This window comes from Akebia trifoliata, chromosome 3 (genome assembly GCF_017979445.1).
Source record: "Akebia trifoliata isolate Shusen 1 chromosome 3, ASM1797944v1, whole genome shotgun sequence".
In the NCBI taxonomy this organism is placed as follows: domain Eukaryota; kingdom Viridiplantae; phylum Streptophyta; class Magnoliopsida; order Ranunculales; family Lardizabalaceae; genus Akebia; species Akebia trifoliata.
The window spans coordinates 10,442,888-10,514,976 of NC_141377.1; the positions used below are offsets into that span (position 1 = coordinate 10,442,888).

Genomic DNA, 72,089 nt, shown 5'->3' on the forward strand with positions numbered 1-72,089 from the left:
ATGAATTCAATTTGAAAACAATACTTTTGGTGTGTTTGATTTGTTATAAATTGAAATTAAATATGTAAATGGTTTCATTATGCATAACATGTTATGGTTTTTGGTTAACAATTTATTAGGATTACAAAAGGGCAATATTGTCAGAATGACCATTATGTTTTAAAATTCTGTTTGTAATCAGAAGCTTTTAAAAATGATAAACAAACAACTTTTCCAGAATAAGGGTTTATATTCCAACTTTTAGAAAATAAACTTCAATCTTCAGACTTCAGAAGTATTACCAAACATACCCTAACTTCTTCTTATTATCTCATATCCTAACAGACTATTATTTTCATTTGGCTGCCAAGTGACTATATGATCTAGAGGTTCGTAACAATACCGTTGCCATGTTAAATGACTTGTCCTCAAGTCACAAAATTCAAAAAACACAATGCAAAATCCACATATTTTTTCCAAGTAGCATCCTCTTTTGATTGTCCCTCCCATTGAATAAGTATTTTCATGATTGTCTTTGTTGTTGTACTTGAAGATTCCTCTATCCAAGATTTTGGTTGGCTTCCATTCATATGCTCCCAAATCAGTAATAGGTGGAAGAGTTTCATTTTTTCATGAGAGAAACGTGAAACCAACAGGCAAGTGTAACTTATAGGCTACCATACCAATACATTGTTGCTTACAAAATGACCCATAAAATGTAAGACTTCATTTCTGGGAGCGTCTATCCTGGATTGTCTTTTGTTAATAAGGTTCTAACTTCAAGAAAATCCAATCACCAATGTTGAAGAACCATTCAGTTCGGTGTGATCCACTTGTTTTCATTTGATGTTGAGTTGACTGAAGATTTTACAATGTTGAATCAATGGCATGAATACTTGTTGAACCGGTAGGTACACATCAATGTGGCAGAGGTTTCCCATATACATCTTGGAAAGGGGACATTTTGATTGTGCTGTGATATGAGGTATTATACTAATATTTTACCCATGGAAGCTAATGTTTCCATCGTTGCGGATGGTGCCTTGTGAAACATCTTTAATAGTGTTCAATAGATCGATTAACAACTTAAGTTTGACCATCAATTTGTAGGTGATAGGCCGTGCTTAGGCAAAACTTGGTGTTCTGCAATTGGAAATAGAGTTTCCAAAATTGACTAAGGAATATGGGATCCATGTTACTAATGATGGACATTGGCATTCCATGTAGCTTGGCCAAATCCTTAATAAAAATTTCAGCTATCGTGGATGTAGTATAAGGATGACTTAATCTGAAGAAATACACGATCAATAACCCCAAATTGATGTTTTATTATTTGAAGAAGGAAGGTCATCGAAAAAATCCATGAAAATATCGTTCCATATTTCCTTTAGAATAGGGAGGGAATTCAATAGACCTAGAGGGGCCATATTTTTAGACTTGGGACATTGATAAACATAGCATTTAGTTGCTTATTTGAGCCCTTTCCAATAAAAGTTAGTGGAGACACATTTGTAGGTGGGTAAGAATCCAAAATGTCCACCAATAGAGGATGAATGAAACTTATGTAGAATTTTAGGGTACCATGCAAATGAGGCTAATAAGGTAATGCATCTTTTGTAGCATAGGACTCCATTGTTAGAAGGGTAGTATGGACCAAATTATGGGTCTTTTTGCAACTGATCAATATTCTTGAGTAGGCTTGGGTCTTGTAAGCTATCAGAGATAATCTCATCCATTGTCAAGAATATATGATAAGAAATAACATGTAATTCAGATTCATGAATGCATGAAAGGGCATCAACTGCAAGATTTTCTGGTCCTTGATGATACGCAATTTGCTAGTCATACCCTAGAAGTTTTGTAAGCCATTTTTGTTGTTAAAGGCTTGTCAACCTTTATGTCACAAAATATTTGAAGGTCATGTGATCAGTTATAATCTTGAAATTTCATCCCAAAAGATACATACGCCAATTTAAGATTGCAAAAATTATTGTTAACATCTCCTTGTCATAAATTGAGAATGAACAATGTTTTTCTGTTAATGTCTTACTCAAATGAGTCGATAATTCATTTTTTTTCTTTCAAAAATCATATATTTGTGTGATTGTGAGATCATAAAGATGACTCAATACTTGTGGAAATCTAACCATTTGATTAGTAATTGGGTTTACCAAATGATTTGACATCCACAAAAATCAGAAATTTAGATGATTATTAGATCAACTCAATGATTACATACATAAAAAAACAAGTTTTGTTTAGGTTGTAGATATTTTGGTCCATGATTATTTGATTGCAAAATGATAGATTTTATATGAATAATAATGAGTTGACTTATCACATCTTACTAAATAAATTTCCAAACCACACTTGCATACACATTCAATCGAGTCCAATTTAATTAAATCACGGGTTCCGATTCTCTAATGGGAAAGTGACCAAAAGCAGTGTCGGAGCATGCGCTGGAAGTCCTCAAATCACAATTGGATCAAATACTTATGGATTACCTAAATTTGACCTAATTCACTGTACATAACTTGTAGTCATTGAAATCTAATAAAAAATAATTAACATGAGTCGAGTGACGTTAAATAGGTAACCGTTTAACGGGTGAATTAGGGTGCCTAACACCTTCCCCGGATTAAAATTGAACTTCAGAACCCAACTTTGATTTGTAGATCTTTCCCAAAGTCAACTCGCTAGAAAAATAAATTACTTTTAAAATCAAAAATCAAAAATCAAATCTGGTGGTCATTCATACCAAGTTAATTAAATAAATAGTAACGACTCTGTATCACATGGCAATCAATTCCATCTCGAGAATCCGATGGCTCAAGTATTTCATGGTTACTCTTGTACTCAAAAGGGATACCAATGCTTTGATCCTCTTTCTCAATAATTATTTGTCAATGCTAATGTTACATTTTTTGAAACAATTCACATTTTTAATGTGAAAAAAATAATATTTCTGCTGACGTTCTCTCTTCTAGTACCATTTCCAATATTTACTCCTACAACCAATACTGACAATCCATTGCAAGTGTATTTACTAAAAAAATAAGACATCTCTATTATAAAATCCAACAATTTAGCCATTTATATAATTGCAATCTTCTGAAGGGATTTTTTCACCCAAGCTATTACTACAAGGAAAGGTAACCTTTGTATACTCAACATCCAATCACTCAATTTGTTTCTTTTGACCATATGAATTATTTGTATCGCCAGTTTGCCTAGTCCCTTTTTACAGTTTTTTATTCTCAAGACATAAGAAATCTATTTCTCATCCAACATGAAAAAGGGCTATGGAAGAGGAAATGTTTGTCCTGTGTTCTAGACATACTTGGGAGTTATTCATACCTTGGGTTGACAGAAATCTAGTGGGTTGTTTGTGGATTTTTTGTTATATATTTCTACATTCAATATATAATTCTATGAATATACAAAATTCAGGATCTTAAATCTAACATATGTCTCAAGATTCATTCAATATAATCATGCTCACAATATTCAAGAATTTAGAAAGCGTACCTTGCAAAATTGCAATTCGATAATCAAAATCTATGACTTGTTACGTAAGTAAATAATTCCCCTTGATTCTTCAATACTTGACTCCCCTTCTCCTCTTTGCTCTATCGTTTGGATTGACCTTGACTTTCCTTTCTTGATGGATTACAATCCCAAAAACCCTAGAGAGAGTTTCCATGTTTTTAACTCTTTAATTTTGATTATTTCTAATCGTTGATTGTTCGTACTTTAATAGGGGAGCCAATCCATTCTTAGAGAACAGTAGAGGGCCTAGATTTCCTTTTTTAGTAGGATTCCTTACCAACAAAGTTTCCTATTAAAACCTAATGAGTATTCTATCTAAAATCCAACGGTCAGTGGGTTTCCTAAATATTGACAAATTCTTAAATTAGAATCCAATATTGGTTAAAATATTAAAATGTATAAGTCGACCAAATTACCCATAAGTGAGTGTAACATTCTCCTACTTGACCCATCGTACCAATTGTGATCATAATTTAATTTTAAAAATATATTTTTAGAAATGATTCATTTTGTTGGATTCTCATAAAATAATTTTATACATATACGCGGCTTTTCTCAAAAAGTTAATAACCTAAATGGTTGGATACTTTAATACTACATTTTAGTCAAATCATTAATGTGAGTCATGGTGGTTGTATGTCATCATTACCGTACTTTCTTCTATGCACCACACCATTAATAATCCTTCTTAGTGCAGTCCTTATTACCTATGTAATTTGTCTTGTCAAGACATTTCTTATTATCATAAATCCAAAAATCATAAGATATATATAGAAAACAATTGGAAGTAGAAACACTTTATTTAGTACTATATTAATGTCAATTACAAATAACCACAAAATTCTATACACTACAATTTTTTAAAAATTGCATCCTAATGACATGTTCCTTATAATCTCTTGGTAATAACTCCTTTGTTAATGGATCTGCTATCATAAGTATGGTTATGATATTTTCAATTGAGACAAATTATTTCTAGACTCGTTTTTCTCACAATCAAGTATTTGATCTTCGTGTGTTTCGCACCATTCGAGTACTTGTCATTCTTGGAGAAGAAAATAACTACAGTATTATCACAATAAATCTTCAGTGGCATAGCTATAGAATCGACAACCTCAAATCCTGAGATAAAATTTTGTAACCATAGCACTTGACTTATGGCTCAAAGCATATCACAAATTTGGCTTCCTTAATGGATGTAACAGTGATGCTCTACTTCATGTTCTCCCACGATACAATTCTACTAGCTAGCAAAAACACAAAACTTAATTTAGATTTCCTACTATCCACACATCCTACGAAGTCCGAGTTTGAATAATCGATCACTTCCAAATGATCTATCCTTTTGGAAGTAATCATATATCATTTGTTCCTTTAAGATACCTCATCACTTTCTTTACAACTTTCAAATGTTCCATTCTTTAATTACTTTGAAATCTCCTTAACATCCCAACTGCAAAACTAATATCTGGCTTGGTATATGTTTGAGCACACATCAAATTCCCAATATCTAAGGCATACAAAATATCTTTCATCTGTTTCTTTTCTAAGTCGTTCCCTGAGCACTGTAATAAATTGAGCTTCTATTATTTTTCAATAGTTGCATCTCCCGTTGAATCTCTTTAAAATTTGATTGATATAATCTTTCTAAGACAGTCATAGCATTCATTGAGATCGATCCTTAAATATCTCTATGCTAATCACATACATTGCCTCACCTATATCAACTATCTTAAAGTTCATAGCGAGATACCCTTTTTGCAACTCATTGATGTCAAACTTAAGAATTTTATTTTCATCACAAAGGTTTGATAATTCTAAGTTTTGACGGGGCTATAATGGAATTGACCATAGTAAGAAGATTTTTCAATTGCTAAAGATTTGTGGGCATTTCATTCTTCTCATTTGCGATTTTTTCATATATAACGAGCATGTTAGACTATCTCTCTAGGACTGTTGCAAAATGAATTTTAATGTATTCTAATTGAAGTCTTAGATAACGTTTTTCCTCACTAACTTGATAATATTCAACATGCCAATGTTCTTTTTGAAGTTTCTCTTAACCATGTTTCTTGGTCAGTTTTATATGATTAATGAACAGTTGATCAAATACTAACTGAAGTTCGAGTTCATCGTCATCAACATCTTCTCTTTCCTCAACAGAAGAAGAGGCATCTTGAGGGTGATTCTGATTCTCAGATTCCAGTTCCTCCTCAATTTCATCTTCATTAGGGATAGAGGTTGTGGTGGAGACCATAAGAATTTGAAGGGTTTTACAGTCTTCAGAATCTGATGATTTTTGTTCTTCATTTCCTGACTCATCTGAGTCGTCATCCCACGTGGCTTTTGCAGTCATAGTATTTCCCTTAGACTTAGGCCTTTGAAGACCTTCAGATTTTGGCTTAGAGGGATAAATGGTGGAATAATGACTTTTTTCATCACAATTGAAACACTTGATGTTTTCTTTGGATTTGGACGAGTATTTTTCAACCGTTGGTCATCTATGCACAAAATAACTCTTTTTATCGATCCATCATTTTCTCTTGAAGAATTTATTAAATTTTGAAACAAACAAGGCCAAGTCCTCTTCTTCAAGGTCACTTTTGTCATCTTCCTCATAAGTGATTTTATTATTATCCTGAGAAGAGGATTCAACAGGGTGATGAGATGACCATTTAGATGGTGCTTTGGATGAGGAGGTCTTAAGGACTAATGTATTCCTTTTAGAGGGAGGACCTTCGAGATGGGGCTCAAAGGTTGTGAGTGAACCCATGAGTTCCTCAACTGTCATTTTTTCCAAATATTTGTATTCCTCGATTGAAATGACTTTAGAGGCGAACCTCTTGGGTAGAGATCTAAGAATTTTAACACAAATTCTACCCTGTGGGATAAACTCTCCTACATAAAATATAAAATTGCATACGTCACTTAACCGTGCATTGAATTCCTGGACAGTTTCACTCTCCTCCATCTTAATGTTTTTAAATTGAGTTATGAGAAGTTAGAGTTTAGATTTCGTAACAATACTAGTTCTTTCGTGCGCGGCCTCTAATATACACATGCAGATCCTTTGATATTCATCATTGGAGATAACAATAGTTATAGCATTAAGTGCTTTGAAATTATTGCTATTGTCAATCTTATCTTGTTCGGACCAATTCTTTGATGGCCTCGAAACAGTGGTGGAGACAACATTAACTTCTATAGTGTCAATAAGAGGTTCCTAACCTTCCTTTATCATATTTCATACGTCCTTACTTAGGGAGTTGATATATATCATCATTTTTTTTTCAAAATACGTATTTAACACCATCGAACATGGGAGGTCGAGTAAAGTTTCATTTATCGGATTTAGACATGATTCAAAGTTGATACGATTAGCTCAAGGTTGTTAGACCCTTCTAGAGTAACCCGTTTTAATACCAATTGAAATTACGGGCTTTGTACCATGTCTAAACCTAGAGGGAGTGAATAGGTAAATTAAAAATTTTATTTTAAAACCACCCCACGAAGTTAAATTATGTCTCGATTATGCTAGGATGATAGAGATGCACAAGATTAATTTAATTTTAGTTATGGCATAACATACAACACATATTCATAAAATAGATAATTTATCTAATGTTTGATGTGCATGTTATGGCATTCATGTAAATTCAGGCATAATGCATAATCGTAAAGAAGACACAAGATTTATAGTGGTTCAGCAACTTACCTACATCCACTACCAAGTACCCTATTCTCGGGTTTTGGGTTTCATTATCAAATGGAGGTTTATGGTTCACCTCGAAACCTTACACATAATTTTTTAAGCCTAGGACAAATTTTAAACCTTAAGATCGAGAGAATTACATTCCCTCAAAATGAAATTTTTATATCAGTAAAATCCCTAAACCGATTTGTTTAAACGAGGTAACACCTTCTTCAAACTCTAAGTTTTATTATTTGGAAAACTTAGAACCTTGTTCTCTTGAATAGAGTTCTCAACTCTTCTCAAGAGTTTGGTTTTAGGATGGAACTAAGAACATCTTTTTGTTAAAGAAAGATAAATTTAACAAAAAAAATACTCACAAGGACTAGATACAATGGATCAATCTACCAAAATAGTGCTTGAGTTCTTCACGTCCTTGAGAAAGTCATCTTCATCTCAATATACTCCTTGCTTCAAATGGATGCTCCAAACTTCTTGGGATTCACCAATGTATGCACAAGCAGAGATGTTTGATGAAGTGGTTCAACAATGAAAAGGTTAGGGTTGAATATTTTTCAACTAAGTGTAGAGCCTATTCAAGCTAGAAAAAGCATGGAGGGAATGAAAGTAGAGTGAGATTTCTCTAGGAAAGGAACCTTTAGAGAAATGAGCAAGAGAACTCATTTTAAAGTCATTTTTGAGTTCTCAACGGCTGTATCGATGGAATCGATTTTTAAAATCTTGTTACCGGTGCCACCGATTTTGGTGAACAGTGACATCAGATTAATTACAGAAATGCTATTGGGGGGTATTTTGGCCATAAATTTCAAACGATAGCTCCGTTTTACATGTTTGGGGAGCTAATAGATCTTACTATGTAGAACAACCCCAAAGTGCCACAAAGGGGTGAGCCATGATAAAAATTGGTGAAATAATCAAAATACCCTTTTAGTCTTTTTGGGTCCGGTGACAAAATGGTTTGAAGGTGTGCTGGATTTTACCTATATAATACCACCAAAAAGGCACCAAGGACAGAAGATAGTTTTAGGTTGGTAAAATCTCTAATGTCCCCTCTATGACCATTTTCAATTCTTGAAAAATTCGGTGAGAGAACGGGTCGAGGAAAGAGTTTACCTAATCACTATGGGTTGACCTATCAATCATCTAAATATTAGAAAATGGTCTTAGGTGGTCTCATTACCTTTTAGATTTGTGTACACACATTGGAGATTTTTGCGAGGCACTTGTAGTTAAGCAGTTTTACCGAAGTCTTCATCAGTCTTCAATGGTAAATCGATTTGACACTCAACATATGTCTCGAGATTGACAAAATATGAAATTAACAACCCGAAACATGTAAATATCTTAAACCAAGTTTCATATTAGTCATAACTCGAATGGATTTGTTGGGACTACCATACTAAGAACTCTATTTAAGACATACATGACAGTTTTTAATGCTTCACCCCATAATGACTCAGGTACAATTGTAAAACTCAACATACTCCTAACCATGTCTAAAAATGTATGATTATGCCTTTTAGTAATGCCATTCTGCTAAGGCATACCAGGCATTGTATATTGTGCACAAGCACCTATCTTTTCTAAGAGTTTGGCAAATGGGCCAAGGTTTTACCCTAATTCATCATATCTACCATAGTATTCACCACACCTATCTAACCTAGCCATTTTGATTTTCTTATTCAATTGTCTTTCAACCGTAATCCCAAATTTCTCAAAGATATCTACTAACTGAGACTTTTCATGAATAAAATAGACATATTCATATCTAGAAAGGTCATCTATTAAGGTAATGAAATACCTTTCTCCACTAAAACACGTAGCAAAAAAAGGTCCACAAATAGCAATGTGAATTATCTCGAGAAATTTTTTACTTCTTGTGGCTCATTTCTTTATCTGTTTGCTATGTTTTCTTTTTATACATTCCACACATATTGAGAAAATCTGTGAAGTCCAAGTTATCCAAAATCTTATCCTTCACCAATCTCTCTACCCTTTTTTCGGAAATGTGTCCTAAACATCTATGCCACAAGATGGAGGAATTTTAATTCAATACACTACATTTCAAACCAATATTCAATTATAATTTAATTAAAGATTTGGCAAACTCATAACTCAAATTAATTCTACATAAATCATCATATAAATTCCAAATCTTACATAAGTTGAGTTCAAACAAAATTATAATTTTTCACATCCGAAAGAAATAGAATAACCAATACTATCTAAGATAAAGAAACTAAATTCCTAAAAGTAGAAGGGACGTAAAAGTATTCTCCATATCCATCTGGCCACTAGTTTCCAAAATTAAGAGATAAGTCCCAATTGCTACCACTTGCGCTCTGAGATGGTTCTCCATGAAGACAGATATTTCATTTTCCTTTGACTTCCTGCTTGAAATGAATCCCTACATTGAATCCTTAATATGAATTGTAACTCTAGAATCAATCCACCAATTATTAGAAGGGACTTCAATTAAATTTAATTCATAACATACAAAAGAAAGTTTCTTATCTTTCTTTTCGAACCAAGATTTGCGTTTGACATAGTCTTTCTTCATGTGTTTAGCCTTACTACAAAAATAACACCTTATGTTGTTCACATTCCTTTTCTCGATCTGATTTGCTTGTCCAGATCCTTTGCCTTTCTTTGATGATTTCTTACATTTCCTTGATTTCCCTTCTTTTTTTTTTCTAGTTATTCTAGATACCGTGAACCCTAAAATGTTTTCCTTCTTGCCTCAACCTTGCCTTCTCTTGAACACACATGCTAGTTAGTTCATTCAAACTCTACTTATTCTTATTTGTGTTATAACGAATCTTGAATGGAGAACATGGAGAGAGTTGAAAACAAACTGTACAAGAAATGATTCATTTTCAATGATTTAAGTTTAGCATCCCTGTTTGTTATGTTGAGAATGTGATTTTGAACTCCTTGTGTCCCATCGTACTTCATAGTAATCAATTTAGCCATCAGTGTGCTCGTGAGGGACTTATAACCAAATTTGAATTTTTCTTCCATAGCATCCAAGTTCTTCAAAGCGTTCTTAGTCGGAGATAGGGATGTCTTGATGTTGTTGGTGACGATCAAGACATAGGGATGTCTTGATGTTGTTGGTGACGATCAAGACATCCCTGTCTAGAAATGACTAGGATGCTATAAGCGTGAAAGTATATGCTCGTACCACTCAGAGAAGTTAGATCTAGAAATGACTAGGATGCTAAAAGCAAGTGAATACAAGGAACCAGGAACTAAAACTGAAATAGGATTCAATTAGTGCTTTGAGTTAATTATGATGAATTATTTAATATCACTCAAATTTATCCTTTGGGTTAAATTAAACATATTTATCGTTTACTCATGCTACTTTTAATACCTTGTAAGGCTAATATAATTTACATAGTTTATTAGTTAGTTTTGTTATCTTTAAGTTTCTAATCCTAAATTTCTTAAAAGTCTGTAAATTAAGTATCTTACAATATTTTAATTATTTGAATGCAACTCTCCTTTAAGTTAGCCCATTCTCCTAATTAAATATTTAACGTTAATATTATTGTCTTTAATGTCACTCTAACGACTAGTCTTTAATGTAATTTAATATTACATAATATTTTATTAATTTAGGTTTCTTTGACAACTACTAAATTGATAGAACATTATGTATATCATTTAACCAATAATATTCACTAAGTCTTTATATGAAATTTCATAATTATGTAATTCCAAATATCCTAATACATATCAATAACAATAGGAGCCAATAACTTATCATTGGTTTTCAACTTTTTTAGGATTTAAAATAAGGATATACTTAGGTAAAAATGACATCTTATAATAAACCAAGTACATTCTCATAATCAAGGTTCAAAACAATAATCAAGATTTATGCAAAATTAAAATTATCAATCAATAATCAAGATTTAAGTCAAAATCAAGATTCATGCCAATAATGAGTAAATCATAATGTATAGATCATGAACCAAAATTGTAATATTTCTTAAGAAACTCAAAGTCACAATATTATGAATCAAGAAATTAAAATAAAAAATTTATGGATCAAGAAATCAAAATCACAATTGATTTTCTAAGGTTGCCAATACTTTATAGGTTTAACTTTTGAATCAACATGCAAATATTGAGGAGTTGGTTTAAATAGTATGCATAATTATTTAACGACAATGGCATAACTAATCGAACTAGTAAATCCAAGACATATGGATTCCATAACCTACGCTCTAATACCACATGTTATATATTTCTACATTTAGTATATAATTCCATGAACACATAAAATCCAGGATCTTAAATCTAACATACATCTCAAGATTCATTCAATATATATAGTCATGCTCATAATATTCAAAAATTTAAAAAGAGTACATTGCGACATTACGATTCGATAATCAAAATCTATGAATTTTTATACAAGCAAACAATTCCCCTTGCTTCTTCAATACTAGACTCACTTTCTTCTCTTTGCTCTATCGTTTGGATCGACTTTGACTTTTCGTTCTTGAAGGATTTCAATCCCAAAAATCCTAGAGAAAGGCTCCAAGTTTTTAGCTCTTAAATTTTGATTATTACTTATCGTTGAATGTTAGTATTTTAATAGGGGAGTCAATCCATTCTTATATAAAGAAGAGTAGAGTATCTAGAGTTCCTCTTTTAGTAGGATTCCTCACCATCAAATTTTCCTATTAAAACATAATGAGGATTCCATCTAAAATCGAACGGTTAGTGGGTTTCTAAATGTTGACAAACTCTTAAATTAGAATCCAATATTGGTTAAAATATTAAAACGTGTAAGCCAACCGGGTTACCCATAAAGTGAGTCTAACATTTTTGCCATATAATATCAACTTGATGGTATTATTGATAGATTAAAGGTATGACCAGTTGCCAAGGAATGTAAATAGACTTATGGTGTTAATTACATTGAGAGTTTTTCTCCCATGGCTAAATTAATTTTTTTTTCACTTTGTTATATTAGTTGTTGTGACTCAACAGTGGCCATTGTATCAACTTGATATAAAGAATGCTTTTCTATATGGTGATTTGAATGAGATAGTATATATAGAGAAACCACCTAGCTTTGTTACTCAATGAGAGATTGGATGAGTTTGCAGATTGAAGAAAGCTATTTATGGTCTCAAACAAAGTCCACATTCCTGGTTTGAAAATTTTAACCAAGTGGTGATGGGTTTTGGATTCAAAGAAGTCATGGGATCATTCAATTTTATTCGTCAAATGACAACAACTGTAATATTACTAATTATATATTTAGATGATATTAAGATCCTTGGTAGCGTTGCTAATGAATTTGAAACAACTAAGCAATACCTAAAGCATCACTTTCATACCAAGGATTTGGGACAAAACTAAATTATTTTTTGGGTATAGAAGTGACTTGTGGGCAATAAGGTGTAGTTTTTTCTCAGAGAAAAAATATTTTTGACCTTCTTCGTGAGACACCGATGCTTGGAGCCAAGCATGTTAATACTCCCAAGGAATATAATCTTCATTTTGATGTCAAAAATAGTAACATGTCGGAAGATAAAAAGTACTATAGACGACTAGTTGGGAAATTTATGTATTTATCACTAGACTTGACATCTTATTTCCTTTTGAGAGTTGTTAGTCAATTCATGGAAAATCCCAAACAATGTCATTATGATGCAGTATGTAATCGCTGAAAAAAGGTCTAGTTTATATCACACAAAGGAATTTTGACATTGTTGCCTACTTGGATGCAAATTGATCGGAGTTGAAATATGGTAAGACGTTCTATTACCTGGTCTCACATTTATCGGTGGTGACCTAGTTACATGGAAAAGTAATATTGTCATTTCCCATTATAACATGTTTTGTCTTATATGGATAAAAAATTTGGAATAGACTGATTTTTTGTGAGGATGATCTCTATGGTGAGAGGACCATCCTTGCAAAATATCAACGCATTCCAAAACTTCCAACCTTATAAAAAATCGTTTTAAAAAAACTAGATGATCCAAAATTCTTTAACTTGTAAACATGGAGTTAGAAATTTCAGAATGGGTTGATTTTTTGTGAGGATGATCTCATCACCATAGAGATTATCCTCACAAAAAAAAAAAAAAAAAATTCAAAATCAATCTATTCCGAATCTTTTTGCCTACATAAGACAATACACGTTCTAGCTTTATGTGTCAGGAAAGATGTTCAATAGTTGTCGGAGTGGGTTCATCGCACTCTCCTTGTAATTGACATTTACATCTCTTCCGTTCAGTCGCAATGATTTACGCAGATGTAGATGATAACAAAAATAACTTGGATGTTTCAAGTTATACAAATAGCATATTTTTTCAAGTGGTGACTATTATTTTTTCTTTCCAAAGGTGAACTCGCCATCAAATCAATGACATCGTTGCTGTAAACGGTCCATCTAATAATTGACCAATTCCCTGCTTATTTCATTTTGAAAGAGAATTTGTTTCCCAAACAACAAAATCAATATTATTATACTCAATTTAATTTTCGTTGCTTAATTGTTTCAAAGGCAAAATAAATCACTACTATTCACGCAAAACTATTATTAGTACAAGGAAAATGGCATTAATTTTCATTTTATAAAAAAATTCTTCATTAATAGAAATATAAATTCCACTCAACCAAAATGACGTACAAATAATTAAAGACAAACTTACAAGCATGGTTTTTAAACTCGGCTTGAGACCGAGACGTATCACCCAAATTAACTCAGTATTAGAGCTGAATGAGATCAACTCACAAAGTCATTTTTTGACCGAGATTTAGGATTCACGTTCAATTTTTTTATTTGTCTCACGAGATGTCTCAAACGTATCGGAAAACTTATCCGAGACGACTCAATATTGGGCCTGGACAAGATGAGACGTGAAACAGAATTTTAAAACCATGCTCACAAGCAATCACTTACAATGGAAATGCAAAAGACCTGCAGAACCCTCCCTCCCTATCAATGTGGGGCAGTCCCCTCATCTAAAGGACCTTCCCTTAGTATTTGAAAGAGTCACCACTATTCATTGGATTCATGAGGGTGAAAAATCACATCAAAACTACTTTTTTCTACACCCTGTCATGTGCTACGACGAGCAAGTAGACACATTTCTATGGAAGGGCATATAGAGACTCGAAGTCACTACCTGAGGAGTACACCCAGTCTCACTTCTTACCATCTATTTTTGGAGAATAAATATGACAAAAGAGCAATTGACCAACTTGGTTGTAACACTAGCATCAACCCATTCATCAAATGGTGGTGGCTTTCTCATTCAGTAGCAAAAAAGAAATTTATTTTCTAAGTAACTATGGCCATTTACATGAGGATTTTGCAGCAGTGACAGCACAGAGAACTGCAATTGCCTCCCAACAATATTGAGGTCATCTCCATCTCCTATTTCGGCTATCCAACCTTTAATTAACAACGGAAAAGAAAGATAAATAGATAAAAGATACCAAACGGCAATAGCACACAGTGCTTCCATGTTGCAAGAGAGCCTACAACCGTAAAATAGTTCGAAGGGTATCACAGAGATTCTGAATAGTCTGTTGCTCTTGTGCTGCTTGCAAATCCTGGAGGGGCATCTCCTCGTAACACCTGCAACAATTGAAACATGAAAAAAAATAACAGATGATAGATGGATAGAGAGGAATATAGAGAAATCCAACAAGAATCTGACAGGAGGATATACAAGATATGTATGTTTGAGAGGGGGACAGGGGGTCATGTTTTTTTGGTAGGTAAGCGGGTGAAGGTATGTACTGAACCCTGGCCTGTGGTATCAATCACCACTCAGAGACTTTCACCAACTTAATAACATTGAATGGGTTCTTGACTTAGGGCATAATTGGGTAGGATTTTATCCGAAAATCCAAGTGATCCGAATCCGAATTTAGCGGTTTTGGACCCTTGGAGTAGATCTGAATACAAATATGGGTTGATGTCCCTTGATCCAAGTCGGATATGGATCCATTCCCATATCACCTAGGTCCAAATGATATATTGCTTTGAAAATTATATTTTTAATGTTTTTTAAAATATCTTTTTTTCACTACTTTAATATAACATGAATTCTTATAAAATAAAAGAATTATAATGGTAAAATTGATTAGTATAGCAATTAGAAAAGAAACATAGCAAAAAACAAATGTTGAATGGTCCAGAATTATCCAACCCAGCTGACCCAAATCATGTAATTTGGTAGGCTCGGATCCATGTTTAGTAAAAGCAAAATGATTTGGACATGGTTTAGCTAATAGGATCTGGATAAAAAATTTGGAACGGAATATGGATATACTCAGATCCATCTTGAACCCAACCCATTTTAAGCCCTAGCATAATGGTCAGGTGCAGTGTGTCTGTGGGAGTTTGTTGGATTGTTTGTAGCGGCATGCCTTGGGACTAACTAAAAGCATTACAACGTGAGTTACATCTGTGTGTGTATGACCAGGAAATTGAGAAATAGTACATTTTATGGTAAGCTAAAGCCTGAGCTAGGTTCATTAGTGTTGAACTTGACGTGAGTCTTGTATACACGTATGGAGGAATGGGCATCTGCAGCAAAGCAAATAATAAAAATAAGAAACATAATCTAAATGGCTTCAAAAGACATCATGAATAGCTAATTATGTGGTGGTGGTGGAACCTCATTTTGTACTCTACGCCCTTTTCTAGATTGTCCATCCCCACCAAAAAGCTCCTGAAGTGCTTCCATGGCAATGGTACTGCTGTTATCATGCTGTCTGGCCCCGAGTATGTTGTCAGAAACCAGGGAAAGAGGAGATATATCTGTTGCCTTCAAGAAGGGTATGGGTACTGTATTACCAGCAGCATAGATGGACCAAAGCTACAAAACACAAGACAATCCAGATAAACAAGCGAGCAAGGATGTATCAAACACTAGGCATTGACATGAATGACAATAACTAAGTCAAATGAGAATTGAAACATAACACCACAACATGTGCCATGTTAACCTAATTCTGAAAGCTTTTTTGTTCCTTTCTTTCCAAAAGAAAAACAAGCAATAGCAACACAATATTGTACCCTCGGAAATGGAAAAGATAAGTTTAGAAGTTAGAATAGGAAGAATGGTAAGCAGAGAAGGAAAAAATGAAAGTACTAACAAGAGAAGGTGGAGTAGAAGTGGTTCGACACCAAAAATTGGATTCCAAAAATGCCCCCACCTTAACATATAAACTTAATATAATAAGAGTCATTTTGGAAAAAAAACTAAGAAAAATACAATCCCATGACCCTAAAATCAAGTTAGTTAGTTTTCAAAATTACAGTTACTCTTTTACTATGTAATCTTCAAAACCACCCTTTCATGGATATTTTAAATTACAAATAAGCCCTTCACAGACATGTGTGTTTGCATATGCCACCTTTAAGTTATTAATAACGCAAGTACCTTATACATTTAATATTCATCCTTAAGTTAATCCTCAATGCAAATGAATAGGGAGGAAACAAAATAGTATTTGTAAAAAATGTTTTACTTACAATCCACATTAAATAGATGCAAAAAAGAAATAATAATAATAATAATAAATAAATAAAGCTACTAAGCAGCAAAACATTAAATCTTCTCATATGCATCTCCCAGCTAAAGACACCGAAGGAAGAAAAACCTGAGCTACACCTCAGGGGAAATTCTCAACCTTCTAGCACCGAATCAGATATTCGTAAGGTATCTCATTGTGATTTTGTGGGTCATCACTCAGCCATTATTTGATTAAACATTTAAGTGAGATTTAAGAATGAAAATTGCCTTATCTTGCACCGCAAAAGCATTCTGACCAATAGTCACACTCTTCAATGTGCTACCGTCCATATCACTACCACCTCCAACCTGTAATTGAGAAGGATCAATGGACTTCAGGTTCCTTTCAGGAGATTCGAGAGCAGAAAGTGACGATCCTTGTGCAGACTGTCCAACAGGCATTGGTTCTGAATCTTGAAGGTTATTGGTAATGGATCCTGGAGTGCTCGCCGCCCTGACAGAACATTTTAATGAACTTCTGTACTGATATTAAGCAGACCAATGCTTGCAGCAAATACGATAAAGATGAAGCAGTAAAGGGGCATGCTAGACATGGAGAAACTTGGAAAAAACAATAGGAGGCTATGTAACAGGGACACAGCACTTCAAGGATTTTTTTATGTCAGACACGTATGTGTCAGGACATATCCAACACGCATTTTAACACAAAAGGCAGTATAATGCGTTTTTTCCATGAGTCATTCTTCATGAATCACTGGATCCTGACCCATTAATAAAATAGATACCAAAGTGAGTAGTATGCATCACCTAACCCCCTCCCCCACAAATAAATAAAATAAATAAAGTGTCATGCATCATCTCATTTGAGTGAATATCATATGCAATACACTTTACTGTGATATAATATCTCTGAAATAGGCACCTAACAGCATTATTAGAAGTAACTAGTGAGCAATAAGCAATCTACCACAGATTAGCTGATGTATCTCCTGATGCACGATAGTAAGGACTTCCAACATTTCTTTGAGCGGATAAGGATTCTTTTACATTGGAAATGGGTGCTTGAATAGATGCCTTTACCTCGACTCCTCCATGAACTACCACAGTTGAAAAGTCACCTGTTTGACATTGATTTTAAGCACATGTCAAAAAAATTCTCTCAAAGATCCTACTCCATTCAGGAGGATAGATGCACTTGCATAGCATGGTTTTTCCTGACCCTAAGAGAGAAGATAATATGAAATGGTAATGAAAGTAATCGACATTGACCTTCACTAGAGAGTTCCACATCATCAGATATGTGCTGCTTTTCCACATAAATTTCATTAGGAACTCTAAGTCCAATGTTCTGATGATTTGATGGAACTGTGTCTCCGTAGTCTTCATTCAATTTTGGAATCTCCCTTTCCTCCAAAAGCTGTTTGAGAAAAGTAAAACCAAAAGAAGGCCAAGTAAAACCAAAAAGAAGGCATCAGAGAGAGATATTTGCACAAATCAATTTACAAAAAGGGAAAACTCCGTCATACACCATCTCCTGACGACGCTGGTACATGATTTTGAGCTTCTGCAGCCATTGAAGCTCTGATGTGCCTTGCTTTTTCAATCTTTGGAAACATAGCAGAAGCTCCCCATTTGAATTTTTCAATAAATCTATGCTATAATTCAAATTCAACAAACAAAAAAATCTTATTTAGAGCTAAAAATATAACAAACTGGACAAGATACACATTGAATTTGAAGCTTACAGAAAGATGTCGAAACAATATTGAACGTGCTTAGACATACCGTAGTAATGTCTCATGCCATTGTTGGCTGTGGGAGTCCTTTTTTTACTTTTTATAGATGTGGGAGCCAAAATTACCCAAGCCTTCGATAACTATAAAATGTTCTCAAGCATAGGGTACTGGAATACAGTGAATGTCATTTATAGATGTGTGATAGCCATAACCACAAAGGTTAGGGCTATCACTCCCCCCCCCCCCCCCCCCCAAATAAAAAAAAATAATAAAAAAATAAAAAAATAAAATAAAAATCATGCCCAGTATTTTTATGAAATACAAAGTGTAGAGCATGAGATATAGATAAATGGAAAAATCGGATTCAAGTGGCCAACCCCAGATAGTTCGGTTTAAGCATAGTTGATGCTGATGATAAACCTTAGAGCATGAAATTGGCCATACTTGGGCCATATTAAGGAAGAACAAGACCAGATTTGACTCGGATATAGAAACTGCAATACATATCCAGCAATAAAAAAATTTGTACCCGGTGACCCAGTCCAATTCCAGAACAAATATGCCAACGATCAAATCCTAAAATTACAGGGAACTCTCTAATATATACTTTTTTGATAACCAAAAATTTATTAAAGGAGGACAAGAAGTCCCCAAAGAAGAACAAACAATGGAAAAGAGAAACAACAAGTGCAAGAAAAAAGAACAAAACAAACACAACACAAGCACCACCACAAACCAAGACAAATCACCTTCTACTAACAAGCTGTCATCTAAACAAGAAATCCTCAAAACCATAATCCCTAAACTCGTGAAACTGCTTACATCAGTAAAACAATAAACCCACAATATTGAAGATGATCTCTTGTGTAGAGTGCTCCTTCCCTTTGACGATATACCCATTCCTTTCCTTCCACAAACCGGAACAGATAGCCTTGGGGATGAAATTCTACCTTACCAACAAGGTCTATGGACCTCCAACAGTCAAGCAAGCGATGAAACGAACAAGGGCCACACAAAGATAAATTGAACAGTGAAAGGAAGAAAGACCAAACTTCATGAGCCACCCCACAGTGGAGAAGATGGTTAACAGGTCACCATTAGATTTGCAAAGAGAGCAAAACTCCGCAATGACCACACCCCTCGTTTTGAGATGATCAATCGTGAGAAGTTTATTCAAGGACACTAACCACTCTCTAATATTACTCTTACTCTTTAAATAAAAATAATATGAAAATGGGGAAATAGAACTCAAAGAAGCACAACTAAAGGCAATCTTTATCTACTACTCCCTATTGAGCCTTGTAGATACCAAATTAGCGGTAGGGCCACCCCCTAGTTGCGTCTGAGTTTTGGTAGATAAAACTTATGGTGTGAACATGCCCAAATGATTCAAACTAGGCATTGGGACCACGCATCCAATAAGGCGGGTTAGTCGAAGAACCAAATAGCTTGATCATTGGCCATACATCTAAGGAGAAGGCAACACTAATATAGAACAACCTAGGTTTGTTCTACTTTAGGAAGAGTAGGGGAAATAGTAATTTAAGTAATGAATAAGACGAAAGATTATGGAAAGTATAATACAGAGAAATATAAAAATGGGTAAAGGGGGCAACAAAGGTCTTGGAGCTAGGGTCTTGTCCAAAAACAAAAAAATAAAAATGAAAAGAGAAGAACAAAAGGAGATGAGTTGAGAAGAAGAAGATTACCTAGGAATCACACCAAGATGCCTTTGCACCAAATCTAATCAATGCTTTTATTCAATAAATTAAGATAAATCAATTATGGCTATTGACATTTTAAACTCTAACCCTAATCCCAATATGACTTATTTGACCCTAAGAAATAAATCTCATCACAAATTAATACCCTACCAATATTTTGGCCATAACTTTCTCAAAACATAACAAATTAGCAAAATCTTAGAATCGTTTGATAAGTAACAGAATAACCTTTCAAATGACATGAACATCAACCTAATATCATAAATTTTGACCCCTGAAAATAAGGCCTAAAGAAAAGTGACGTAAATAGCACTCAAACCAAATTAGACTCCAAAAGTGAGAAAAGCAACTCAAAAGTAGAATGTAATAAATCTAAATAAATTAAAACTAACCCCTTCAAAAATAAAAGTGAAAACAATTAAGGAAAATTGATGAAAATAGTACTCAAACTCAAATGGAACTCCTAATACAAAAAAAGATACTCAAAACTAGAATGTAAATCTAACTAATTTCAAACTAACCCCAACGAAAATAAAAGTGAGAAAAAAAAAATGGACCCAAACAAGTGGAAACCCAACTAATTCCAATAAATGTGTCATTTATTGGGTTAAGGGTCAAAGTAATGAGATTTTTGGTCTAAGAGTCAAAGTAATCCCATTACAAAAGTCCCCCCCCCCCCCCCCCCCCCCCTCTTCCCACCAAAGTTTGAATGTTAATCCAAGGATAACCTTCCTATAAATGTGTAAATTGAGATTATTATAACTATCTTCAAAATATATAAACTGTTTTTAGCATTGCAAGGAAAAAAAAAAATTGTTGTAAATAAGCCTATTCAAGCTCTTCAGCAAGTCCAGTTTCCCTATGAAAAATAAAACACAGGTTGTACCAATATAGGCCATCCACCACACCCTCAAAACTCTAAGAAACCCAAACTTCTTTAAATAAATAAAAGAACCTTGAAAAAAGGACAAAATCCAAAATGGGAAGTCAATGAAGCACCATTGATGGCATCATCTCAGCTAACAAGCCACAAGAGCAACTACCCTAGATCAAGGGGAAAATAGGTTACTGCCTGACATACCTTCAGCATCTCAGTTGCAGTAGGACGTAGACGTGGTTCTTTTGTGAGGCACTTCGCAACAAAATCATGGAACACAAGTGACCTGTGTAAGGGAAAAATAGATACGAAAAAGAAGAAAAGAAACTAAGAATCCATAAATAGAACACTGTGATGAGTAATATTTATAGATGAAGCTAGGTATACACTACAAACAAGGAGAAAAACGTGTAAAAGTCTACTAATATCAAAATGTTAACTCTTCAGAAGAGGAGACATCTCACTAACTAAAATGACACCAGCACACCAGCAACCAACAAACATGCAGGTTTTAGGCCTCAAAATTATGTGACTACCATTGGAAAGCCTCGAGATGTGATTGCACAAAAGAAAGTCAAATAGATTTAGTCTTTTGTTCATAAGTAATAGCTGAGACCTTTCGTGTCATTCACTGAATTTTATGAGATCAAATCCTTGCAAAACCGGAAAATATTGCTGAAACTTACTGAGCCAAATAAATTGCCAAGCTTTCAAAAAACCTCTACAACCTCAAGGTCACTGCTATTTCTTCATAAACAAATTTTGAATACAAATAAATACAGGAGCATTATGGAGAAAATCCTAAATATTGCTAAACCAATGCCAATTCATCAAAGATATCAACGAAATTGTCACCCCTTCCAATCCCACCAACACACCCAAATCTTAAGCATCAGATTCATAAATTTTAATTCCAATTTGAGGCAAAAAAGTCCAACCCGACATCTAAGGAGATCTAATCAAGAAACAACACTATCTAGAATAGGGAAGAGAGAATGCTCCCATAGAGAGAATGCTACCATAGTGGTGTAAGGCGACTTCAAAAGTGATTCAAAACCCCATGGCATGGTTTTAAAACTTGGTTGAGATCGAGATGACTCAGGTAAGTCTTCCCAGTCTCGTAGACTAATGAGTGAGATGTCAATGTGAATCGTCCAAGATCCAAGTTGACTTGTCTGATATTTTGAGAATATCAGCAAATCTATGAAAACTTGACCGAGTTAACTGGGTTGTGCTTTTTAATATAAAATAATTAATATTCACTATTTACAATTTTGTTATCAATATAGATATAGATTTTGTGATTGAGCATATACTAATCTACCTTATAGTAAAAAAAAATTAAAATTATTTAAATATAAATATATTAAATTAAATAAATTTAAACTGACTTAAACCGCTTGACTCGTCCTAGACAAGATGACTCGGACGTGTCAACTTGGTATCGATGAGGGGAAAAAAAAAAGGGGGGGGGGGGGGGTGTACAAGACGAGGAACAATCATAGTTTCTATCCTTGTTTGGTATGACTAGGTGTTTCTCTTCGTGGTCAGTGCTTTATTGTTGGCTAGGTTTTGAGTCCCCATTTGTGGCATCCAAGAGGATCCTCTGGAATGTACTCCCTTTAGCTATCAGTTGGGGTTTGTGGAAGGAGAGGAACAATAGTAAATTGAAAATAAAGAGAGTTTGGTGCAAGATGTAATCATTGAGGATCCCGTTTTTCTAGGGCAAATTTTTTTTTTTAAAGAATTCAAAGGGAACTTCTTGAAGATTTTTAGTTTAGAGGGGAAATGGTTCATAACTTAGTGGAACTATAGTGCTTGTGGGCTTCCAACCTGCTTTGTATCTGGGAAGGTCACCTCGACCTCCATTTGCTCTTAATACAATTTTATTTGTAAAAAATGGGTTTCAGTTCAGCATGGGAAAGGATATGCAGAGCCTAGAGCAATAAAAATCAAGTAAAAGGAAAGTAATGCTCTCAGACCACATGCAGGTTGCCACTTTAAAAAGCAAATTCTAGATATAAAGATATGGATTTCAAGAATCAAGATTCTTTTTTTTTTTTTTTCTAGGAAAAAAAAGGGAACCAAGAGCAAACCATTTTTCCTTATCCTCAAGCATTGGAGCTGGCTCAATGGATATCATGAAAAGTACCTATCAAAAAGACAAAAAGCAAGTAAAATAACACTGTCAAAAACTACGCAAAACAAAAAATTTAACTGCAAGAGTCATTAAGGTTGTAATAAAAGTAACTAATGAAAATAAAGTCACTGACTCATTAGAATTGAATATAATATGCTAGAACCTTCCAAAACACTAAACACAATGCATCAAGAGCACATTGTGTTACTAACATAACCCCAAGGGGTTGGCCTAGTGACAAGCTGATCCTTGATAAGCTCGTCAGGAAGGGTAGGTCAAGTGTTTGAAACCCCACAAAGCAATGAATTCCTTGGGACCACCCTCCAGGGTCCAGTTGACCCTCGACTCAACCAGTTGCACATAGGACTTTCTGAGGGAGTGGTGTGTGGCCATGTGATTAGTCTCACTCGAATGGTGGGGATGCCCATGATAAGCAAAAATTAAAATAAAAAGGTTGTGTTACCAACATGAACAGTAAGAACTTGAAGTATATAAAAGAATGGAATATCCTCTATTAAGAATTGAGATGGAAGATATAGGGCATCCCCACTCAAGAAAATAAAGCCCACCCACATCTTATACATAACTTTCCAGTACCACCAATTATTGGGACTTTTTATTTGAGGGAGGGAGGAATCTTATTAATATCTTGATATACAGTTTCTGACACTAAAATTGTTCACATTTAGAGCTAAAACAAGAACTTATGGCTCAATAGAGTTTATGAAGAGGAACAAGCCTATGACAGTGGAGGAAAAACCACTATATATATATATATATATATACAAGCCTATGACAGTGGAGGAAAAACCACTATATATATAAATGTTGGATTTGCAGCAATATCAAATGCTACACTAATTTCAAATATAGAAGCATGAAATCTGGGGAGGTAAAGTTGGAAGAAAAGAAGTCCTGGTGCAGATGGTATAATTGGAACCAGGCCAAGTTGAGTGGATTTAAGAGAGATTGTAGGACCTTGGCACATACGAGATTCCATATTTTCACAATATAAATTATAAAACAATGCCAGCTAGCGATAACACATTGAACGTTTATAATATTTAATGAAAATTTTATATTTCATAGCAACAAACATTTAGACTTGTCTCCTCAATGACCTGTTACCTATCTAAAGAAGGAAAGGGAGAGCTGGCAAAGAGTACTTGTTTTACTTTGCAGTGTGTTACTTGTTCCTGGTTGCCATCCCTACAAACCGCGACGACCTTGAAATGTTAATGGGAGGTATCATGTGGAATGACTCAAAGGAGAATCCTAAACACCACTTGGCTGAATGGAAGTGGTGTCTTCTCCAAAGAAACGGAAGGCTGGGAGTTAGAAGAATACTACTTTGTTGGATAATTAGTTGTGGAGGTATAGGGAAGAGGACATTGGTCTCTATAAAATAATGATGGTAGCTGCCTATTGTAGTAGACATTTTGGATGGGCTACTGAGTCGGTTCGCTATGGGTGCAAAGCATGGAGTGGCATTTCGAACAAGCTCCTTAACTTCTTAAAATTAACTAGGATATCAAGTCAGTATAGGAGATAGAGTTTACTTTTGAGAAGACCCTTAGGGCGGCAAATCCTCTATTATAGGCGGATGTGGTTCAGGAATTGAGTCGACATTTTTAGGACCATTCCGTTATACCACACTCACCACGTAATAGTTCTCATGTTTTTTTTTGGTTGTCATTATTTGAAGGATCCAAATTCATTTTCTTAGCTTGGTCCACCCCCTTGGATAAAATCCTTATCATAGATCACTTGATGAGTCGAAAGAAGATTATAGTCCACTGAGGATCTCGTAAAGCCTTTGAAACAGACCAGGGAACTCGAATAGAGGCAATGGCGGCAAGGTAGACTTGATAAGAAGGAGAGTCCTTGATAGGAAACAAACCGGGGAATAAGATGATCGATAACACACCTCCGCTTACCTTTGCGAAGTACAATAGGTAAGTGAGAGTTAGAAACAGAAGGGATAAGAGCAGGAGTAGGAGAGAATGTACCTGAGTCCAAGGAGGAGGTTGGCAAGGTTGGAAAGGGGTGAGGGCGACGAGAGTAAACCTGAAGCATTGGCAAAGATGGAAAAAAGAATGTAGAAGGCAGCATTATAAGAGGAGCAGAGGAAGAGTCTTGCAAAGAAGTTGTGGCATGAAAGTAGGGTACATTTTCAAAAAAAGTGGCATCCATAGAATCTATGACACAATGAGAAATAGGATCATAACACCAATACCCCTTTGACATAGATGAGTAGCCCAAGAAAACACGTCGAATGGATTTGTCATCTAATTTCGTTTGATAAGGGATGTAGTTCTGAACAAAGCAAGTACACCCAAAAACTCTAGGTGTAATCGGAAAGAGGGTGTTATCAGGGCGAAGAACATGAAGAGGCACTTATCCCCTTAAAATGTGATTTAGAACACGGTTAAAAAGAAAAGTCGTAGTGAGGACCGCCATGTTCCAATATAACTTAGGAACATGCATGCCTTGAAGAAGGCAGTTAAAAATGCTCATAAGGTGGCAGTCATTGCGTTCCACCACCTCGTTCTGCTCAGGAGTGTAAGGACAGATCAACTGGTGGAGCATACCAAGCTCATGAAGGTGAAAGCGAATCCCATTAGAAATATATTCACCTTCATTATCGGACTGAAGGGCTTTAATAGTGATGTTGTACTAGGTCTGAATCATTTTAAGAAAGTTAACAAAAATAGGAAGCATTTCAGACCGAGATCACATCAAATAGACCCAAGTACAACGAGAATAGTCATCTATAAATGTAACATAGTACAAATGATCAGTAAAAGTAGTAATAGGGGAAGACCTCGATGCATGCAAGCGATATGTGAATTACGTGTGTTTGGAAAGCTCACACACAGAACACTAAAACTTATGCCCACTACATGAATTTTTTAAAGTAAGAAATAAAGAATATAAGTGCTAAAAATTAGTATGTCCTAAGCGAGCATGCCACAAATCTAAAAACTGAGAAGAAAAAACATAACTCCCAAAGGAGGGTAGTACAGAGGTGAAAGTAGTAGTATGCGGAGATACAAAACAAGTACAACCCATCCCTCTCATACCCCTTGCCAAAAATCATCCTCGAAATCAAATCCTAAAAAGTACAGTGAGTAGGAAAAAAGGTCACTAAGCAATTTAGAGATTTGGTAATACCACTCACAAACAAAAGATTAAGAGATAGGTGAGGAACATAGAGTATAGAGTCAAGAGAAATACTGGATGATAAGGGGATGGTAATGTTAACGTGTATTGGTGTAAGAGACCCATCAGCAAGACGAATCTCCCTATGAGTATTAGGAAAAATAGATTAAATGAAATGGCTATACTCACAGGTCATGTGATTAGAAGCACCAAAATCAATAACCCATGTTAAGGGAGCTGGACCAGACTAGGTGACATGAAATGCAAAAGTTATATTCAGAGACGTAGTAACTGAGGCCACAGTCGAAGATATGCAAGTATGAGCACGGATCTGATCACAAACAATAGTGGCAATTTGGAGACGTGGTAACTGAGGCCACAGTTGAAGATGAACGAGTATGAGCACGAATCTGATCACGAAACAATAGTGACAATCTGGGTCTGAAGCTATTGTAAAGCAACAGTGCCAGGAGAGACAAAGGTGGGAACAAGTGAGGAATCCAACTTCGCAACACGGGGAGCAGAATGTCCCAACGAAGGAGTGGCAGTAAAGCTCAACAAATGAAGATAGAACTGAAAGCATCAAACCTTTTCATGACCTGTCTTCCCACAATGACTGCAAATAAAACTACTCCCTCAACCACAACTACGGCCCCCCGACCACAATGAGTAGTAACAGTACCCAAAAAACCATCCAGATTTGCCGCTACTTTCTAAATAGAATTTCACAAACCGAGATCAAAACTGATGTGATGTCATAACTCTCAATAGCAAATGGATAAAAAGAAGACCAATAATCAAATGTAGGAAGACTACAATTTGAGGAAAAAATAGTGTAGGGTCAAATCAACATACACTTAAGAGTGCAAGAGCCAAGTGATGATTAGAAATCTGGATAAAAAGAAGAAATTGAGGCAAAAAACTTAAACTCATAGAAACCTCAAATAAAAAAGAACAGTAGAAATCTTCCTCAAAGTCAAAAAGCAAATCATATAGTTGAAGATTGGGCTTGCAGGGAGGTCTCTTGCCAACCTAAATCTAGTGTGTGAACATCAAGGAGGGGAAAAAAAGCATTATCGCAAACCCAGCAGCCCAGCCAGCCTTCTCGCAACACTATACACCCCTATCGTGACCAGCAACACTGTCGAAACAGTCGTATAACAGCCTTGCCACAACCCTACTTCACAGGCTTGTCGCAAAAGACAGACTTATCGCAGCATACAACAAAAAACAGCCAGCAACACAGCCCCTTGATGTTGTTGATAGCACAACCCTTATCGCAGGGGCAGCCAACAACATTCAGCAGCAGGTCTCTAATCACAGAACAGTCCAGCCAGCAGAATCACAACACAGCCCTTATCACAGCTTGTAGCAGCCCAGCCGGCAGCAGCACAACACAGCCCTTATCGCAGCTTATAGAATAGCCCAGCCAGCAGCACAGCCCGGTCCAGCCAGCAGTATAACCCTATTGCAGAATCGTAGAGAAGCACAAAAAAAAAGGAACAGTCCAGCCCTATGGCATGGACCTAATCGCACAAAGAAACCAAAAAAAAACAAAATCCAGCCCTATCGCAGGGACCTAATCGCACATGAACATCCTTATCGTGACATGCAGTTAGGGCAAAAAATACAAGAAGAAACCCCCGAAGGGGAAACCTCCAACGAAGGCTGCTGCTAGGGTTTTGGTTTGAAGGTAAAAAGGATTAATGGGAGAAGGGAAGAGAGAAGAGTGAGAGCTAGAGGCGGTGAAGCTTCAAGCCCAAAAATAGAAAATCAAAGGAGAAACCCCAAAGAGGAGTTGTCAATGGATCCTTTAGGGCTATGATACCAAGAAGAATTGTCAAGTCTCATAATGAGAGTTTGGCATTTATATAAACTAAAGTGTGAATGGAAATAAATACCCTTACATAGAAATAATAGAAAACGAAGAAACTACATTATTTCCAATATATATAAATGAGCTTAGATATCTTTATAACATTGATTTAATGAAACTATTTTACTTAATATGGTATTAGAGCATTTGGCCATCTAACCAAGCTCAAAGTCTCTACATTTCTTCTCTAGTGGGCAAGGTGATGTCCGTTGGGCTTAATGTCTTCTCTCATTGTTCAATCTTTTCTTCAAGCATTTTCTAGGCAACAGATTTAATCATGGTTATTGTTCATCATGACAAGCTACTATTCAATTAAAACATGAGAGTCCTAGATTTTTTGGATTTCATGTCAGAAAACCAAATCTCTCCTCTCTGACTCAAAATGCCCACACATGCAACTCTTGTCTTGTTTTCCCAAAATCAGGATTAGTGAGCCCCTTCATGGATGCTGAAGATGTTTCATAGTAGTATAATCAATATATGTGACATGCGCCAACGGATTGTAACAATGTGCAATGTGATTCCAAGTGTAGTGTATTTGTTCGATCAAGTGTCCGATCGATGTATTATCTATTGACATGTACCAAGACCAATCATCGTTGCGAGTAGTGTGTTATGCCAGTCGGTGTATGTTCCTCCAGTTTGTAAAGAAGTATTTTATTGTGATAATTGAGTCCATGTGCTTGTACCAAGATGAATTGACCTCTATCAATTTAGAAGGGGGGATTTAAAATACAAATATTAAAATATACAAGACTATTGGATGAAAAAAAGTTACAGCAGGAAGCAGCTATGTGCCAGTTGGAGCACCATCACATTTCTATTCCAACTTGAGAGTGTTCAAGATTATTGTTAGAATAATGTTCAATCATTAGTTTATGTTGAGTAGGATAGCTTAAGAATGTTGTGGATTTAGTCCCACAATGCCTACATGTTATTTTTTCCTTGAAATAAAGGAGCCTAAGTCTCATTGTAATACAACCAATTCAATAAACAAGTTGAATTAATGAGAATATATCAGTACAAAGACAGAAGAATGCCAAAAAGAATATGACGTGGTAAAAAGTTGAAAAGGTTGAAATCATAAAAGTAAATGGATCATACAACTATATAAAGAAAATATAAAATAAAAATACTAAACCGAAAATAGAAATATCTAACAGCATAAAGTGTATGCACTCACTCTCATTGGATGCACAGTAGATCTTGGTGGGAACCCCTGAAAATTGATACAGCAAAACAGTAAGCTCATAAGTACACAGATAAACAGAGATCAGGTTGATCAACTCATATAAAAAACATATTTAAGCTCGGAAGAGCAAGCAATATCAGTATCATGAAAAGCTAAGCTAACATGAGTCTAATCGAATTCGAAAACTCCAAGAAGGTTCGATTGCCGAGATGTAAAATAGAAGATGTGTTCCAAATTCACAGTTTATAAAATAAAATAAAAACACCATTTCACGAATTCAAAACCATGAATCCTCAACAAATTAAACAAATTCCTATTTGTCATCAGCAAATCTCATCTTTCAATATTCAAATTGCATACATGGGACATGCATATCTTAGTAATATTTCATGCAAAAAAAAAACTCATCATGAAACCACTTGTTACACTCAGTTTTTCTAAAGGTGTGTGAGGTATATGCCTCAAGGTGAGGCCTACTATAAACGCCTTGAGACGCAAGAGAAAAATGTAAGATTAGTTTAGGTGTGCACCTCAGACCATGAGGCGTGACTGAAGCATAAGCCTTGCATATTAATATTACCCTTTTTCTATTTAATTAAAGCTATACATTGACCCTCCGTATTTTTGTCCTCCTTTTACTGAAGAGTAAAAAGATATATGTAGTGAAAGGGTGAGACTATGCAATTTCCTAGCCAATATTTTTTTATTATATTTCTTGCTGAAATAATATTTAAAAAAATCCATAGTATCTTTCATGAATAAAAATAGTAATATTACATATTATTATTAATGTATGGGATTAAACACTTGGAATTGGAGTGCATGGATCTGAAACTAGAAATTTGGAAATATGTGTTGGTTACCCCAATTTTTCTTTTTTTTTTTTAAATATTAATGATACATATTATTTATTTACTCACTCAAAAGTTTCATGCAAGTTAGGCCAGCCTTGCGCCTTGAGGCAGTATAACTAGCCAAGTGCCCCATCTCAAACCCCAACGTTTAAAAACATTAGTTATAAGAATTGCATTGCAGTAACCACTTCTTGTAGAACACCACCTTTATGCCTCCTAAAGTAGAATCGAACTAAAATCTTCAAACAGAACAAAGAAAGAAAGTAGACCAGAAATAATCTCTATCCCATTCAATTTTCTGAGCCGAGCCGAACTCTTAAGAGTTCTGTTAAAGGCCAACTAACTTTTTCATTTTACAAGGTAAAAGCCCTTTAGAAACAAGAAAAACCTATAAAAAAAAATGACCCAATATTGAAGACAAACCTAATGATCTTTTGTTTTTGTCGTGTTCATCGAATAATTTCTTTCTTTGCAACATAACGTGCAAAGAATATGGGAGAACCAAAAGCATGAAAAAAAAAAGGAATCACTGTCAAAAGTTCAAAATGTGCTCATATTTTATACCAATCGTAAGATTTGAGTGAATAGAATAATGCAAGACACAAATCTTACCAAAACATCACATTTGCAGAAATTATTTACCAAGAAAGTCGGACCTCAATTTGAAATCTTCTGGGTTAAGTGATGAATTTGAATTGAATAGGGCCCAAATTGTAAAAACTAGGGTTTAAAAAACCACTTGAAGAAGGAAGTGCCAACCAATTTACATACTGAATAGACATACCTCTGCCATTTCAATGGCTGACACACCAAGAGCCCACACATCTACCTGGAAAAAAAAAACATTTTAAATTATATCAGAAAGTTCCTGATAGGCGTAAAATTGCTTACCAACGGAATGCCAGTAATGGATGTGGTAATAAGAAAATAAGAGGATGAGATTTATGAATTGCAAAATTTCTGCAGTTTTGTTGAAGGGCATGATAATTCTAAGTAAAAGAAAGTAACATATGTAAAGTGGAAAAACTTGATCAAGTTCAATAAGTGCTAAACAAATTCTGGAGTACATCAGAATTTACCTTCAAAGTCTCAAACGGATAAGCATAACATGACCCCTACTTGCATTTTTTTTTTTAAAAATGATAAGTAAATGCATTGCAAAAAAAAGTGGTCAAGATGACACACAAGAGTACAACAAAAGCCGATCGCCAAAGCCACAATAAGGCTGCTCCCAAGTACATCAAAAACTCAAACAGAAACCTTATCGAATATGGGCAACAAGTTGAGATACCGAATAAACCTAAGAAAAAGCCCCGACCCTTACGAGAAAACTCGCAATGGATAAAAGGATGATTCACCGATTCTCCTCTCTTCCTAAAAAGGCAACAGTAGATTAGCATAGAGAAACCCTTCCGAATAAGCTGATCCATTTTGAGAGTCTTTCAAACACCCCTACTTGCATAATTTTCCCTCACAAAACGAGTGAAGTATGCATCTTGCCCCATTGCCAAACATGCATCCATATATTGTTTAGGTAGAGCGATGCAATTCTTGCTTCCACTTCCCACATCTGTTCTCCACCTCAAAACTATTGGTTTAGTGACAAATATAAAGAATTTCAAAGTTCTTTATCTTATTTTGTTATATTGGTTTTAAAGAAAATATATTAAGAAAATCATATATTGATAAAACACCCTACCCTTGAAATCTATGTACTCTTTTCAATTAGAACATCCATAGAATATCGACAGTGTGTGCAACCCACTTCCTTTGTATTGACTGTACATAAGACATGAGAAACCTAAAGACACAAGACCAATCCATGTAAGTCAACCAATGGATATATTACCTTTCCATCATAGCGGTTTTCCTGAATAACTTCTGGAGCCATCCAATGTGGAGTACCAATGAACTGCAAAATGAAATAAAGAACTAACTATAATATAGTACAAGGAAATTGAAAAATGCAACCCACCAAAAAAACATTAAAAGGTGGAGTATGGCAAAGTTTAGAAAATATTGCTCAAAAGCTCATTTTTTAGATAGAAAATCAATTCTTTTCTTCGTAAGATGCATATAATTAAAGTCAAGCACTTAGAAATCAGTACGAGAACACAATATCCCAGCAAACCATGTAATTATAGAACAGGATCAACCTAAATTTATGCAAAAAAAATGAGTAAAACTTCAATAAGAACAAGGAAAACCACCACAAAAAAAGTGATATGGAAGAGTGAGTAAGGAGCTCATTCCCCCCGACGATATGTTTCACAGGTCATAAGGTATGTATTTCCATCATATATCAGATTGAGGAAGCCCAATAGAGATCAAAGGCTTTGGAAATGACAGTCTCGACATCTTCCTCCTTGTTTTGAAAAGACTTGCTTCCACTCTCTCCAAATTGTCAAGCACACCACAAACAAGATCAATCATCAAAGCGCCTTCTCTTTGTAGTAAATCCTATGATTCTTCAACCCAAAATGTCCCCATGAGGGTTCTAGAAAGGTCCAACACACAAACCAAACCAAACGGCTCTAGAAAAGCTAGAGTGAATAAGGAAATAGATAATCGATAGACTCATTATTATTGCATAAGATTTGATTTGTAATGACCCTCAAAATCAATCAAATTAGCAATTGTGTAAGTTTTACCTCAAGATTGGCATCCATATAAGGAAGGTAACCTTAGAAGCGCCCATAACTTAAAATAAAATGCTTTGACCTAAAAAAGAAGCATTTGAGTTCCATCTCCAAATCCTCATGTCAACCTCCTCCATGGATGCCACCCTTTATCATGAATCAATGACAAAAGACAGCCTAGATCCCCCTACTCCTTGTCATTGATGTTATGCGAAATCAAATTCTAGAGAAGACTACTTCTTTCTAATTTCAAACAACCCTTCACCCACGCCCTCTTAAGTTCTAAAAGAATGAAGATGAAAGGAAAAATCTAACTTCTCCTCACATTATAGGTCTTCCCAAAATTTAATTCCAACTACTTTTCTAACATGATAGCAAACACTTGGGAGTTTAATCATAGGACCTTTATTTCCATTCCAAATCTCCACAACCACTTCCCTAAGGAAGCTTTCTTCAGGTCTCAAAATTGTCAAGCACCCAAACCTCTACCATTGCTTGGTTAAAGTTTCTTCCAAGCAAACAAGGATACTTAAATTATTTTCCTTGTCTCTTCACAAAAAATATTTGAGTAACAAACACTAGCATAATATCATAGATAAAAAATATATGGGGGAGATTGGAGAGTAGTCACAATGGGAGTCAACTCCCACCTGAAAGATAAACCTCTTCCAAGAAGCTAACCATCTCTCAAAAGGCTACACTACTAGGTGCTAAAACCTTGGTGCTTATATGGTGCTAAGGAACAACCCCAAATGAATGGTACATAACAAGCCCACCTTACAACCCATATTACCAACAAGCAAGTCAATGTTCTCCACTGCCACAACACCAAAGATCTGGCCCTTGGCTAAATTGATGTAAAGGTTAAATCACCTCAAAACACCAAAGAGTGCATCTAAGATAACTAATTTATTGCACCAAGAATTTGAAAGAAGAACGTAGCGTCACCTAACAAATTGGAGGTGTGAGATGTTAGGGTCATTAACCAACTGAGAAGCCTTCCATCACTACCCCCCCCCCCCATGAGCATTGCACTCAAGGTCTCTTCCACAATTAAGAAGAGACAAACATAAGAGATCACCCTTCCTAGAGCCATTTGAGCTTCTAAACAAACTACAAGAGAGTGAAGTCTATGTATGCAAAAGAAGGGGAAGCCAATAGATTATTTCTTGGTGGGAGAAGGTATGGAAAGAGTGTGGGATTTTGGTTTCAGACGATGTTTGAATGACTGGGAACTGAGGAGTATCGAGCAGCTCTGGGAGGCAGTTGACACGGTTACAATCCGTGGAGGAACAAAGGATCGTAGATTGTGGAATGGTACGAGAGATGGGGGCTTTACAGTGAGATCTATGTGTGCATTTGGGCTGCCTTACATGACCACTTCTTTTCCATCTTTAGTCACTTGGGGAGTAAGGTTCCTTCCAAAGTTTTTGTGTTTGTGTGGTAGGCTGTTTTGGGGAGACTAACCACGATGGACCAATTAAGATTAAGAGGTTTTCAAACTCCTAATTGTTGTAGTTTGTGTATGAGGAAAAAAGAGACAATAGATCATCTCCTTTTGCATTGTGCCATCGCTCAGTAGGTTTGTAATTGAGTTTTTCTTCATTCTTCCAAACGAACAGACAAACAAGGGCAGCCACTCTATCAATTAGTTGGGTAAGGGCGATCCCAAGAATCACAGGTGCCTAGCTCGATAGAAGAGTGTTGGATGCCATCTCCCATGTATTGAATCGAACATTCTTCTATCGAAACCTCGCTCGCACGGCTTTAAGAAGATAAGGGTCGATGTAATTGAGCTTCTTTGCCTACGTACAGAGTTGGGGAGAGATTGACCGAGCCATAAAAGCAGACATCGTTAGCTGCTTTGACAACATAAACCAAAAGGGACTGAATCCAGCCTTGAATGAATACATGGATGATCCAAAATTGACCAATCTCATTAATGCTTTCCTGACTACCGATATAAGAGATAAAGAAAGAAAGAGCTACGCAGTAATAGATAAGGGAATCCCACAAGGAAGTGCAACTTCGCCCGTACTCATGAACGTCTTTTTACACCAACTTGATTGCAAAATAACGGATTCCTTAACTCATATAAGATATGCACGATACACAAATGACTTACTCTTGGCTATCAAGCCCGAATGTCCTAGATATCTATATACCGTGCAATCTAAAAAACTGCACTCCTTGCTAAGTAACTCCATTCCCTATTCGAATCTATACTAGCTAGCAACTTATACTTTCACTATTGAAGCGATCAGGCACTAACTTCAATGTTATCAGCTGTCTCTGGCCTAGCTTCTAGGCCCGAGTATGACCCGCCTAAGGTTTTGATGCTTTCTTTTGTAATTGGGCAAAAGACTTAGCATACACTTTAAAGGAGGGTTGTTGATTTGGTGCCCGAGCCTAGCCTTCACCTTAACGCGTGACAAGTATTTGTCAAGCTAGCATGCTAACCACGTGTTCTAGTTCACGAGTCCCTTGTAACACATTGTAATGTGTTGCCTTGTAATTGCCATCATATTTACAAAGTTGCCTACGGACTTTCCATAACATTCATGTTGCCTTGTATTGCTTGATCGCGTGAGTGTGTGGGTTTCATATAGGCTTACTTGCGGGATTTCACCCCAACCGCCGCACGGTCGCATGTCGCAAGCCTAAAGACAAGCCCTAAGATGAGAGGATATGGGTAGCCAATCGCAAAAAAGGGGCAGTAGTGATAGATAGTTCAGCCCCTCTTCAAGATAACTGGTCTCCCTACTTTCTCTATGAGTGTCCTCCTCTCTATCCAAACAAATCATTTATGATCTTTTCTTGCCAAGTTGGACTGGTTCGGTCCATCCCTTAAACGAAGTTTACCCCTATTCTCGAAAGAATGACCATGAGAATAGAATGGGTATAAAGGGTCTGCCCTAGCAAGGACCCCCATGGCCAGATTCAAAGCGTCAAACTGTATCGGGTTCCCTTACTTAAGGGCGGTCCAACTAGAGATTCTTTTGATTCTGGTCGTGCTAGTATCATGGTGATTGGCCGAGCAGTTCCCTGAATGGTCACATTTCTTCGAAATTTTTGGGATGGTTGGTTGCCTGCCAAGCTCTACTAGGGACTTATTTGAGTTGTCTCTACTTTGGGATTTCCCTTTAAGAGCTTCGAAGCAGATTCTGTCGAATCTTCTTCCATTTTCCATCTATTGGGGACTATGGAAGGAGAGGAATAACCAGATCTTTCAAGGAAAAGAACTACAACCTCATGATCTCATACTTTCGTTGTTGGGGGGATACTATTCATATGGGGAAAGTTTACAGAGTTAAAGGGTGTTTTTTCGAGGATTTTGTAGTTAGATGGGAGCTCATTTGTAATTTGGAGTTTGTTACCTAAACTAGTTGTTTCAAATCGCCTCTTTTGATAAGTTTTTGTATTTTTGGTGTCAACTCAACCCCTTTTCTTTCTTCACTAATAAAATTTTAACTTATCAAAAAAAGTAACTGCAACAATGATGCAAGACAGTGGGGGAAGAAAAGAGAAAAAAAGGTGGTTAGGGAATCTAATTTGGGATTTGGAATTGGGTTAAGGATTTGGGCAACAATAGGAAAAAGATTTTCAAATCCCAATTGGCTATTGAGATGTAAAATGCAAAGTTTTGTAAATTACAATATTTTAATTGGATTTGGATAAAGGTTAAAGGAAAGGGAAGGGATTAATGGTTGAGGTTTGTAAGTTTCCAGAATCAAGAATTCAAAAAAGTTTAGAGAAAATAATAAAGAAGGAAAATAAAGATTGGAGAGGATAGAAAAATAGAACCTTGGAATCACACCAAGAATCGTGGAAAACTCACTTCACTACATGAAAGAAACTCATTCTTTATTCATCAAATTGTTCGTTAAAAAAAAAATCCCAATACAATTACATATAAAGAAAATATATCTCAGAATCCTAATAAACAAAAAACCAAATAAATAACCTAATTTTCGTAACTCTCTCTCCTAATTTTTCAACCCTCTTAAACTTAAATAAAAGACATTATAAAGTTACCAAACTACACCCAACTATTATACTAAGACCATGGGTCAATAAAACGTGAAAATAAATCCCAAAAACCTAAAAATAAAATCATTAAATAGAAAACTTAAATAAAAATAAAATCTACTCTTCAAGCTTTGATGTCCCCATCAAAGAGGGTTTAGGGTTTGTAGAGATACAGGATCCACATGCACCATTTCACACATTTTCCCCTATATATATTACAAAAAACTCCAACTACCATGATCATAAGCTTTCTCTACATCTACCTTGCATAGAACCCCAACTTTTCTAGATTTAAGCCCTAGCATTGACACATTCATTACTAATCAAAACACCACATCAAGAATAGATTTCCCATGAACAAAGGTACTCTAGAATGGAAATATAATAGAGCCCATTACTTCGTTTAGAGCATGTTAGCCCATATGTTTCCAATAATTTTGTATGCACTCCCTACCAAGCTAATCAATTTGAAATCCTTAAAAGAAGCATCACCTTCAATTTTGGGAATCATAGTGATGAAGGTATAGTTCAAGCCATAAACAAAAGAGCTTTCCAACCTTCCTTTCGGAACTGCCTCACCATATAAATGTGATTACCATTTATTGAATACCACATACCTTACACAAGGAATAGAGAATAATATGGCTCTGAAGAATTACCACCAACTATTTCAACAATCAATTTACAAAAAACTTCATCTAAAATAGTGGCCTCCAAACTCCCCCTCCCCCTATCTCTCTCTCTCACCCACTCCCGCTCTCTATACTAGTCCCCAATGCTTTCAAAGGATGGTATCAAAACTAGGTTTGTACCAGCATGGACTCCTACAAACCTCATTCCTAATGTTGTCCTCATCTAGAAGAATGAGGACCCTAGCCATGAGCCTAGATATATTATTGCATCTTCTTATAAAATTGGTAGTGTAATAAAAATAACTAGTGTTCCACCCCTTAAGTTAAGCAAGGTAACTCTAGATTTTTGTTTTCAACCAACCTCTTTATATGCGAATAGATGAAGTGATCATTTTTTATGCTTTTAATAACCTTCTCTTTTGTTCCTCTATAGTACTTTCATCTTCCTCCTTCCAACAAATATGGGCCTTACTCCCCTTGCAATTTGCAAGAGAATTTGTTTGAAGAGGAATAAGAAATCTTTATGTGTTGAAAGATCTCATCAAGGCATGGTCTTTGTTTATTTTAGGGTTGTTATTTTATTGGTGTAAGGTGAATGTACCTTTTAGAGGGGTTTTCTTTGAGGAGTTTGTATTTGATGGGAGGCTCTTTGCTCTATGTAAGGTTTTTGTTTGTACTTGCTTAGGTTGGTCATCTTGATAGCCCTAAATTTGTTTTACCTATCAAAAAAAAAAATCCCCATCAAGTAGTGAGACACGATTAAAAGACAGCTTAGAAATACATGTATAGTAAGTCTTGAAGATGGGGATGCCAAGAACAATCCAACCTCAAAGTAGGCTCTTCCTAGTTGTTCAACCAAGTTACACCAAGTCATTTCTGTTTACAAAGCTAGCAAAACCTCCCATACTCTGGGTAATTTTGTCTCATTTATCTTCTCTATTGGTAATTACATTCCAATTTATATATTTTTTTCATAGGTTTACATTCCATTTTTTTTCATCAATAGACATTGAAGTCACTCCTAATTCATCAAGGGATCTACATAAATGAATAAGTTCATCCCAAAAATCTAATCAAAGATACAGTTTGATGAGCCAAATGCAAGATAATTGATCATTTAAGTAAGATCACAAAATGAATGCCAAGAAAGCTTTGATAAATCAAGTATTTAAATTTCATGATGTTTTGACCTAAAAAACCCACTTGATATACATAGGGACGGAATAACACACTAACATGCATCCCTCCACCCCCACAAATCCCTTATGATATCATCCTCCATAGAATAGAATCTGATTTTTTTAAGGATGACACTGTGTAGCTTCCATTTCTTAAATAATCTCCTCAGTCAGATTAATATCCCTCATCCCCACGCCTCTCACATTTCAATATAATTTGACAATAACCATTATTTTATCCTAATGTTCCTTTTTCCCAACTTTCCTTCTATATTAATGTCATGCGTTAGGCTTTGCACCTCATTGCAACCCCTTAGTTTCAAATTAAGCACAACACTCAATAAGACTAATGGACATCCCATTTTACTACTCTAATATGCTTGCGTCCTAGTTAAACGCCTTGTTGTAAGACATCACAAGGAACCCCTCCAATTGTGCTCAGCTTCTCAATGAACCCAAGAAGAAAACCCCTCTTTCCGAATTTTTATCCCCCATTCTTGAACCCCTTTGTACCTATCTGGTAAATTGTATCATTGTATGGGCCATGACATCATCAAAGTAGGTTAAGAATTCGAGCTAGAAGACGATCAAAACCATATGCTCACGCAATCCTTTTCGTTACACCCTTCTGTAGACACCTCATTTTTGCACTCGCCTGATTAATCAACTCGTCAACCCGATCGCAATGGTTCCCAATGATGGATGTGTATTCCATTGCTTTATTTTGTTACCAGATGTGTTTCAGAAATCCGGATGAGGTATCTCGAATTGACAAAACCTTAGAAACCACGCTACGCTAGGAAAATATGACCCCAGAAACATAGAAATCATCATCTTGCAGACCAAAAAGAAGCTTCACGATAAAAATCACTAAAAATTGACCAAATTACCAAAATACCCCTAACCTCAAAATAACCCTAGAGCCTACGTTACGCTTAGGAAAACTCTCTCAAACACATGAAACAACAAATCGAAACCAAATAAATCATTTCACCAATTTTAACAGAATTCGACAAAATTACGAAAATGCCCCTCATTAAGTTCATGACCATTTCATACAAAAAATTTCATAAATGACACAAACCAACATTTACATTGAATTCCTTACGAAAAATTGATTCTAAAACATCTTAGAACATTAAAAACCGACTTAAAACGCGAAAAGTCCTCTCCGGGGGCAAAATGGTAATTTCACAATTTTCATAATTAAAATTTTCGAAATTAATAAATAAAATATTAAATAATTAAAGTGAAACATTAATGAAATTAATTTAAAATTTTGAATTAAAAAAATCGATCAATCGGACTTTCAAGTAAAATTGTTGAGAGTTCGTGAAATATTTCTTTAAGGACCCCTCCATTTGGGGGTCCAAAGAATTAAAGATATAATAGAGAGGGGTTCTCCAAAAAATTAAAGTCAATCAAGCAAGACTAAGGTCAAGGTATTAAAGTCAATCAAGTAAGACTAAAGTCAAAATTAAAGTCAATCAAGTAAGACTAAAGTCAAAATTAAAGTCAATTAAGCAAGACTGAAGTCAAGATATTAAAAGTCAATCAAATAAGACCAAAAGTCAAAATCATAATAGAGTTCTAACTAAAAAATAATTCTACCTAAAACAATTCCAATTAAAACACAATTCTACCTAAAACAATTCTAACTAAAACACAACTCTAACTAAAAAACTCTAATTAAACACTAACTCTATCAAAATCAACCCCTAAAAAAATCTATAAATAGAGGTGCTCACACCCTATTTTCGTATCAAGTCATAAACCCTAAGAGAAGTAGGTCTAAAAGCCCCCCTAGCCTCCCATAAACCCTAGTTTTGGAGCCCCAACTCCTTACTTGACATCCCTCCTTCAATTTTAGCCTAAGAAACACCTAAAAGCCTTCCAAAAACATCTCAAAATCCACAACAAACTTGAAGAATTCAGATCCAAGAAAGTAGAGATACCTTGCCTCGGAGATCAGGAATCAAATCCGGAGACAGAACGAAGCAAAGAGTACGGTACAAGGAGCAATTTCTGTCAGATCTGAGGGAACAAAGTCTTTGCTATCGGAAAGGTATAATTTTTTATTTATTTATTTATTATTATCTAGGTTTTTAGCAATGTAATTTATTTGAGAAGTTAGTAGAGACCGGCTTTGGCCGGGCGGGGTTGGTGCCTAACACCTTCCAACCCCGTAACATGATCCCCGAATTCAGTTTTTTCTGTTCTAGATTAGTCCTTTATCTGTTTAGAGTCATTGATCGGTTCCTAGACCGTAATAACTAGGTGGCGACTCCCAAACCTCAAAGGTCAAAAGCGGATCCGCGCACCCCGCGGATCGAGGGCGCTTTCACCTTCCTTCTCAAGGCTAAAGGACACCTTCTAAGATCGTTTGTCAAACTAAGTGTCTGACAAAGTCATGAGCCTCATTTGCAACCTTTTCCATGAGGAAAGTCTAAAAGTAATAGTTAATCTCACTAATTGATTGTCAAAGGTATATTTTCATTCCGATGAGCAAGTACAAAGGTTTTTACCGAGGTCTCAATCTCCAATGTTCTTAAATCAATCCTAACAAAGCCCCACAAAATGGCATTATTCATCAGACCAGTTGTGTTAATACTTCTCAACAGAATGGTATTGTTGAGCGAAAATATTGTCATTTACTTGATGTTGCTCACACCATTATGTTTAAGATGCAAATACATAAGTCTTAGTGGGGTGATGTTTTCTCACAGCTAGTCATCTTATTAATCACATGTAATCATCAATTTTAAATGGTCAATCACCTTCTCTTTGGTTTTTCCTCAAGTTCATCCTTTTGTTGTAACTCTTAGAAATTTTGGTTGTATTTGCTTTGTTCACTCATTTGAGCCTGGGTTAGATATTCCCTAAAATTCATCAAATGTGTCTTTTTGGGTTACTTTTATACACAAAAAGGGTATAGGTATTATTATCCTATCACTCAACGATATTATGCAAATGCTGATGTGACATTCTTGGAGTCTGCACCTTATTTTTCTTTTGTTGGTACTTCATTTTATTTGAATCTTGTGTCTTCTCGTCAGGGGGAACTATCTCTTACAGTTTCCTCATCTCCCATGCTTTCATTTCTTCTTGCAGGTAGCCCTTCCACTATGCCTTTTCAAGTATATCAACGCACTCGTTTTCGAGCACGTTCATCTTCTCTGCAAACCCCAAATTCATCATCAACCTCACTTGAGGTTCTTGCACATCCACCAACATCGACTTCTATCTATAATGATCTTCTTATTATTTTAAGAAAAGGTACTAGATTTTGCACTAAGCACCCAATTGTTGATTTTGTGTCCTTTCATCGGATGTCACCTTCATTTCGCCAGTTTGCACTTTCCTTATCTGCTATTTATGTTCCTACTTCCTATACGTGGGCATTATCCTCCTATAGGTGAAAACTAGCTATGGATGAGGAGATTGCAACACTTTATCATAATCATACTTGTGATCTATCTCCGCTTCCACCTAGAAAGCAAAGTATGAGTACAAATGGGTGTATACAGCCAAGTATCTTCCTGATGGATCTATTGAGAGATTGAAGTCTCATCTTGTAGCCAAGGGTTACACAAAAACTTATGGGATTAATTATAGTGAGACTTTTTCACCAATGGCTCGCCTGAACTCTGTTAGAGTTCTTATTTCTATTGCAGTGTGGTATGCTTGGCCCTAAATCAATTGGATATTAAAAATGCCATTCTACATGGAGACTTGCAGGAGAAGGTATATATAGAGAAGCCACCTAGATATATTGCCACTGGTAAGACTGGACTAATGTGTCGCCTCAGAAGGCAATCAATGGGCTGAAATAGTCGCCTATAGCTTGATTTGATAACTTTAGTTCAGTTGTTCTCGCCTATGGATTTGCTAGGTCTACTTCTGATCATTCAGTGTTTGTGAGACACTCTTCTGGTGGAATTATTGTGTTGATAGTTTATGTGAATAATATCATCATCACTAAAAGTGATCCTAGTGGTATCTCAGATTTGACGACTCATCTAGAGAAACAGTTTCAAACTAAAGACTTGAGTCTTCTTCGCTACTTCTTGGGTATTGAAGTAGCTCGCTCCAAAGAAGGTATTAGTTTGTCTCAGAGAAAGTATGTTTTGGATTTGTTAGCTGAGACTAGTACTTTGGGTTTTAAACCAACTGATACTCCTATGGATCCCACTACTAAACTTGATGTTGAACAGTTGGAGATTTATTCTGATGTAAAGCATTACCATAGGTTAGTTGGCAAACTAATCTGCCTAATTGTCACTCGCCCAGATATTACCTTTGTTATGGGAGTAGTTAGCTAATTTATGTATGTTCCGCGAGAAACGCATTGGGAAACTATGTTTAAGATACTAAGGTATCTAAAAGAATCACTAGGCAAAGGATTATTATACAGACATTCACCTCTTATATCCATTATTGGCTTCTCAAATGTTAATTAGGAGGGGAACCGGACTGATCGTAGATCTACTTCTAGGTATTGTACTTTTGTAAAAGGTAATTTGGTGATTTGGCGCAGTAAAAAACAACAAGTTGTAGCTCGTTCTAGTGTTAAAGCAGAATATAGGACGATGGCACATACTGCATGTCAGCATGTGAAATGCTTTGGGTTCAGAGTCTTCTAAAGGAGATGGGGATTGAAGTTTCTACTCCTATGCCTATGTATTGTGATAACCAGGCAGCTCGTTATATAACTAGCAATCCAGTATTCCACAAGAGAACCAAGCACATTGAGGTTAATTGCTACTTTATTCGTGATATGGTAATGGCAAAGAAGGTATCCACTTCCTATATCAAGTCAGAAAATCAGTTGGTAGATGTTCTCAAAAAACCATTGTCTAGGAGTTCCTTTCTTACTTTTTGTACCAAGCTGGGCATGTCAAATTTGTATACTCCAAATTGAGGGGGAGTGTTAGAGTTTTTATTTAATGTCGTGTGGGCCAAATACTTAAGCCGACAAGACCCACCACATGTTTTTAATATAAAAGAGAGGCCGTTGGGAGTGACCTACTCATTCTCTTCTCTAGTTTCCTCCTGTTCTCCTTAACCCTAATTTTCTAACAATTTCCAAACACACATCCTGCTCTAGGCTTAGGTTGACATGCCCCCGAGCCATTTTTCATTAACATTAGGCCATCAAGCCCTTATCGCAATCGATGCTACTTAATCAGGTGGTTTTTGATACCAACTATTAAGAATTGTTTTCCCCTACTTACGCATCAAAAACTAATTTGTTAGTTTCTGATAAAAAATGAGTAATTCTAGTAAGAATTGTAATATGAATACCTTCCATAGTTCCAGAAGCAGAAAAGCTGAGGCATCATTCAATTTCAATTTTTTAATATTCCATCGCCCTCCTCATTTGAGGTTTACAAAAATAAAATAGGGAGTTACACAAGGCTTTCACCATCAAACCCAATGGGACTATACATCCCCTAGTCGCCTCTCTTTGGATATCATCAAACTCTTTAGGTTCTCTATCAAATCTGTTGACTAACCATGATTTGAGAGCATACACAAAGCATGGTGACAGATCAAAAGGTAATTACACATTTACGACGGATTAGGGTTTATACCCCCACAAATGAGACAAGGAGACAAACCTAACCAATAATCATTTAAAGCAACGAGGCAGCTTTTCAGTTGGATAACAGAAAACCACGAGTCTGGAAGACATATTAACAAAGAGATAACACTCAAAGTGGGTAAGATGGTATACTTACTAGAAAGAAAGAAAAATAAACAAATGAACAGACATTCTGCAACGGCCCCAACATACTTTTCAGATGTTGAATAGATTGAGCCACACATGATCGATTACTAAACTTTCCCTAATCCATACTCAAATATATGTGATGCTTGAATGCACAAAGATGACTAGTAGCAATTTCTAGAGTTTCAAGATCAATGTGCAAAACTTCTGCCAGTAGCCAACGTACTTCATGATTCTTTTAGATACTTGCAACCTACAAACAAAGATGCATTCATAGAGTTCCTATGAAGAGCTGTGTGGCATGGCTACTTAGGATGGACTAAAACAGTCAATGTACTATCCAACAGAAAGCCGTTGGATACTTCGTTTTACCAAATTCCATGAAACATTATCTTTCAGATACTCCAGCTTTTCTTGCAGTTTTTTCCATAAAGCAAGCCAACATGACTAAATATTAGTTCATAAATTGGGACTGAATTCAAGCAAAAAATGGTACTCTCGACTCTTGAGCAAAGAGCACTTTCCTCGAAATCAAGATAAGGTTACCCTCACAGATGCCTCTATTTAGCAACTACCAAAGCCATAATAGGATTATAGCGTACCATTCAATTCCTTAGCCTAAGTGGTCATTGGTGATCATCATCCAATACTTTAAGCAGCAACTAAGGATTGATTTCTACCCGATATTCTCCATAGAAGATATCTTGAGCATCAAATGACTAATTACCCAACAATGTGCATCACAGCATTCATATTTCCCCGATAACTTCAGTAAAAGCCATTTTAAGTTCATTGGAAATGTTTATAGAATGCCTACCCTTCCTAATGCCATAATCATGAAACAAAGTAGGCTCCTGTGAACCACTACTACAAGAACTCTCAATAGTTTTTTTTGTTTTTTTTTTTTTTTTGCAAACTATAAGATCGAAACCCAAATAGTTTTTCTGAGAACTTGAGTCTATGATTGCCCCTTAGGATGTAATATAGTTTCTGTGGTGTTATTTTATATATTTGAGCTATTAGTTCATCTTCTTTTATTCCAACTTGGGCCCAGTCCCCCCATTCAATGCATCAATTTAGGTTGTTTCTAAATTAGTAGGAGCCTTTTGTCTCTCTAATCTTTGTTTCAGATGAGTCATACAATGCAAAAGGATAGTTCTTCAAATGATATCATGCTTTATTGTAATAGGTTCAGGTATATTTTTTTGGGAGTATTTTGGTAAACTTTCCTAGCTCTTATCTCTGCTTGACAACTTGTGGAACAAAACATGCCATATGCCTTACTGCAAGCAAAGCAAGCCGATCAACTTGAAATAATGTAGGATGAAATGATTATTTCAATGGGAGTTTTGCTTCTCTACTAGCCATGTAGAGTAGCATATCGAATTGAATCATAACTTCTGAGATTGCTGCTGCAAGTTTGGAAATAGAACCAACCACTTTTTGTGGAACATTAAGAGGGTCCAAAATAGCTTACCAACATGGTTCCTCATATCATCAATTAGAAATGGCACCAAACCATATACAGGCTCAACAAAGATAAGTACTAAAGCAATTACCAATTTCTAGTCTATGAACCCAATTTCTGGACATTTTCATTAAGGAAATTGAGTAAGAAAAGTTCTTCACCACTTTTCATGTTCATAGAGAAAAAAATTGTAAATTTCCTAAATTAGAAAATAAAATGGCGATCTTAAGGACTTTCAACCGAGTAGAGAGGACCTAATTGTAACCCAATTGCAGTTTGTGGATGACACACTGATTTTCTTGGATGCTGATGTCTAGCAGGTGAGGTTCCTAGGAGGTATTCTTTGTTGCTTTGAGGTGGTCACAGGTTTACGTGTAAACCTTCGAAAAAGTAAAGTGTATTCCGTGGGTCAAGTTCTAGAAGTGGATCTCTTGGCTGCAACGATAGGGTGTTACACGGATGTTCTTCCTTTTTCTTATCTAGACTTACCCTTGGGAGCTCCTTACAAGAACAAGAGTCTATGGGAGCCCGTGATAGAAAAAGTCTCCAAGAGGCTATGTGGATGGTAAATGAGCTACTTATCAAAAGGTGGCAAACTAACTTTGATTAAAAGTGTGTTATCTAGCATCCCAGTATACTATCTTTCCTTATTCATAGTTCCTAGAAGCGTGGAGCTAAGGTTGGACAGGTTGTTTAGAGACTTCCTATGACATGACAGAATAGGGAAAAGCAAGCTTCATTTGATTAGTCGGAGAAATATTTGCCCAATTAAAAAAGGGGGAGGTCTTGGATTCAAGAAGATCGGAAGGCTCAATAGGGCCTTGCTTGGAAAGTGGTTATGGAGATTCGGGAAAAGGTGATAGCGGCAAAATTTGGGGAGGATCCGTCGAGGTGGGAGAGTGGAGCAGCTAGATGTCCTTACAAATGTGGGGTGTGGAAGGGTATCTTGAAGATTTTACTTCAATTAAAAAAAAAACGGTTACTTATAAGGTGGGAAGGGGGACAAAGTTAGATTTTGGGAGGATATTTGGTGTGGGGGTAATTCTTTGAAGGAAAGATTTCTAGTGATTTTTGCACTTTCCATGAAAAAGAATCATCTGATTGCAAACTTTAGAGTGTTAGAAAATGGATCTACAGGATGGGATTTGGGTCTCAAAAGGTTGTTGAATGACTGGGAGATCAAGGAGGTGTCTGAGTTGATAGGTTTGCTAGAGAGTGTGTTAGTAAATGATCAAGCGGACGATGGAAGATTATGGGCTCCCAATAAAAAAGGTTTATTCTCGATCAAGAATTTCTACAAAGACCTCACCTGTAGAGAAGAGTTGTCCTGCCCTCACATTGTGGTTTGGGGCCCAAGGGTACCCTCCAAAGTCGCTTTTCTTGCCTGGACAGCGGTTTGGGAAAGAATTCAAATACAAGACCTTGTTAGGAAAATAGGTTTTTGCAAACCAAACGGATGTTGCATGTGTTTATTTAATGCGGAATCCACCAATCACCTTTTAGTTCATTGTGAGGTTGCAAGTAAGGTTTGGGATCATGTATTATCTATGTTTGAGGTGGATCATTTTGCCCCAGGCAATATTAGAGGTATTTTTGATAAATGGCTTCAGATGGGGTTGGGTTTTTGCCATGCTAAGAAGTTAATTTGGAGTTTAACGCCATTCATGATCCTTTGAGGTATTTGGCTTGAACGAAATGCTAGAACTTTCCAAGGAAACTCAAAGTCAATAGAAGCGATGATTAGATTAATTCTTGGATTTCTTTTATTTTGGTGCAAAATATTCAAGGAGTTTAGAGAGGTTTTTTTCGAGGACTTTTTTACTCGATGGGATTTTATTTGTAATATTGTATCGCCTTTGTAGTTTTTGTTCTTTTTGTTTTCTGGTGCTTGTTTCTCACTCTCCCTCTTTGTATCCTTATTTTCAATTTAATCAATTAAAAAAAAATTACCGTGTTGCGTTTTGACATGGTCCGTGTAAGCTGTGCCGCAACACCAAAATCACCTGCACATAGGATCAACACAGTTGCACCATGTTTCCCAAATCAGTCCACCACTAATTTTCAAGCAACAATAGACAAAAACAATGAACTGTCAACCTCATAATGCAAAAACAAAGATATGCATCATGGGATTTCAAAATGTATAGCATATGTAGCCATCTTTCAGATGCCTTATTAATAATCCTGATTGCTCTCCATTAATCCTGCTTTCTCCTCTTTTTTTCCTTAAATCTTGTTAGGTCAATCTACGATAAATTATGTTTGATTTCAAAGAACGCTTACCTTCGCAAATGGGTTGTTTTATGAATCTTAAAGAAGGAAATCAAAGAGATCCATCAGATGCAAATACGACACAAGTAACTCGAACAGAAATATTCTAACATAGAATGATCATCAAAAACCTGTATAAAGACACAAATATATCTAAAGCCAACTCACAACAATCTTCAAGAAGTCTTTAATCATATTCTTTGCATGCCATCCAAATGCCTTGAAACTTTAAGGTTCTCTTTGATAGCATGGAACTTCATTTTCCTTGAATTTTGAAATCGATGGGAAAATGGTAGTGGAAAATGGGTAGGGTGGAAAAACTAAAGTCCATTGTTTGATTACATCTAGAAAATAAAAGGGAAAAAAATCAGAGGAGGACGATGAAGAAGCAGAAGTAGTAGAAGAAGGGAGAGAGAGGAGGGTGAGCAACCAGCACCGGAGATGGCAACTGGCACAGAAGATGGCCCTATTGAGAAGTCCCCTTTTGGATTTACCTTCGTGTTCAACCATCCTCCCCTTCTTAAGGGCAATGAACCTCATCAAGCCATTTAAGGACTCATTCCGCTTTTCCTTAGGATTGGATCATTTATAATGAATGAATACAATAGGATCCTACATCCAAAGAAACCTGACTCTGAGTGTCAAACCAATCCTGAGTTATACCATGGTTCAAAGTATTATTTAGTTTTAGAATGTTTTGCACGAGACATCTCAGTATTTGTTGAGATTGGAATAGAACAAGAAAGCAAGTTGTGGTTTATTGAAAATTTTGGATTTTTTCAGCTCGTCAAGGTTTGAATTGTGTGCATCTCAATACAGACTGAAATGAGCTCATTCAATGAGAATATTTTAAAATATGTTGTTATTCAAAGAAAAAGTGAATTCAGTTCGAGTCTGTATTCTCCATGGAAAAACCAGCTATTAGATAGAGAAACTTACCTCTTTGCTTGATTTTCTACATATTCAAACTGAGGAGATCAGAAAGGTGATCGCATATCTAGAAATCTTTGTGATTGCCAAAATCCCAAGCCATCATAAATGACAGGAGAGGATACAGGGAGGAGGTCCATCCTGAAACCATCCCCAGACAAAAAAAGACTGAAGATGTGGATTCCCTATTGCATTCTCCTCTTTTCACCTAAGAACTGATGTCTTGTACTTCAGGGAATTGAGTGGCTAACCTACTCAAAATCCCCTATGAATGCCATGTGACAGATTTTTTCAGGCCTACACAGTCTAATAAATGTTTATGTCACCCTCTAATCAACCTAGGACACTAAAAATTAGCCTGACCAATGATTTCTAACCATTGGATTCAAGCATTTCTCATCATGAGCTTTATAAACTGGCTTATTATTGATAGTTCTCAGGTCTCACCACATAATGAAAATTGCTTGAACCTAAAGCCAGAATTAACCGATAAAGCTGAAATTAAGTGTCAAAATCCACCAAATGGCGGCCAAACATATATGGATCAGTCAACTCAAAATAATACATCATGTGATACACAAGAAGAGCTGGAGTTGCATATCAAATATCAATCCAACTCCCTGTAGCATAGGATCTATTGGAAATATTAGAATAGATAGTTAGTTCTAGTTTGATTTATATGGTTTTATTTCTGTTATTCTTTATATGTAGGGGCATTTATGTCCATTCCCTTCTTATGGGTTATAAATATATACCAAGTTCTCATTATGAGACTTGATTTTTCTTCTTCTAAAATTCTACTTGGTATCAAAGCCAAGAAAACCTAGTACTTTATTTGTTTTACACATGCTACAATAGAGACTTGCGCTGTGTTTAAAATCCTACGATTAGGATTCTGCCTTTTATAGGTAGTTTGTTCAATTTTTTTTTCCTTAATAGTTCTACCCTTGCTGCTGTCATACGAGAGTATCTTTGGGTTGTACGTACCCTACGACAGTCTTATTGCGCTATGTGGAGACCTGAGACAGCGGCAGAACTTGACTGGGTGACCTGCAACAGCAACTCTTTGATCTACGACCCCCCTGGAGTTGTGCAAAGATCTGTTACAGCAGCAGAAGGCTGCTTTGTGACCTGCGACAGCAATTCTGGTGCTGTTTTTTGCCTTCGACAGCAGCAACAGGCTGCTTTGTGACCTGCGACAGCAATTCTGGTGCTGTTTTTTGCCTTCGACAGCAGCAACAGGCTGCTCTGTGACCTGCGACATCAATTTTGGGGTGAGTTTAACCCTGCGGCAGCAGCAGAAGGCTGCATTGTGACCCTACGACAGCAGCAAAGTCTTGCTCTGTGACCTGGGAGAATTATTTTTGCTTGGTTTCCTACTGCGACAGCAACTGGTGCTGTTTTTTGTGTGCGTGATTCATCATTAAGGTGTTGTTTTTTGTGTGTACGAAGACCTGCACCAATAGTAGTCATCAGCACGGAGTTCCGACAACAATTAGTAACACTTAGTATCACTATCTAACCTTCGACGGTACTAATACTGGAGATCTCCCTTCAATCCAAAATTTCTTTATGTTCATAGTGTGCAATGACGACGACTCATGAAACTAAGGATTCTACCACGACCCTTGGGGCTAATTTCTCAGTCCAGCGTATAACCAATGCCCCGCTAGATGGTCGTAACTTTCAATCCTGGTCCCGGCCGGTGCGACTTTATTTGGGTAGTAGAGGAAAATCTGGTTGGTTGTCCAGTGTTGTTCATAAGCCACCACTCACGGATCCTAAATTTGAATAATGGGAAATTGGTAATTGCACCATTCTTTGATGGTTATTTAACTCTATGGAGCAACACATCTACACTATGTTTATGTATCATAAGACTGTCTCTTCTTTGTGATCAGCTCTTAATCAGACATATGCACACGCTCGGAATGACTCGAGGATTTATGAGCTTTATCGGAATATTGCGCAAGCTACACAAGAAAATCAGAATGTTGCAGACTATTTTGAATTTTTTCAGTCTCGTTGGGAAGAACTCTCGCACTATGAGTCTATGGCTGAATTGTCTTCTGAGGCAGGTGGGTATATGGTAAAGAGGATTGCTAAACATTAGACATATCAGTTCCTCATGGGTCTACGCCCTGAATTTGAGGCACTGCAGACACAAATCCTTAATACCATTCCTCTACCCTCCTTATTTGAGACATTTGCGACTATTGATAGTACGGAGCGTCGTCGCTGTGTAGTTCCCTCTCAGACTCAGTCTCCTGTCATTATCTCTGCTTCCAATACAGATCAGATGGCCCTTGCAATCAATTCAGGGTTCTCTAACTCCCGTACTCACGGGTCCGGAAATCGTGGCTGTGGAAGTCGTGGACGTGGTAAAGGAAGTGGCCTTACATGTAGCCATGGTGGGAAGATTGGTCATGAGAAGGCTCGGTGTTTTCAGCTCTATCCCCACCTGTTGAGATCTTCTGGGGGACAGCCCCGTGCAGCTAGTGTGGAATCTACCTCCGTTGATTCAGCATCCCTTGGTACTATTGATCTGCAACATCTCCAGACACAGATTACAGCTATTGTACGGGATCAGATCCAGGCCCAGATTCCTTCATCCTTGACAGTTGCTTCTGTTACCACACCTCCAGGTACCTCTTCTGCATTTCATGTTTCTCAGTCTGGCTCTGCTCCTCTGCCTTGGGTCATTGATTCTGGTGCCTCTGATCACATGACCAGTGAGTCCAATCTTTTTATTTCTTCTATTTTTCCTACTACTCATAAGGAGGTTCGCTTTGCTGATGGGTCCCTTACTCCTATTCACAATAAGGGTACTATCTCATTATCCCCTGATTTTCCTCTTGATTCTGTTCTTCATGTTCTGCACCTCTCTCTTAACCTTTTGTCTGTGAGTAGTATTACCAAATCTTTAAACTGTTCTGTAACTTTCTTCCCACTCACTGTGTCTTTCAGGACCTGACTTCGAAGAGGATTTTTGGCAAAAGGTATGAGAGGGATGGGCTGTACTTGTTTGGCACACCACCTACTGTTGTTCCGGCTTCCGTCCTCCCACTCACTGGGAATCATGCTTTTTTTTCCAGACTTTAGACTTATGGCATGCTCGCTTAGGACATACTAATTTTCAGCACCTATATTCTTTATTTCCAACTTTAAAAATTTCTTGTAATGGACACAAATTTCAGTGCTATGTGTGTGAGCTTTCTAAACACATACGTACCTCTTATGTTCCTCGCATGCATAAAGTTAATGTTATTTTTGACTTAGTTCATTCTGATGTGTGGGGGCCTTCTCCTGTTACTGCTTTTAATAGTCATAGATATTATGTTACATTTATTGATGACTATTCTCGTTGTAATTGGGTTTATTTAATGCATTCTCGCTCTGAGATGCTTCCTATTTTTGTTAACTTCCTTAAAATGATACAGACTCAGTACAACGTTAGTGTCAAATCTCTTAGAATGGATAATGGAGGAGAATATATTTCAGATGGGATTCGGTCCCATCTCCATGAGTGTGGTATGCTTCATCAGTTAACTTGCCCCTACACTCCTGAGCAAAACGAGGTAGCTGAACGTAAAAATCACCACCTCATGAACATTGTCCGTTGCCTTCTGCGACGGATGCATATTCCCAAGTCATATTGGAATATGACAGTTCTTACTGCTGCTTTCCTTCTAAATCGTGTTCCAAGCCGCACCTTAGGGGGAAAGGTGCCTCTTCATGTTCTTTGACCTGATAGCACTCTCTTCCCCCTTACACCGAGAGTCTTTGGGTGTACCTGCTTTGTTCAGGATAGGACTCCCCATCGCACCAAACTAGATGACAAAGCCATTCGTTGTGTTTTCCTAGGTTACTCATCTATGTCCAAAAGATATCGGTGCTATGATCCCCTCTCTCATCGTATTATTCATTCCCTGGATGTCACTTTTTTTTAAAATGTTCCATATTTTTGTACTTCATTTTCTTTGCAGGACTCTTCTCCTTTACAGGATTCTTCTTCAATAGTGCTACCATCTCCAGTTTTCTCTCCATCTTCATCTTCGCCGCCGCCGCTACAAATTTACTCTCGTGGCCCTCCCCCCTCTCAGACTTTGCCAACCTCCTCCTTGGATTCAGGTATATCTCCTTCTACATTTACACCTGTTCTTTCTATTTCTGACTCTCACTTACCTATTGCACTTCGCAAAGGTAAACGAGGGTGTGTTACTGATCACCCTATCGCCCAGTTTGTTTCTTATCAGTCTTTCTCCTTCCTATCGAGCCTATCTTGTCACCACAGACTCTATTCGGGTTCCTCGGTCTGTATCTAAGGCTTTACATGATCCTGTGGACTAGAGCCATGACTACTGAGATAGATGCATTGCAGAAGAATCACACCTGGGATCTTGTTTCTTTTCCTTCTGGGGAGCAAACTGTTGGTTGTAAATGGGTTTTCACAGTCAAGTATCTTGCAGATGGTACTGTTATTCGCTACAAGGCTCGACTCGTCGCTAAGGGATTTACGCACTCCGGGAAAGGACTTTGGAACCACATTTGCCCCTGTAGCCAAACTGTCTACTATTCGTTTACTTATCTCTTTAGCTGCCTGTCATTCATGATATCTTCACCAGCTTGATGTGAATAATGCCTTTCTAAATGGTGATCTGACAGAGGTCATTTATATGGATACCCCTCCTGGATTTCGTCTTCAAGGGGAGTATTCTGGGAAAGTATGTCGCCTTCTTAAATCTCTGTATGGCCTAAAGCAATCTCCACGAGCCTGGTTCCAGCGTTTCTCTGAGGTCATTTTATCTATGGGATTTTTCAGATGCCACTCTGACCATACTTGCTTTATTCGACAAGGAGTAGATGGCCGCAATACTATTGTCTTGATTTATGTAGATGATATTATAGTAACTGAAAATGATACACAATGGATTGATAGGGTTAAAAGGTAGTTGGGTAGTGCTTTTGAGGTTAAGGACTTAGGTCTCCTCAAGTACTTTTTAGGGTTAGAGATAGTGCGCTCACGCCGTGATATTTCGTTATCTCAACGTAAATACACATTGGATCTTCTTCAGGACACTGGTATGCTTGGTTGTCGTCCTGCCTCTTCCCCAATGAATCAAAATCATCGCATTCATACTGAATCTGGGGAACTTTTATCTGATCCCTTATCTTACCAGAGACTCGTAGGCCGTTTGATTTATCTAACTAACACTAGACCGGATTTGACCTTCACAGTTAATCTAATCAGTCAATTTATGCATACTTCGCGTACCTTTCATCTTGATGCCGTATATCGTATCCTTCGCTACTTGAAGTCTCGTCCAGGTCTAGGCTTATTTTATTCATCTACTGCTCAGCCACATCTGTCATATTTCACTGATGCCGATTGTGCGGATTCTCTAACAGATAAGAGATCTACATCTGATTTCTGTACTTTCTATGGCGGTAATCTTATCTCGTGAAAAAGTAAGAAACAGTGTGGTTTCTCATTCCTCTGCTGAAGCTAAGTATCGTGCTATGGCTCTTGGCACATGTGAGATTCTTTGGCTTAGATCTTTGCTAACAGAATTGGGATTTCCTATTGTTGGTTCCTCCTCACTATTCTGTGACAACAAGTCTGCTATCATGCTTGCATCTTACTCAGTCCTTCACGAAAGAACTAAGCACATTGAGGTTGATATTCAATTTCTCAGGGAGAAAGTTCAATCTGGTGTACTTAAGACAATCTTTATTTCTTCTTCAGATCAACTAGCCGATATGCTTACAATATCTGTTGGACCTTCTGTCACAAACTATCATCTCGCCAAGCTGGGCCTAGTTGATATATTTGCCCCAGCTTGAAGGGGAGTATTGGAAATATTAGAATAGATAGTTAGTTCTAGTTTGATTTATATGGTTTTATTTCTATTATTATTTATATGTAAGGGCATTTATGTCCATTCCCTTCTTATGGGTTATAAATATATACCAAGCTCTCATTATGAGACTTGATTTTTCTTCTTCTAAAATTCTACTAGATCAACACTCTTTAAACAGAAAAATAATAAAAGAAAAACTCTAGCAAATGCCACATGATATAATAGAGAAGTCTCGGACTTGTTATATCTTCAGGGATCAAATGGTGTAATAAAGAGAACATAACCAACCTTCAGCTAAGCTAACGTGACGATAATCTTATCAAGGGAGGATTTGCTATAAAATCTCCCTACCTAATGATAATTGAGGTCTGGATATCAAGGCTTGTGTGGATACTGGAATCAGAAGTACTTCAAGATAGTGTTGGAGTTGAAGTACTATTTGAAAGAGCTAGAGAAGTACCGTGGTTTAGGATGTGTTTGGGAACCAATTCTGAAAAGTGGTATCAGAACTACTCTTGGGGTAGATTGGTGTTTGGGAACCATCTTGACTTCTTAAAAATGACTAGAACATCCTTACAACTAACAGTTACTGTTTCTAAACCTACTATGCCTTGAGAATGGTATAGAACCACCATGAATACAGGGAAAAATACCAGAATGCCCTTATACGCAACAAATTACTGTTTTTAACCCTCCTAATCCAATACTATGCCTTGAAATATGTTTTGTGAGTTATGAGCTAGAAAAGTTATCATAAAATCAACCCAATTCACTCCTAGAATTTATGAGCACATTCCATATATGCTATCACATTAACCACAAACCAATTCACTCTTAAAAATAACGTTAGTCTGTCTTCTATTCAACAGTGATGCCATGCATATCATATGCACTCACAATGCCTAAGTGGTCGTTTATTGGAGGTTCAAAGAAAATTTCAAGATTATTTAGGTTCCATTCTATAGTTCCCTCATTGGCCTTTCCAGTTTGCATGTTATCTAAATTGCATAGTTGCTTTAGACTAGGTCCTTCATCAAAATTTTATAAGATTTAATCATGGTCATTTCATAAATAACATTGTCCACAACTGCTTATTCAGTTCTTACCATAAAACCACTGAAAATTTACTGAGAATAGGAAATTTGAATAGAAAGTGTGGACTTGTTTGATTTACTGAACAAATTCAATAATAAAAAGATAATAAAAATCTAAAACTTGGTCTTGTCCATTATAGATTAGCTCTCTTATCTACAGCTTGTTGGAGGTTTTGTGATCAAAGGTAAACTATCAATGAGCTTGAGTGAAACAGGGTTGGACATTTGAGTGAAACGTATTATTTCATCAATGGTATTTTGGTCAACAAATCCCAATTTTTTTTATGGACCAGTGCTCCTTGCAAGAATGAAATCTAGAAGCCCAATTTGACTACTCCAAAATAAAGTGCTCATAAGCTCTTAATTGTGGGGCTAATTTCAATAGTGTCTAATGCATTTTACCAATAATTGGCTTGTGGTTTACAGCGTCTAATGGTACTTGAACCCTATAGGGACTACTTTTGAAGAATTTTTTAATTGAATTTTTATCTTATATATCAACCCCATGATTGTGGGGCCCATGATGTGTGTTGGGAGGAGTTGTTAGGGAGAACAAAACCCTCCAAAGAGTTACCGAACTCTATTAATATTTCTAATTTGTGCCAAGTTCATCAAACAGAATCTTGATGAATAATCTAATGCTCCACATAACAGATTTTTTTAAATGTGAACACAACTTACATTTATAATAGCTATAACAAAATAAATTTTGAGGTGTACTCACCCAGCTTGACTTCTCCTTGTTCAGTAAGCAAGATATTGCCACCTTTAATGTCTCTATGGACCTTGAAAATTGAGTGCAAATACGATAGACCCTGCCCCAAATAAAATGAACTTTCAATCAAGAGAGAGTGAAAAAATCTGGTTAATTAATTCAACACAACATGGCTGACCCCCCCCCCAACACACACACTGCATCTCGGAAGCAAAATCATAAACGTTTTGGCTGAAATTCCTGAGTTTTGCTTGAAGCAAGTCCAAGAAAAGAAGAAATTTAGTCATGCTTTTGTTTGAATAGAAAGGTTTTTCTCATCAATGCTTTTTTTTTTTTTCCGGTTTTCACTTGTCCTATATGATGCTCATGTCCAAATTAACCAACAACTGCAACCATTACCTTCAATGCTTCCCTACAAATATAAGCTATTTGATGCTCCTCTAAAGGTTCATCAGTAACGTTCATCAAGTCAGCAACACTACCACCTCCACAGTACTCCATGACTATCTGCCAACGCAAATAAACTTTTCATGATTAGTGAAATGGGTGAGAATGTAAAGATTCATAACCTTCCAACATGTACTAGGAACCTTTAAAAGAAAAATATAATTTTTGAACCTTCGGGATCACAACATGCAAACTTGTGCTGAGGATAGAAAATTGTGCAATGCAAGCCAATGTTTTCGTGATGAAGAATGGATTTGACTCCAATCTTCTTGAAATATGAAATGAGGCACCACAATACACCTTATTACAATGCATCATAATATAATACTATGAATATTTTGCTCATACCCAAAGGTACTCTTCTCCTTGGTAGCTCCCAAGGTAGCGGACCACGTTTGGATGACTACATTGCTGCAACATCTCAATTTCTCCACGAATATCTTCATATCCCTCCTCCTGTAATAGAGTACATAGTGATTCATGTGCAGAAATTCACCCAAACAAATCAACTACTGAATTGGATACATACCCCTTCACATAATGATATAACTTTGATCGCAACTAGCTCCGAAGTCTTTATATCTCTAGCTTTATACACCGCTCCATACGAACCTTTCCCTGAAATTTCCACACAAAAAAAAGTGAATTTTATTTATAATAAGAAGAATCAAATTTAGAAACCCCAAAAACCACTTGCAACACCCACAATGATGGCTGTAGGGTAGTCTCCCTCTCTCTCGCTTGACAATCTTCCTTCTGGGTGATTTGGATTATGCAACTTGGGATTTGAAGGAGTCACCACTATTCATTGGACTCAAGGCTGTGAATAGTTACTTGTTACGATCCTCAAGTTAAGACTTAAACTTTCCACTCCATTAACGCCTAGGTATTTTTGGAGCATTGGTTTGGCTCAACATTTGGTATTAGAGCCAACCTCGCGACTAGGGTTCGGATCATGGGGAGGCGATTATGAGAGGGGAAAAGGGACAAAAGGGGGCTCCTCTATAGTATGGGATACGGAAGGGACACTAAAAATTAAAAATTAAAAAAAAGGGGAAAGGGGGGGGACCTCTCGCCATAATATGGGATATGGAAGGGGTCCGCTGCAGTAAGCCACCGTGATTAGTTTGGGAAAGGGTGACTTATGGAAAAAGACAAATGGGTACCTGGTACTTGGGCTCACCATAAACTGGGCCAACAAGGGCGCCGGCCTTGAAGTGTGGGGGTAAGTTATGATCGTTAGGTTAAGACTTATACTTTCCACTCCATTAACACCTTCGTATTTTTGGAACATTGGTTACCTGAGTTCCCAAACTTCCAGATTATCACCCTCTTCATTAACTATTAATTATAATGAATTGCACAATTTTAGGGTGTGTATACCACTCGAAACTCAAATGTAGCAATTCTATGAGGATAAAGAATCCACATTTCCATATTTCATACCTATATATATCAAAAACGAAAAACAAAACAAAGAACCTGCATTTCATTGAAATTGAGACTCACCAAGTTCGTTGAGCAATTCGTACTTAGTGGAAGGATCCTCCCTTGTGACACTATCAGGAATCGAACTAACCGAAATCTTCCTCGGTGGCCTTGTCTCATCCCCCTGAGAAGATGAACTCCCCTTCCTCTGCTTTCCAAACCCTAATTCCCCTACAGCCTGCATACTCTCTACTGCCCTACTCATCGTTGGAGATAAATAAGACCCTCCTCCACTACCTCCACCTCCACCACCACTCCTCCTCACAATTGTACCACTTTCGGACTCTCGATCAGACCTAAATGTTGATCTAACAACAAATGTGGAGAAATCATCCTCAATATCCCTTCGATTCCTTGGACTTCCTTGATTTCGATCTGAGAAAGAAAAATCACGCGAGCGCCTGATCGATGTCATTGATGAAGATGACGAAGATGAACGATTGCGATCTGGTTTGACGATCATAGTTCCGAAATCTCCATTGTAGTCTTCGTCTTCGTCGTCTGGAGCAATTCCGAAATCTTTAGGTAAGCGTTGAAGGAGAGGAGGGAGAGATGATTCATCTTCTTCTTCTTCTTCTTCGTCTTGTGGGTTGTCTTCGTCTTCGTCGTCGCCATGAATGACGACTGTGGAGTAAAGCTCGGATCTTTTGAAGCCTTTGCGGTCACTGCTGCCATAGAAATCCATTGAGAGAGAGAGAGAGAGAGCTCCAAAATTCCTGGCTTTGTCGAAGGATTTGTGTGTGAGTGTGTGTGTGTGTGTGTGTGGAAACTGGTTGGGGATAATTTTACGTTGCTGATGATGACCAAATCTTGGATTCTAGCAATTTACATATATGCATTAATGTCAGGGCTCGAAATACATAATCAAAATTAATTTTTTAACAAGTTTCTCATTTATTACTGTCTTCCATCGCTGGAATAAAATTCTTTTGTAATTTATAAATTTATCATTTGGAAAATCCTAAAACGAGTTCGTTTTTCACTGTATTTCACACAGGATTTACTGTGATTCTCACAATTCTGACGTGAACATGCATAATTTTTGCTCGTATCGCGAGGAAATACATCTATAGTTATGTGCACATCCCATGTCAGATTTGTGAGAATCGCAGTAAATATTTTTTGTCATTTCAGCATTCTTCTAAATTATTCCCTTCGAGTGATAAAGCATCCGGGTTATGTGCACACCTCTTCGTCAACACAGTGTGAAACATAATGAAAAACGAAGACCCAACACGATTCTTTATCATTTTATCATTTATCACTAAAAGGTTTCCACACGCATCTTTTGGAACGAATTGTTAGTCATTTAAAATATTAATTAAAGGGTTGGGATCATTGACTCCTAAGAAGGACTCATGAAAAGACAGCATAATCCCAATCTTTTAAATGTAAAATCCAATGATTGAGATTTATCCTTTAGATAACTATTATTCAAGATTTGTATTATCAAAATATTTATAAATCTCAACCATTGGATTTTATATTAAAAGGGTTGGGATCATGTGGTTTTTTCATGAGTCATTCTTAGGAGTCAAAGGTAGTTTGAAGATTATATTATAAAAAATTATATTTTTGTAATTTTAAAAATTAATTAATATAATTTTAAGGACGAGACGAGTGATTGTGGGACTGCAACTTTCTTTGTTTTTAATCAAAATAACCCTGATTATAATAAGTTCAAATGTTAAGATGGGGGCATTTTTGAAATCTTAATTTTAATATCGAACCACTTTTACTTTGTCTTCTCTCATTATAATAGTAAAGATTAGTGTAAATTACACTTTGAACCCTTATGATTTGACATTATTCTATTTTTACTCCCTAACATTTTGACAATTGCACTAACCTCCCTTTCACAAATGGTGTTAAAATTCAGATGTTATTTACTATTTTACCTTCTTATTTTATTTTTTTAACAAAAATATTAAATTTTACAATTATAAAAATGTAGCCATCTAATCATTCACAAGTAAACCCATTTTTTTACAATGATATTTTTATTTATAATAAAGAATAATATTTTTATTTTTTTATATTTTACCTCCTATAATTTTACTATATTTTTTTATTTTACCACTTTAACCCACTTTATTATTTTTCATCTTTTACCTCATTAACCTTACAAATTTTCAATAATACTTGAAATCCAATTAGGCTTGACCCAAACCTACTAATTATGTGTCATTTTTGAATTGTGTTCGCGGGTCGTATTAAAATTGTCACCACCTACTCCAACTTTTTTTTTTCACTTTTACCTCCTTAATCCAAGATAGGATACTTGTGTCATAAGCAAAAGTGAACTCTAGTATTTAAATGATAAAGAAAGGGAAATGTTTGCCAATCACAAAACTTAGGGAGCCAACATTTTGTCCTATAATTGATTAGAAGTTTCATATTGGACTGATTTTTTGTGAGAATGATCTTTATGGCAAGGAGACCGTGCTTACAAAAAATTAACCCATTCTGAACTTCTAACCCTATTTCAATGAATGTGAGAAGATACATTCAAAAGCATAAATATTTCTAAATATTGTATAATTATTACTTGAGATAACCTTATGGGCTAGTTCATGTGAGATTCAAATGATTCTAAATCTTTATTTACATAACCATTAATCTATAATTTTCCAAGACTAAGAATCATGCATATATCTCAAGAAATGTATTCATCTTCCTAAAGATCAAAGATTAAGGTATTTACCTTGTTCCATAAGTTAAATCGATGATCGAAGATTATGTTAGAGGTGTGCCTTTCGTAATCCACGTGTCAATGATCAGATGTGTGTAAATCCCCAAGTCATGAATTTGTTTCGTGTGTTCTATAATTTATAGACTTGCCTTTTCTTTTCTTTCTATGTTGGATCGATTAGGGTTTTAGAGATTAATGGAGATTACTACAATTCAAAACCCCATATCTTCTCATGTTTTTATGTACATCTATTATGGGGTAATGAAGCATTTATATAAATGGAAATAGAAAGCCTAAAGATCCTATTTTTAGTAGGATTCCTATCCATTAAGGGTTCTTTCTACAACCTAAAGAGTAATTTATATTTCTAATTTAATTAGGATATATCATTAATTATTGACGTTTCTTGTAACGCCCCGCCAAATGCTACACAAATCCCAAGGCCGCCTCGAGACACTAGGTGGCGCCTCAAAATTTCGGCATGGTCTCCTCTGTTTATGTTAGCATTTCACAGAACTCAAACCAGATCCAAACAATCCTTTATAAAGCAACATATCTACCATGAATAAGAAACGAAAGACGAAAAAATTTATGAACAACATAAAGCGAGGTCAGAGTTACGCAAAAAGGAATAAAGATATACAGGATTACAAAATTTTCCTCACTCTAACATAAACCTAGCACTCAGCCCCAAAAACATAGACCTCTCCTAGGACGAACAGATTCCTAATAGAAGTAGTCATGATGCTCACCGGGTAACGAACTCTGATCGTCGATCTGACCGATCAGATGTTTCTCGGCTAATGACTCAACACCCGTTTCACCAACTGTAGGCTCTACAACTAAAAAAAACATCGAAGGAAATGGCGAGTAACAATGGTTACTCAGTAAGTCTACAAACAATTTCTACAAATAACCTAACCTAACGTGATCGAATAATCATACTGCATCATTCTAAAACATGCAAGTTTTACAATTGAAACTACAATTAACTGGTACATATAGCCAGGGATGAGCAACTAAACAGTTTAAAAATTACACATAACATCAATCATCCATACTCATTTTACATTTTCCATTTATGCAAATACAATCGACAACATTAAAATAGTAAACATGTAGTTTATAATTCGAAATATAACACAGATATATAGTACAAGTGGTGGAGTAATGGAATTTGAGCATTGGGATTCACGACTAGATCGCTCCTAGTCGGGACATGATGTTACAACATAAATTTGGCTTTTAGTTCCTGATTTTGTGGCCGGTCGCTATGCTTACTACACTAGTGACCATTTATCCAGCTCAGGCGAGCTATTTGACGTGATCATAAGCAATGAGTCTATTTTCGATGTGTTAGAACGTTCGACTACTACTAGATTGTTAGTAATCACTGACCAATCATCTTCGTCTATGCCTATCAGGCGTGCATGTGATTATCAAAATAACACTCCACTCGTATACGACCACCTTTACAATACACGTTCACTAGTAAAGATAAGAAATGAATGAATCCGGATTTCAATTATGACTCCACTCTCATACGCGTCACATACAACGTATGAGCTTGGGGGTCCCTACCGTACATCCCAGGATAGTGCATCCCTCCGGATGATGTGACGCACTATCCCTTCAAGCCTTCACAAACCCTGTAACAACTCACAAAATAACTATATATATATATATATATAATTTTTCATTTAAAACAAAAGAAAAATTAACAAAACAGGGTTGAGAATGGATATCCAGTTCCTACCATGCAACTGTGGCCACCCGGCCTAAAATAAATAACATTACTCAGTGCACGCGCTAACATAATCTTAAATAAACATGTAACCCTTACATTAATAACCTAGATATTCTTTCACTAACCTACACATAACATACATTGTAAAGTGCAGACATCACCCCTCGGGTGTGATTATGACATTTTATCGTTCATTCCCTTTTTCATTCTCTCGACATTCTCACTTTTCATCTCTTCAAGTCAAACCATTCATTTTCAATATTTTAAAGTCATTTTTGATTTTTCCATCGAAAACCATCGAGATTTATTCAAAACGAGGTCTCGACGATGCTCGGGACCAAAGTTGTTAAAAACAAGGAAAGTTGGTAAAAATTTGGATAAGTGTCGAAAACTCAAATTTTCAAAATTCTCGAAATTGAAAACGAATTTTTGGAAATGAAAGTCTCGATCACGAGATTCGACACCATATAGTTTTGTAATCTAATTCAAAGTAATGCGAAAGTTATTATATTTTGAAAATTTGTCGAAAACGTTGAAATCTACGTTTTGTTTTTGAAACAAAAATTTGAATTTTGATCCTTTGAGATTTGGATCTCGAAATCATTCCTTTTGTTCCGAAATGGGGGGTAAAACCTTACTTTCATTGAAGAACTTAAAGTAAATGGAAAATAAAAATTAAAGATGACATTTACTTAAATGTTTATAAAGGGTTGAAAGTCATATGCAAGTCATAAGGATCACAGTTCAAGAGTCTGAGTCTGATTTTGACTCAAAATATACTGTCGGCGACAGAAGGGTGTTCTGTCGGTGGAACCGACGGTTCCTACCGAAAGAAGATAATTATCGACGGCAGAAGCTTCATTCTGTCGGTGGAACCGACAAAATGGTCATAGGTGGGTGTTGGTGGGACCGACGGTCCTATCGACAGCATTGAACTTTCTCACGAATTTTGAATTTTTCGATCCATTCTTTGGATCTTTATTCCGTTCTTCAAACCCTTTGACCCACCCATGAATTTTTAACATTTAAAAGATAAATACAGTACATCAAATCTTTATTGCTAGCATGAATTTCAATTCAAACAAAGATTTCTACGATTTAAAACAAACAATTAACTAATTTTATAAAATTTAAATGCATATTTCGAAATCTAAGATTACCAATAGGAATTGAAAGTTCCCTACTTGGTTTGTGGACGTCAAAAGTGATGAACTTGCACAATAATCAAGGTTGGTGGCAAAAGAGTCGATGTTGGGTTGAATTTGGTACAAAGTGAGCGAGGGTTTGCAACTCCTTCGACAATGACACTCTCCTTTACTTCTACACTAGAAAACGAGTCTCTACTAACAAGTTGAAGCTTCAAGTTTGATGATAACCTAATTTGCTTGCTGATTTTTGATAGAGAGTGAGGAAAACGAATGTGAATGGGTTAACAAGGAGGGTGAGGTTGTAGCTATCGACGTAGCCAACAACTTTGTCTTCTTCATCGGGTTTTAATGGTCATTCCTTCTTAACGGATCTTGAGGTGAAGAGAGGAGAACCCTAGGTTGAGAAAATAGTTGATGTGTGGGTTCTTTAGAGAAAAGGGAAACAAATAGGAAAAAAAAGAAACTTTGCTTTTTTTTTTATTTATAAGAAACTAAGGGCATACTTGTAATTTTTTCATCATTTCTAGTTTCGATCGTAACTTAACTATCCGGACTCGGAAAATGACAAACGAGTATATCATTTCGAATAATTTTTCGTTTGCAGTCCTAATGGTGTAATTGAATCTTCCTAATTCTCTTTCTAACAAATTTTTTTTTATTTTTGATCCCGTTCAACACGAAATTTGAGGATTGATTAACTTTTCCACCCAAACTTGAATTCAAACTTGCTTACAGGCTAAAGTATACATTACGATCATTGCGAAACTAATGACAAAGTCGATTTTCAACAAAAACAAACATAACATAATTCGGGTACTTTACTCTAAGTTATCTTTTCAGAATATTCCTCGAATTAACACTATTTGATATCTTCGAGATACGAGTTAAAAACACGGGATGTTACATTTCTTTAATTGATAGAATCAAAGGATTGGTCAAAAACTAAAAAATGTGTCAGTCAATTAGGCCACACGATTATTAGGTTATAACATTCTCCCACTTGGACTATTAGACTGATTGTGTTAAAAAAATATATTTTAAAAAACAATTTACTTTTGAAAAAGGCTCAATTTATGATTCTATAATCAAAATATTTTTACACATAATCACAAATTTTGAAATCTTATCAATAATCCCAATATTTAATTAGATACTATAATATTATATTTCGGTTATATACTAATGTGAGTTATAGTGGTTGTATGTCATCTATGTCATACTTCCGTCCATGTACCACATCATTAATATTATTTCTAATATAACATTTAATTGTGTCATTTTAATTTGTTTTGTCAAGATATTTCTTGTATTACTTAAATCTAAAATAAAATATAATCATGACATAAATGACAATGGAAAATAAGCATCAACAAAATTTTATTTAGTACTAATGTTAATGTCAATTACATAACCACTTCAAAGCAACAAATTTCAAATACATAAGAGATTTCTTCGAAAGACCCATCATAGTAACATGTTCTTTGTAAACTTTTGGTGATAACCCTTTTGTTAATGGATCATATCTATACCCAAGAAAGTATAAAACTCAAAAAATTTCTGGGTATGGAAAACCTTTTAGGGATAAAGAATGATTATGATACAATAGTCATATCTATAGTACACCTCCATCTCTTATGGTATTTGTTCATGGAGAAGCATTTAACTCCAATAAGCATCCTAAGAAAGTCATCATTTGCAACTTATGAGGAACTACTGGTTATATGAAATTTGAATGTGTTGAATTCAAAACCATCAACTCTAGAACCATCTACACTCATGTTGCTAAATCTATTGCGGTTGATAAGAAGTAACATGAGAAAAAAAGATTCCTACAATGGAAAAGGAATCCTCTTAAGTCTAAGGAAGTGAATAACTCCACATCCCCTAAATTGGACGACAATGTGAGGGATTTGCTTAAACAATTTTCCCTACTTAATGAAAGATAAACAATATTTGGAGCAAGTGTGTTAGACAAGGTAATGAAGAAATTCCATTAAGAAATCCCCTTCGAGATCACTTAAGAAAAGCAAATCACCTCATAAGAACTCATTAAAGAAGGAGAAAACTAAGCTTAATAAAAAAATCCCCTCTCCTCCTATACACAATCCTAATTCTCAAAAATCCATTTTGAGCTAAAAAGTTAAAATTAGGGATAATCGATACCTTGTAATACATACTACTTTCAAAATAGGCAATTTCACTCGATTGTATCTAAATAGTAGTTACTTCAAGCATATGACCAATGACCGAAGTCAATTTAGTCATTTGGTAGAATTTAATAGAGGTTTTGTCACTTTTGGTGATGGAAATATTGTTAGGATTGTTAAACGTGGCATGGTTAGTGGACTAGTTATGCCGAAGGTTGAAAATATTCTTTGTGTAGATGGTGTAGACATGAAATATTCGCCATGAACCTCAATGCTACATTGTTTGGAGTCGCTACCATTCTTTTTTAGAAATGGGGGTGAATGTGCACCCGAATTGATTTTTTGAAAATCATTTTTTTCATGGCATTGTAGTGACTCTCATTTATTGGAAATGGCAAGGTCTACCTAAGATCTAGGTAAGGAGGTCCGATTAGAGGATAGAGAAGGTGTTAGACACCCCATCCTCTCCACCAAAGTTGGTTACCTTGCTTGGTCATTTTATTTTGTAAAAATTTAAGATAATAGATAATAAAATGCATGAGAATGCATGCTAAGAGTAGTGTGTGCATTGGAGTGAAATGTCCCCTTTTCAAAGGGTTTTTGATTTCAAAGTGACATTAGGGGCATTCTATGGAAGAGAATGATCCAGGTAGTCACATTAAATTTATGAAATTGAATGTAAGTTTGAGCTCTTAGAGAGACTCCATGATGGAATTTCCTTGAAGCCACAACCTTGATGCATGTATGTATGACTAGAAACTTAGTATTTCACCCCATCAAGAGGGTGACACATTTCTTCATCATTGCTATACATAGGTGGGTGTATGCATTGTGTACAATATGATGCATGAGATTGAGGTGAAAAAGGCTTCAACCTCCATCCTCTCGATCGAACCTTAGTCTAATCTACAGGGAATATGAGAGGGTATACATTACATCCTAAGAGATTTCTAAAAAGAAAATAAAGTAGAGGGTTAGAAGAAGAAGATGCAAACTCAAAACAAATAAACTACATCTTAACCCCACCTTGTCCCTTAGTGGTCTTGAACCTTAAGAGGTAGACTTGAGAGTTGAGTGAGATGGTTAAGGGTTGAGTGAGTTGAAATAAGAAGATGAGAGAATGAGTATAGATTTTGGTAGAGTTGAGGTTGAGAGATGGGGGCTTGAGAACATCCATTGTTCTTAGAAAATGAGGGTATTTATAGAGTTTTTTGATAATTTTTAGGGATAAAGTGGTCCAACCCTAAAAATAAAGAGAATAGACATAAGGTTTAGGTTGTTTCTTTTTGGATTTTTCATTTATATAAGGGCAAAGATGATATTTGTGAAGAAACCCTAAAAACATTCTTTGATCTTTGATTTTTTGATAAATAAATGTGAGAGAATAAAAGTACTTTTGGGATAATGAATAGGGGAGTGACATGTGTAAAGGTGAGTGGTAGGTGAAAAGTAGACCTTATTTCATTTGTAAATAACTTATAAAACAAGGGTGGAAGGATATTTTTTAAAATTGACAAATGAGATAACAAAATACTTTTTAGGAGGGTGAGTAGGAGAATGACATGTGTAAAGGTGAAGTGGTGGGAAAAAGTAGATCTTGGTTCATTTGTAAATAACTCATAAACAAGGGTGGATGTATGTTTTTGAAATGGACTAATGGGAGAACTCCATGTATGTACTTGAAGATTCCCACTTTTTAAGGGTATGATTAGAAGTTTTCTCAACTTTATTGATTATTACCAAAAATCAAAGTATTTTTTTAGTTTGACCAACCTTTTTGAGAATGGTATTCTTGGATTTTCACAAGGGGGAGTTGACTCTCTAATTAGATAATGCATTGGGTATTGAGGGCTTATGGGAGATCAAGATGTATCACCTTTTGAGGGGATGTGAGAGAATGAGTTTGGTGTCGGCATAGAGTGAACTTGGGTAATAGACTTTGGGCTTTAAAAGTGGGCTAAAAGAATAGACTTGGATTTGGGTTAGAAGATGGACCTTGTCTTGGGCTTAGATAGGGTTAGGAATTGGGCTTGGTTATGGTATGGGTGATGGAGCGGTGAATGGGCGATGGACTCGGATTAGGGACAAGGTTGAGCATGCAAACTATGTGACATGATGCATGTATGCATGTATGCATAAAAATGATGTCAAGTGGCAATACAAGTCCGTCGAAAATCTTGAATTCTAAATCAGAATCAATTAGAAGAAATTTGAGTTTTCCTAACGGGTTCGTGCAAATTGTGGTGTCTACAAATGGTTTGATACACGACTTTCTGAACATATCTCAACTATGCGACAAAGATCACTTGGTAAAATTCAACCAAGAAGTATGCGAGATTTCTAATTCTTAAGAAAGAGTTCTCATGAGAGCTATCTGCACATTTAATAATTGTTATGTTGTCGAAAACATGGGAAAACCCACCATTTCTTGTGTGAGCAATATCGTACAAGTTGATGAAATTTAGTTGCGGCATCAACGACTTAGTCATGTTAATTACGAGAACTTGTCTCGATTAGTCTCTAAAGGTTTAGTCAGAGGATTACCCAAATTGGGTAAACAAATAAGAGATGTCTGTGGGGAATGTCAAATTGGTAACAAGTTTGAAGTACCCACAAAAAGACAAACACTCTTACTACTTCAAAACCCCTAGTTTTATTACTCTAAATTTACATGGGTAGCTTTCTTAAGAAAAAATCTGAAACTTTTGAAGAATTCAAAAACATCGTTAAGCAAATCCAGATAGAAAAACAAACTGTCCTAAGTAGAATTAGGAGTGATCATGGTGGTAAGTTTGAAGATGGTCAATTCACTAAATTTTGTGATAAATATGAAATCCAACATGAGTTCTTGAAAGCGCCCTCGATCCGCGGGGTGCGCGGATCCGCTTTTGATCTTTGAGGTTTGGGAGTCGCCACCTCGTTATTACGGTCTAGGAATCGAATATTGACTCTAAAAAGACAAATACTACTAATCTAAGAAAGAAAAATACGGGTCCGGGGATCACGTTACTGGTTGGAAGGTGTTAGGCACTAACCCTGCCCGGCAAACGCCGGTCTCTACTAATTTTCAAATAAAATTACATTGCTAACAAGACCTAAATAATAAAAAATAAATAAAAATAGTTACCTTTTCCGAATGCAATAGTTTTGTTCCCTCATATCTGATAGAACAACTCTTTGTACAATATTCATCGCTTCGCTCTGTTGTCGAATCTAATTTCTGATCTCCAAGTTGAGGTATCTTCTTCTTGGATCTGTGAATTTTTTAATTTTTTTTATGGATTCTAAGGTATTTTAGAAGGATGTTTGGGTGTTTTTTTAGATAAAGTTGGGGTATGGATGTTAGGTAAGGAGTTGGGGCTTCAAAATTAGGGTTTATGGGAAGTTAAGGAAGTTTTTTGACCTATTTTTTCTAGGATTTATTTTTTGATACGAAAATAGGTTGTAGGGACCCCTATTTATAGATTTTGTTAAGTGCTTATTTTGATAGAATTAGTGTTTAATTATAATTCTTTCAGGTAGAATTAGTGTTTAATTAGAATTTTTTTAGGTATAGTTATATTTTAATTAAAATCATTTTAGGTAGAGTTATAATTTAATTATAATTGTTTTAAATAGAATTAATGTTTAATTAAAATTTTATTAGGATTTTGACTTTTAGTCTCACTTGATTGACTTTAAGATTTTGACTTCTAGTCTTACTTGATTGACTTTAAGATTTTGACTTTAGTCTCACTTGATTGACTTTAATCTTACTTGATTGACTTTAATTTTGACTTTAGTCATACTTGATTGACTTTAGTCTTACATGATTGAATTTAATTTTTTGTCTTTAATCTTATTAGGATTTCACTTTATATTAATTAATGTTTTAATTATTAATTTCAAAATTTTTAATTATTAAAATATAAAATTATCGTTTTACTCTCGGAGAGGATTTTCTGCGTTTTAAGTCGTTTTTCAATGTTTCAGGATGTTTTGGAATTGATTTTTCGTAGAGAATTCAATGGGAATATTGGTTTGTCCTTTATGAAATTTTTTGTGTGAAATGGTCGTGAACTTTAGGAGGGGTATTTTCGTAATTTTGTTAAATTTTGTGAAAATTACCGAAATGATTTATTCGATTTGATTTGTTGTTTTATGTGTTTGAAAGGATTTTGTTAAGCTTAATGTAGACTCTAGGGATATTTTGAGGTTAGGGGTATTTTGGTAATTTGATCATTTTTTAGTGATTTTTATCGTAAAGCTTCTTTTTGTCGGTAAGATGATGATTTCTACGTTTTTGGGGTTATATTTTCCTAGCATAGTGTGGTTTCTACAGTTTTGTTAGTTTGAGATACCTCATCCAAATTTTTGAAACATATCTAGTAACAAATAAAGTATTGAAATGATCATCCATCATTGGGAACCATTGTGATCAGGTTGACGAGTTGATTAATCAGGCGAGTGCAAAAATGGGGTGTTTACAGATGCCCCTCTTTGACAGAGGGTTGAAGCAAACTAGATAACAAATCTATTTTGGTAGATAGTGCAATATCTGAATGTCAAAGCTAGTGACAATTCATTTTGCATCCTGATTTATCTATTCGTCGGGACGTTTGGGTCCTTGAGGGTAAAACTCTCCCCGAACAAAAAGTTGTTAGGTCCTCAAGCTTGAACTCTCACTGACAATGTCAGATCTTAAAATTTTAGAAAATTCTCCTTGACTAATGCAAAAGTGCACGTGTGTGCAATGATGTGATGCTTACTAAGTAAAAATGTGTGAGGTTCTAGAGATTTTCTCTCATTGACAATAATGATTCAAAATTGAAATGTGCATATGCAACGAAAGCAATCATGGCAAGGTTGAACAATGAGGTAATTGGAGTCATAACATTATAGGAACTCCGTTAAATCCTATTCAAATTTTTTTTTAGAGTTCGAAAAAGTTTGAGTCTTGTTTATCGGACTAAAGCATATTATAGCCACGCTTCTCGGGCTAAGGAAGTTAAACAATCCTGTTAATCCATTTTATGATTCAAAAAAATTAGAGTCTCATTTCTCGGATTTGACTTATTAGAACCACGCTTCTCGGGTTAAGGTTTATAGGAAGTTAAACAATCCTGTTAATTCATTCTATAATTCAAAAAAAAAATTGGAGTCTCGTTTCTCAGACTCGAATTTATTAAGCCACATTTTTCGGACTTAGATTTATAGGAACTTAAACAATCCTATTAATTCATTCTATGATTCAAAATCGAGCTCAAAGTTTGAAAGATCGGGTCTTTATTGGCTTATCATGCATCTGGATTCATAATTATCATTGGATTTCATCGGACTTCTAAGTAAGATTTTCCTTTTTATCATGTGATTAAGAACAAAACTTTAAAATTAAATGACTTTAAAAAATGCTCCTAGTTTCAAGGTTGGCTTTAACTGGAACTTGACTACAAAACTGATGGAATTGATTGCGATTGAAAAATATGGATTCTGATGTATGACAGATATAAGCATTGACATTCCCTTAAATTTAAGACTCTTAAGATTATCATATGTGCAATAAGG

General features: G+C 35.9%; 1 protein-coding gene across 1 annotated transcript; it reads right to left on the reverse strand.

The window, feature by feature from the left end:
* Nucleotides 1–14,531: 14,531 nt before the first annotated feature.
* SIK1 (Protein kinase superfamily protein) lies at nucleotides 14,532–59,608 on the reverse strand. Its single transcript, XM_086433872.1, has 18 exons — nucleotides 58,833–59,608; nucleotides 57,853–57,941; nucleotides 57,672–57,779; nucleotides 57,276–57,383; nucleotides 56,886–56,976; nucleotides 47,956–48,008; nucleotides 32,178–32,240; nucleotides 31,113–31,157; nucleotides 29,466–29,501; nucleotides 23,201–23,256; nucleotides 21,309–21,390; nucleotides 18,294–18,422; nucleotides 18,037–18,184; nucleotides 17,735–17,885; nucleotides 17,035–17,260; nucleotides 15,907–16,107; nucleotides 15,730–15,815; nucleotides 14,532–14,858 (listed from the first exon to the last, which is right to left on the reverse strand). The coding sequence occupies exons 1-18, from the start codon at nucleotides 59,494–59,496 to the stop codon at nucleotides 14,759–14,761; spliced, it is 2,436 nt and encodes an 811-aa protein (XP_086289998.1). The 5' UTR covers nucleotides 59,497–59,608; the 3' UTR covers nucleotides 14,532–14,758.
* Nucleotides 59,609–72,089: the final 12,481 nt, after the last annotated feature.

What these genes read in the sequence shown, in the direction of transcription:
- SIK1 (XM_086433872.1), bottom strand. Translation starts at nt 59,496, where the DNA reads ATGGATTTCTATGGCAGCAGTGACCGCAAAGGCTTCAAAAGATCCGAG. An exon ending in AAGGAGAAGAGTACCTTTGG is followed by an intron (nt 57,384 to 57,671) that starts GTATGAGCAAAA and finishes TTGCGTTGGCAG; the next exon opens with ATAGTCATGGAGTACTGTGG. An exon ending in TTTGTAGGGAAGCATTGAAG is followed by an intron (nt 56,977 to 57,275) that starts GTAATGGTTGCA and finishes TATTTGGGGCAG; the next exon opens with GGTCTATCGTATTTGCACTC.